The sequence below is a fragment of the Musca domestica genome, unplaced genomic scaffold (genome assembly GCF_030504385.1).
Source record: "Musca domestica strain aabys unplaced genomic scaffold, Musca_domestica.polishedcontigs.V.1.1 11, whole genome shotgun sequence".
Taxonomy (NCBI): Eukaryota; Metazoa; Arthropoda; class Insecta; order Diptera; family Muscidae; genus Musca; species Musca domestica.
The window spans coordinates 2,707,486-2,779,574 of NW_026712133.1; the positions used below are offsets into that span (position 1 = coordinate 2,707,486).

At 35.5% G+C, this 72,089-nt stretch overlaps 2 protein-coding genes and 1 long non-coding RNA gene across 3 annotated transcripts; 1 reads left to right on the forward strand and 2 right to left on the reverse strand.

Moving 5' to 3' along the window:
- Positions 1-1,303: 1,303 nt before the first annotated feature.
- On the reverse strand, positions 1,304-28,799 carry LOC101892301 (TBC1 domain family member 16). Its single transcript, XM_011297950.3, has 2 exons — positions 27,654-28,799; positions 1,304-2,692 (listed from the first exon to the last, which is right to left on the reverse strand). Exons 1-2 carry the CDS (start codon positions 28,593-28,595, stop codon positions 1,508-1,510), a joined length of 2,127 nt encoding a protein of 708 aa, XP_011296252.2. The 5' UTR covers positions 28,596-28,799; the 3' UTR covers positions 1,304-1,507.
- Positions 14,757-18,285, forward strand: LOC109614461 (uncharacterized). Its single transcript, XR_009343929.1, has 3 exons — positions 14,757-17,401; positions 17,456-17,618; positions 18,116-18,285. It is a non-coding gene; the product is annotated as an uncharacterized LOC109614461 (long non-coding RNA).
- Positions 28,800-38,922: 10,123 nt separating the features above from the next.
- Positions 38,923-39,934, reverse strand: LOC105262551 (putative nuclease HARBI1). The gene is made up of 3 exons (XM_011297945.3): positions 39,564-39,934; positions 39,391-39,485; positions 38,923-39,326 (listed from the first exon to the last, which is right to left on the reverse strand). Exons 1-3 carry the CDS (start codon positions 39,572-39,574, stop codon positions 38,959-38,961), a joined length of 474 nt encoding a protein of 157 aa, XP_011296247.2. The 5' UTR covers positions 39,575-39,934; the 3' UTR covers positions 38,923-38,958.
- Positions 39,935-72,089: the final 32,155 nt, after the last annotated feature.

The following is a 72,089-nucleotide window of genomic DNA, read 5'->3' on the forward strand; positions in this document are numbered from 1 at the left end:
GGTATCTCCTAGGTCCGCGCTTCCAACCGATATTGTATGGGGGTTGAGAAACTCTTTGTGGGGGTAATCGTATTGGGTAATAACAGCAAATACCTAAAAGGTTTTGAATTTTCATGATAATTTTTTAAATTTATGATATGGTCCCCATATACATGTCCCCCCCGAATTAAGCTGCTATCAGGCGATATGGGTTTTACATATTTGCTGTATCCCAAAACTGTCATTTTACGTATGACTCATAATTCTTACCATCACGCACTCACTTATGTTTTTATACCCTCGCTATACTATGGAGGGTATATTAACTTTGTAATCAAGTCAGACCCAACAAAGTATACATATTCTTGATCAGTGTAAAACTCTTAGTCGACTTAGCGATGTCCATCTATCTGCGAATTAAGATAGAAGGAAAAAATTTGCACACGTGTGTATTTTGCCAGTGGTTAGGCTAATTTTGAATATGGATGATGTTGACCAACGTCTTCTCATAGTCCCTTTATTCACCAATTATGACAGAAAAGGGTATTAAAAATTCAGCCCGCCTGAACTTTGCTTCTTATTTACTTGTATGTTTTTAATTCCATTTTACGGCATGTTTACGTTACAGCTCTTTTCTAAGCTAACTTCCAATATAATGATTTATTTTATGTACATGTAATGGAATTGGCAATTTAAATCCACTGGGTTTAAACACTGGGAAACTGTAAACGTACTATTGCACTTCAAGAATAAAATAATAAAAAATGCCATAATTGCGAAATAAAATTTTTTATTGTATGTTCGTATATTTCGTGTTTTCAACATAAAAAAAGGAATTTACAAGAATGTTAAACTTTTCATGAGAAAATATTTGTATTATACATAAATGAAAGTTCTACAGAGAAAGGCAATTGTAGAATAAAAATGGCTATACTGGGGAACATTGATATGTCAAACATTCTTTTTAGTAAAAATTACTCAACAAATTTTGCAAAGAGTTGTCGAACAACATTCAGTAATTTTTAAATTTTTCATAGTAAAAAAAAAAATAATTAAAACATGTAAATTATTGCCTGACATTGGATACATTGCAGCTGTTTTTTTCTCAATCAGCTGATGTTACTGGATAAATTGTACTGACTAAAATTTTGCCAGTAAGATTTTGTAAACTCTCAGCAATTTAACTTTTGAAACTTCACTTCACTCTCTCATTAACTGAACTTTTGGGTTATCAAACAAAAACTGTGTATGTGTTTTGACATTCCTGGGCTGCCATACGAAAAACTTTTATCTGGTGATTTCGGTCAATACAAACAAATAAAAATATGAATTTGTAGCTCTGCTATATGTTTTTATTGTAGATTATGTAAATAAAAGAATAACAGAGTTTTTAAATATATTTAATAATGCAATATGGCTTTAAGCAGTAACATTTTTGGTGTGTAATAATAGTGGAACATTTAGCATATTTTATTCTTTTTTACCAGATTATTATTTTCCGTAAAACATATTACATGTATGCAGTAAACTAATCTATAGCCAGTGAACATTTTTCGTCATCCGTGTGTCCAATGCACTCTATTGCTGGTCTATGTTCTGAATCCCACATTCCTGGGCCACAACGTTTACACAGTCCTGCGAGCGTGCAAGGAATTTTTGGTAATTGTCGATATTGGTGTAACATTCCTCGTGCTTTCCTCAATATTAATTGACCATCCATATACATTGCAAGAGAACTAAAGTGCAGTAGCATTTCGTCAGCTCTTAAGTTTTGAGCAATGACGTCATCCGCATAAACAGCTATAATTGCCAAACAAAGGAAAAGATGGAAGTAATCCGTTAAGTAATTTGACCAGCATGCTTCCCACATGCGTATGACCACAGCTTCAGTAAATTCTCTTTTAAAGCATAACAAAAGCCAGCGGTGACAGAATAATAATTCCATTGCATCACTATGTAATTGAAGGTGGGCAAAAAAACGTGGTAGCATAATACGAATAAGTTCACGTAGAAATTTTAAATTACGATCAATGTCATTATCAGTAGGGGTGCACACGAAATGAGCTCTTTGCATTAAACCCACAAAACACCAAAATGACTCCGATTCATTTTGTATTTCACACAACAATGGAGCCAGTAGATCACTCATTCCTTGAAAATAGGACATACCAGTGTTATAGAATGCATAATTTAATAAAATGTTTTTCATAATTTCAGTATTGGGATTGTTTTCACCACAAAAGAACGGATTTAAACGGTCGGTGCGTATTATATCTTTCTCAACCACACATTGAACTGATTTCCAAAAATGAATTTGCTCTTCGGGTGACATAGAATATGTTCGCCTCCTTGTAAGGTCCTCATATTCCTGTTTTCTTATATCCATAAAGACAGCACGATCCTCAAAAGTTGATGAGAGAGAATAGCACCTCAAAAGAAATGGCCACACTGTTTTTCGCAGGCTTTTCTCAAGACCTCCGAAAAAAACACATTTTCGTAACATCAAATCGTCGTCTATTTGTCCTTTTTCATTAAGCAATGTACCATAAAAATAATTTGTTGTAATTTTTTGAACAGTGCCTTCGTCTGGATGCATTTCAGATTTTTTTACTTCTGGTCGACATACCATAAATTGGCGGTATTGAGTTTGTTGTTTATCATAGCTTGCAGCGTTTGAAATATTGTGAAGAAAGCAATGCCATTGATGCAGAACCTGAAAAGAGAAAATAAAGAGTTTTAAAAAAATAGATATGGGAGAAATATTATTTGAAAAAGGTTGATATGTGTTATTGTTGCTGTAGCAGTAGTACATGCAAGTGTTTGCGTTCTGCTAATCTGCTTCCAGCTCCAGGTTTAGCAATTCGGCTACTTTAATGGGCTGTAGCCAGAGATCTTCTGGAGTGAGTTGGGTAGGTTTGGCTGTGCAATTAAAGAGGTGCAGCGTATTGTGCGGGCCTGTATCGCACGCCGGGCAGACGTAACGCACATCTTCATCAATTCGTGCCCAAAACGAATTGAGACGACTACACCATCCTGAACGTAATTGCGCCAAAACTACCCTGTTTTGTCTAGGTAGCTGACGTTCTTCAGCTGCAATGCATGGGGGTGGAATCCGAGGACGGCATTCATTTTATAATTGCTAATAGCATCTGCGACTGCTTCGGTATGAATGCCACTCAGACCTGTCTGATAGGCTTCTTGATCTAGAGGTTCTCTCTTGTAGCGCTGGACCTCCCTCTCTAGATCATGTATGTCCTTCTTTACACGCCTGGGTGGGGGAGATTTATCCACCATATGATGGTTGGGATGACTCTCACGGTAACACCCAAGCAGGTACTGCAACGAAAGCATATTATGCTGACGTAAGGGAAAGACTTTCGCATCCTCATGTAGATGGTCAACTGTCTGCACCCTGTCGCAGTTCTCAGGGCAGCGTTCTGGTAGGTCTGGATATGCTTCCACTGCGTAGCACTACTATTCGCAGACCACACTGGAGCCGCATAGCTGACCACAGACCGACCTACCGTGTTATAAGAGGTCAACAAGGTTTCTTTCTCCGCACCCCAAGTGCTGCAGGCTAGCGCCTTGAGGACCTTGTTCCTACTTTTCATCTTGTCGCAGATAGCTGTGGCTTGCGCGGACGACTTGAACATGCTGTCGAACGTGACCCCAAGAATCTTGGGGTAGTTCGTGGTCGGTATTAGATTCCCCTCGACCTGCACATTCAGCTGTATTCTCATCTCCGCAGACCATGTCGTAAATAGTGTGGCCGTTGATTTCATGGCGGATGTTTTCATATTCCTCCCGTGGAAGTTTGTGGCAAGTTCCGCGAGAAAGGGGTTCAGCCTTTCGCATATGTCATCGACCTCTGGGCCCGACGCCGTGATCGTAAAATCATCCGCATACGTTACGATCTCAATGCGGTCTGTAGGGCGAGGAATTCTGGAAATGTAGAGGTTACACAGTTCAGGAGATATCACCCCACCTTGGGGAACTCCCTGTTTCACTCTACAGGCTTTGGACTTCTTGTTCCCGAATTCCACGTATGACTGGCGCCACACATATAGTTGATTATCCAACGTTTCAAACTTGGCCGGAGGGTAGTTCTCTGTACGTCCTCAAACAGTGTGGCATGATTGACCGTATCAAATGCCTTTGATAGGTCAAGGGCTACCAACACTGTTCTGTCACACGGCCTTTTCTGGTTCAGTCCTCTACTAATATGTGTGGAAATGGCGTGTAGTGCTGTTGTGGACGGAATCCGTGCTGGTGGTTGGCAACTCTATAGCTTCCTCTAATGCTGGGGAGGAGTAAAGCCTCCAGAGTCTTGGCTACTGGCGACAAAAGCGAAATCGGCCTGTAGTATTCGTGTTTTCTGGCATCCTTACCTGGCTTCAGTAGCGGGACCACCCGGCGCATTTTCCAGGTTTCGTGCACTCTGTGGGTGGCTAGCGACAAATTGAGAACTTTCGTTAAGTACTCGACTCCCGGCGTATCCAGCTGTTTCAACATTACCATTGAGATTCCGTCCGGGCCCATCGCTTTGGATGACTTAGCGTTACGGATGACATTTGCAACATCACCCATCGTAAACTGTGGTGGTTCCTCCTCGGCGGGAAGAGATCTGATACCACGTAGTACTCTTTGCTACGCCCTATCGCTCTCGGGGTGCTCGACAAATTTTCGGTTAAAATGCTCTGCGCACCTCTTCGGACCAGTCACCGTTACGTCGTTAAAAGTGACTGATGTCCTATCCAGGGTTCCAGAGCGACTCAACCGTTACCCACAGCTTACTCATATCGGTTCCAATGTTGCAACACTTCAGATGGTCTAGCCACTTTGTCCTCTTATGCTCCTGTACCAACCGGTTAACTTCCACTCTCAAATCACTGATTCTAGGATCGGTAGGGTTTGTACGACGGAGATAATCACGCTCGTTTGCTAATCCCGCTTCCTCTGCTGGAAAGCTTGGTCTTATCTCGGGTATTCGACCAGCAGGTATATAGCGAGTGGCTGCTGTTTGAAGATGGATGGTGGATCCCCTCCTGTCATTACCTAGGACGGAATGCCACAACTCATGGTGGGTATTAAAATCCCCTAGTACCAGGCTGTTATTGCCTACCAATAATGGGCTAATATCAGGCAAATAACGCGGTTCACAGCTATTAATCGGCGGGATATACACATTAAGTTCCACAGTTCCACACTTGACTGCTACCCCCATACATTCCATGTACGGGTCACTAGAGACTAGCTTAAGCGAGATAGATCTGTACTGAACAGAATGTTGTAACAGGAATGCTAATCCCCACCTCCACTTCTGGTGCGATCCTTCCTTAGTACGTTGTAACCATAACAACGTTGTAGGCTGCAATTTTCATTCAGCTTGGTTTCCTGCACCGCTGCGATCGTAATATTCCTCCGACTCATAAATTCCACTATCTCATCTATTTTCCCTCGGAGTCCGTTGCAATTGAATTTCAAGAATGATGCACAGTCCGGAGTTGGAACAGCAACGTGTGGCGTTAGGTGCTGCGGTGTTGGTTGCTGTTCTGGAGGCTGCGGTGGAGTTCCATACTCCGACGACGTCTCTGTTGAGGACGACGAAGAAGTGAACTCGCTGGGGACTACGTTACTGCAGCAAGTCGCAACATAATCCCTTTCGCTGTAGGCTCGCAAATTCTCTACATTCTCTACATCCATTAAAGCCACCGAAAGAGATCTGTGGTGGATGACGTTCTGACAAACCGAGCAGAACAAAGGTCCAGGGTTTTCCTCAATCCCGTCACGGACCAATAAAATCCGGAGCAAGCATTCCGGGATATGCTGCTCCAAATGCAGAAAAATAAACAAACACACACATGTACATACTGGGTTGGCAGCCGCTGGCCAAAACTAGGATCTTCTTGTTTCTGGTCAATCCGCTATCGTAGAACCCGCTGCCATGGGATTGTTGATATGGGTCAAAGTTGGTAGCTTTTATAAAAATAACATTTATTTATTAGTAGAGCGATAACGTACCAGGCGGTAAAGCAGGGAAAGAGCCACCAATTTTCATCAGTCCCTTGGTTTTTGTCTGGGGATATTTCCCCCAGGAGATATTTTAAAATAACTCCTATCTCAAAAATTGTTTTACCCAAGTAACGAGATCGTAAGCTCAGGTTGGGAATAGTATAAAGCCCAGTAGTTATACTGAGTTGCTCTAAGCTAAATAAGCAGTCGCGGACAGTCAACGGGTCTGGGGGAGAGTCTCGGCTTAAATACTAGAGTGCCAATGAACCTTAGACTGACGAGGCGATATTTCGGCGCCCCTAAAATAGCCAAACCTCAGTGATGATCCCCACATATCTTTCCGTGCTGCAGGTTTGTAGTAAAGGAACCGACTGTATTCTAACTGTTGGTAAAATAGCCAAACCTCAGTGATGATTCCCACATATCCTTCCATGTTGCAGGTTTGTAGTAAAGGAGCCGACTGGGCCCCTCAGCCAATGTCAGGTTTAGTTGTCGAGTCCTTGCCATGGAAACGAATTTTTTCCATAGCTAATACATTTCTAATTTATCCAACATTATGGAGTTTATTATTCTGTTCATTGCTCATCGGATGGTATAGTGTATATTATATCAGTCGGTTTTAATGAGTCTGATATGCTTTTGTAAAGTTAAAGCTATTCGTTATTTAACTGATTGTTCTTGCTTATAGCATTGGACAATTCTTTTATTTTTTTTTTTTTGTTACATTCTTAAATCTATCATTTAATATATGGTTAGTAACGGCCTGTATTTTTATTATGATTTGTTTCATTTATATTAAATTTGAGCATTTCTAAGTCTGTCTCTTATAGCTACCTTTTCATTACGAACATTCATATTTTCATAGTTATTATTCATATTGCTATACGATTATTTTGAAAACCTTGAGGAAAACTATTTTAATCAAGGAATGGAATTACTAGAAAAGCGTTGGACTAAGTGTATTGAAGTTTTGGAAGAGTATATTGAAAAATAGGCTAAGATTATATTTTATCGATAGGCTAAGAAGTTTCCGAACCGCCCTCGTATGAACAGGCTAGTTACTAGGTACTATTTCATTTTTATCTTGGGATAGGTTCATTTCCACGACAACTAATTATTTCTTGAGTAAGTTTCATTTTTCTTGTTATGATAACTGTGATTGGAAACTTGCTTCTTTTGTATCTTATGCATCTATAGCTAATATCAATTGGTTTTCTATTTCTTGTCGAACGAACTGGCACATTATATTCCTTAACTGCCCTCACTAACAACTCCTTAAGCGTACGTGAGCTTTCTCGGCTTTGATACATCTCTTGAAGTATCAAGTGGAAACGTTCCACTTGTCCATTAGAACCTTTTATGTGAGGTGGCGTACGATACACTCGAATGCCGAATTCGTACCCTATAATATGAATAACGGAAACTGAATTAAAAATTGTTTCATTATCAAAAATTATCGGGAATAGGCAAAAAGAGAGTGCCTATCAAAGGTTGTTTAATATCTTTCGGCATCTCTTGATTTTACTACCCTCGCTACGGCAAATTAAGAAAAGAACAGATTGTTTACCCTTGATAAAGATATCAAGGTGAACAATTTGCAATTCTCCGACTTAGCAGGAAGGCGATCATATTTATTATTATTTATTTATTTTTTTTTTTTTTGCAGACCTCACAATTCCTTGCTACTATAGCTATTTTTTTCTTCCCAGGAAATTAGTATTTCCCGATTATCCGAATTTGCGATGAGCTTTCATCGCTATGTTCGCTTGACGTCAAATGTTAAAAAAGAGCTTTAATTAGATTGAATATAGGCCGGATGACAGAGAGATTACAGGCTTTTCTACCTCTGACGTTCACTATGAGTTTAATAGTATGATTTCCCAATGCATAATGAATAAGGTTTTAAAGGAGCATCTTAACAAAATATTCGTCATAGTGAACGACTTATTGTATTTAACACATCACAGCAGGAACATTTGAACATTTTAAGGGAAATACTAAAACTCTAAAAAATCAAAATTTAAAGTGTCAATAAAAAAAGTGATTTGTCCTCATTCAATCGAGAGAGTCATTCGGTTTTTTTTTTTTTTTTTGAAAGCATTGGGAATGTTTTTTGAAAGAAATGCTTCAGATTATTATGAAATTCATGATATTCATTGTAAATCAAACGCCATATTTAAATTATATTATGTTTTCTTTGAATAGTATAATTTAAATCGTCTTTGTCGTTTTTTGAGTATTATTTGCTGGACTTATAACTCCTATTAGACGGCCAAACCATGAACGATACGCAATTCTCAAACGCAAGAGAATGAAAAAATAGGGACGTACCATATTGAAAAGGTTCGTGCTGGAGAATCGCCGACTTAAATCTGACATAATATTTCTAGAAGAAGAAATGTGGAATCGAGCTGCTTTCAAATACGATTTTTGATTGCTTATTCCCATTTAGTAGCTCTGGTGACATTTTTATTTTACTTTTAGAGACATTATTTTTAAGTATGCTCTCTCAGAAAATTTCACATCATATCCTTAGATTTATAGACATTAGGACAAGAAAATATCTTTTACAATTTATTTATGTAATGTTCATAAATTGTCAAATTTAAATGTTGTATTTCTTTCTTAAATATGGACGAACGTTAAAAAAACAAAAGGTTAAAAAGATATACACGTGGTAAAAATTTCAGGTCAGTCTTGAACCCGGACTTTCGGGTCCAAAATCTGGGGTCCCGTCCCCCAGTAAAAATAAGTTTCCAGGGATCAGAGTAAAAGGACCTACCACTGGAAAAAATGTAAAAAAATTGAAGAGTTTTTACTAAACTAGAGTTAAGCCCAGTTTTGTTTCAAATTATCATTTTGCTTCAGCTAAGGCAAGTACGAAGACTAACAACACTATTTTTATATGTTTAAGCTAAGAACAAGATAAATAAAATTCGCCTTTCTAAGACATGGAACATATAACTGTATTATATTATATTATATTATATTATATTATATTATATTATATTATATTGTATTATATTATATTATATTATATTATATGATATTATATAAAATTATATAAAACTCTAAAAAATCAAAATTTAAAGTGTCAATAAAAAAGGTTATGATATCGAAGAAAATTGCAAAACTGGTAGAGTCTTGCAGGTTCTGGAAAAGGCCTATAATTTACAATGTTGCTTATAATTTGCTTATGTACCAACACCTTTAGATTTTTTTCAATATCAATTCAGAAGTGTTTCGACATGAAGCATTAAGTATGTTTTTAATGCATTTTAAATGTGACAGAAAAGTATTTTAGGAAAATGAGGTTCGTTTAGGATACGAGGAGACATCTTAAAATTTTTATTCAATCGAGAGAGTCTTTCGGTTTTTTTTTCTTTTTTTGAATGCATTGGGAAGTTTTTTTGAAAGAAATGTTTCAGATTATTATGAAATTCATGATATTCATTTTAAATCAAACGTCATATTTAAATTATATTATGTTTTCTTTGAATAGTATAATTTAAATCGTCTTTGTCGTTTTTTGAGTATTATTTGCTGGACTTATAACTCCTATTAGACGGCCAAACCATGGACGATACGCAATTCTCAAACGCAAGAGAATGAAAAAATAGGGACGTACCATATTGAAAAGGTTCGTGCTGGAGAATCGCCGACTTAAATCTGACATAATATTTCTAGAAGAAGAAATGTGGACTTGAATCGAGCTGCTTTCAAATACGATTTTTGATTGCTTATTCCTATTTAGTAGCTCTGGTGTTTATACAATATCGTGACATTTTTATTTTACTTTTAGAGACATTATTTTTAAGTATGCTCTCTCAAAAAATTTCACATAATTTCCTTAGATTTATAGACATTGGGACAAGAAAATATCATGAAATCAGACCTTTACAATTTATTTATGTAATGTTCATAAATTGTCAAATTTAAATGTTGTATTTCTTTCTTAAATATGGACGAACGTTAAAAAAACAAAAGGTTAAAAAGATATACACGTGGTAAAAATTTCAGGTCAATCCGAGCACAGACCTATTTTTTCTTATGGGACGGAATCGGGACCCCAGATTTTTGACCTAAAAGTCAGGGTTCAAGACCAGAAAAGGTATTGGCACAAATTGTAGCATTTTGGAAAGGTAAGGGTGTCAGCCCCCACAATGGGCCCTTTTTGGCGGTTTTATAAAGAAATCCGGGTCCACATAATAAATAATTTGGTCAAGTCGGGGTCTTGAACCCGGACTTTCGGGTCCAAAATCTGGGGTCCCGTCCCCCAGTAAAAATAAGTTTCCAGGGATCAGAGTAAAAGGACCTACCACTGGAAAATATGTAAATAAATTGAAGAGTTTTTACTAAACTAGAGTTAAGCCCAGTTTTGTTTCAAATTATCATTTTGCTGCAGCTAAGGCAAGTACGAAGACTAACAACACTATTTTTATATGTTTAAGCTAAGAACAAGATAAATAAAATTCGCCTTTCTAAGACATGGAACATATAACTGTATTATATTATATTATATTATATTATATTATATTATATTATATTATATCATATTATATTATATTATATTATATTATATTATATTATATTATATTATATTATATTATATTATATTATATTATATTATATTATATTATATTATATTATATTATATTATATTATATTGTATTATATTATATTATATTATATTATATTATATTATATTATATTATATTATATTATATTATATTATATTATATTATATTATATTATATTATATTATATTATATGATATTATATAAAATTATATAAAACTCTAAAAAATCAAAATTTAAAGTGTCAATAAAAAAGGTTATGATATCGAAGAAAATTGCAAAACTGGTAGAGTCTTGCAGGTTCTGGAAAAGGCCTATAATTTACAATGTTGCTTATAATTTGCTTATGTACCAACACCTTTAGATTTTTTTCAATATCAATTCAGAAGTGTTTCGACATGAAGCATTAAGTATGTTTTTAATGCATTTTAAATGTGACAGAAAAGTATTTTAGGAAAATGAGGTTCGTTTAGGATACGAGGAGACATCTTAAAATTTTTATTCAATCGAGAGAGTCTTTCGGTTTTTTTTTTCTTTTTTTGAATGCATTGGGAAGTTTTTTTGAAAGAAATGTTTCAGATTATTATGAAATTCATGATATTCATTTTAAATCAAACGTCATATTTAAATTATATTATGTTTTCTTTGAATAGTATAATTTAAATCGTCTTTGTCGTTTTTTGAGTATTATTTGCTGGACTTATAACTCCTATTAGACGGCCAAACCATGGACGATACGCAATTCTCAAACGCAAGAGAATGAAAAAATAGGGACGTACCATATTGAAAAGGTTCGTGCTGGAGAATCGCCGACTTAAATCTGACATAATATTTCTAGAAGAAGAAATGTGGACTTGAATCGAGCTGCTTTCAAATACGATTTTTGATTGCTTATTCCTATTTAGTAGCTCTGGTGTTTATACAATATCGTGACATTTTTATTTTACTTTTAGAGACATTATTTTTAAGTATGCTCTCTCAAAAAATTTCACATAATTTCCTTAGATTTATAGACATTGGGACAAGAAAATATCATGAAATCAGACCTTTACAATTTATTTATGTAATGTTCATAAATTGTCAAATTTAAATGTTGTATTTCTTTCTTAAATATGGACGAACGTTAAAAAAACAAAAGGTTAAAAAGATATACACGTGGTAAAAATTTCAGGTCAATCCGAGCACAGACCTATTTTTTCTTATGGGACGGAATCGGGACCCCAGATTTTTGACCTAAAAGTCAGGGTTCAAGACCAGAAAAGGTATTGGCACAAATTGTAGCATTTTGGAAAGGTAAGGGTGTCAGCCCCCACAATGGGCCCTTTTTGGCGGTTTTATAAAAAAATCCGGGTCCACATAATAAATAATTTGGTCAAGTCGGGGTCTTGAACCCGGACTTTCGGGTCCAAAATCTGGGGTCCCGTCCCCCAGTAAAAATAAGTTTCCAGGGATCAGAGTAAAAGGACCTACCACTGGAAAATATGTAAATAAATTGAAGAGTTTTTACTAAACTAGAGTTAAGCCCAGTTTGTTTCAAATTATCATTTTGCTGCAGCTAAGGCAAGTACGAAGACTAACAACACTATTTTTATATGTTTAAGCTAAGAACAAGATAAATAAAATTCGCCTTTCTAAGACATGGAACATATAACTGTATTATATTATATTATATTATATTATATTATATTGTATTATATTATATTATATTATATTATATTATATTATATTGTATTATATTATATTGTATTATATTATATTATATTATATTATATATTATATTATATTATATTATATTATATTATATTATATTATATTATATTATATTATATTATATTATATTATATATATTATATTATATTATATTATATTATATTATATTATATTATATATATTATATTATATTATATTATATTATATTATATTATATTATATTATATTATATTATATTATATTATATTATATTATATTATATTATATTATATTATATTATATTATATTATATTATATTATATTATATTATATTATATTATATTACATTATATTGTATTGCATTGCATTGCATTGCATTGCATTGCATTGTATTGTATTGTATTGTATTGTATTATATTATATTATATTATATTATATTATATTATATTATATTATATTATATTATATTATATTATATTATATTATATTATATTATATTATATTATATTATATTATATTATATTATATTATATTATATTATATTATATTATATTATATTATATTATATTATATTATATTACCTGTATTCTCCTATCGTGGTTAGGAGATATAAATTGTTTACGTATACATACACAAATAAAAGAGAATGCAAAAAAACAGCAAACAGTTATGAAAAAACCTAATATATAGACAAGTGATGTTGCAAAATAAGTGTTTATATTATATATTATATTACCTGTATTCTTCTATGGTGGTACACCTTTAGGAGGATATAAATTGTTTACGTATACATACACAAACAAAAGAGAATGCAAAAAAACTGAAAAAAGTTATGAAGAAACCTAATTATAGACAATTGATGTTGGAAAATAAGTGCTTATTCAAATTGGTAACATTCTGCAACAAAAATATTTAATCTTCCAATGATTACGATCAACAAATAAATGTTTAGTATGTTTGTTATTGTTCCAATACAAAACATATCTATACGCGCTATTGCTTAGCAAGTTGTACTGAGAAAATGTTTTCCCTCGCGTGCAAATTTTTCAAAATGTTATCAAACAACACTCTGTAAGATCTACATTTTTAAATGGTTAAAAAAATTAAACCAAAGTTAATTATTTTTGGAGCGAAAAATGTGTTATTTATTGGCATAAAACAATATTTAATTTCTATTATCTATTATAATTAAAATATGTACTGTATTGCATGAAATTTTACGTTTTTGTATCGGCCATTATGTATCATCATAATCAGCTGATGTTACTGGATAACTATTATAATAAATACTACCTGTAAAACTTCGCAAGCTCTAAGTAATTCAACCGTCAAAATTGGTCTCTTTACTCGTTCCCATTTGTTGGACTATTGCATTATCGAAAAGGATTTTATAATGTTTTGTACAAAATATTAGGAATTGTTAAAAATGTTGGAAATAGTTTTTATTTTTTTATTACATGTTATTATATATATATTATATTATATTATATTATATTATATTATATTATATTATATTATATTATATTATATTATATTATATTATATTATATTATATTATATTATATTATATTATATTATATTATATTATATTATATTATATTATATTATATTATTATATTATATTATTATATTATATTATATTATATTATATTATATTATATTATATTATATTATATATATTATATTATATTATATTATATTATATTATATTATATTATATTATATTATATTATATTACCTGTATTCTTCTATGGTGGTACACCTTTAGGAGGATATAAATTGTTTACGTATACATACACAAACAAAAGAGAATGCAAAAAAACTGAAAAAAGTTATGAAGAAACCTAATTATAGACAATTGATGTTGGAAAATAAGTGCATATTCAAATTGGTAACATTCTGCAACAAAAATATTTAATCTTCCAATGATTACGATCAAAAAATAAATGTTTAGTATGTTTGTTATTGTTCCAATAAAAAAACATATCTATACGCGCTATTGCTTAGCAAGTTGTACTGAGAAAATGTTTTCCCTCGCGTGCAAATTTTTCAAAATGTTATCAAACAACACTCTGTAAGATCTACATTTTTAAATGGTTAAAAAATTAAACCAAAGTTAATTATTTTTGGAGCGAAAAATGTGTTATTTATTGGCATAAAACAATATTTAATGTCTATTATCTATTATAATTAAAATATGTACTGTATTGCATGAAATTTTACGTTTTTGTATCGACCATTATGTATCATCATAATCAGCTGATGTTACTGGATAACTATTATAATAAATACTACCTGTAAAACTTCGCAAGCTCTAAGTAATTCAACCGTCAAAATTGGTCTCTTTACTCGTTCCCATTTGTTGGACTATTGCATTATCGAAAAGGATTTTATAATGTTTTGTACAAAATATTAGGAATTGTTAAAAATGTTTGAAATAGTCTTTAATTTTCTTATTACATGTTATTATTTACGTTTTTCACATTTTGTTAAGTTGTTCTCCAAACACAATCAGTCCTGCTAGTTCCAAAAAAAAAAAAAAAAATGAATGAGAAGGAGAAGAGTGGCAAGTAATTGAAGGAAGAAACAAGCCCAGCAAGAATTTGCAACCTCTCACTGAAAGAGCTGTCAAAATTTCTCTCTCCAAGCGCTCTCTTTTGAAGAACTTTCTGGTTAACAGACTTCCAGAAAGACAGCCAGTAACAATTTGTAACACTTGTTACAAATTTTAGGGTAGGTAAGTTAGGTTGAAAGGAGGGGCGAAGCAATTCGCCGCATGCCCTCTTGGGCATATACTTAAGTCAGTATAGGCCTATTGTGCGCTCTAGACTAAGGGTTTTGAAGAAGGCGGGCAGTTTACAGTCTGTTATATTTGAAATTCAGTTGGAGTCGTTCCCTAAGAATTGGGATCTGATATTTGCAAACGCTGGGCATTGGCAGAGAAAATGTTCCAATGTTTCGCCATCTTACTCACATGCCCTGCATATGCTGTTTTCTGCACATCCTATCTTTTACAGATGAGCTTGTAGGCCCAGGTGCCCCGTAAGGATCCCTGTTACATCACTGATCTATTTTACCTAGTAACGAAATGTTTTTCGTTTTTATCTCATCGGGATCGCCCCATAAGATTTTTGTGGTTCTCACTACACCCTCATTGTTCAATAGGGATTTGTGTGCTTATTTGCCCATGTCTGTAACACTAGACGTGACGCATTTAGCGGTACTGGATTGTCTACGTTTATTGTTGCTAATTCCCTGCCTGTTTAGACGAGAGAGTTTGCTATCTCGTTACCCCTAACTCCCGTATGACCTGGTACCCATATAATGCGTTTTACGCCGTGTTGAGAGTAGTTGTTAATTGAATTTATACATTCCAATGCAGTTTTTGAAGTTACTGTTTTGGATGTTATAGCCCTTATAGCTGCCTCGTGTTAGTATTAAGCCAGTTCAGATACTCAGCAATTCGCGAACCTCCGCTTGCAGGATCGTATTGTGATCGGGCAAGCGGAACGAGTTTTAGGTGTTTGTATCCTCGATAAAAAGTCCCAGTCCCGACCTCTCCCCTAGCACTGAGCCCTCTGTATAACAACAGTTTCCAGTCGGCATTTATGTTATGAATCCGCCAAACCACGAGTCTCTGGTAGGGATTAACGTTTCACATGAGGCAGCTACAAAAGTTTCAGATATCCTGTTTGATACAAATAGAATTGTCTCGAATGCCCTAGTTGGTGTTGTCCTCATTGCACCGCAGATCCTTAAACAACACATTCGTTGGACTTTCTGTAGTATTTTGACGTATGTTACGCTTTTGAATAGCCAGTGTGTCATCTTTGGAGTGAAACCCAATTGAGAGCCTATGGCCTTTCTACACGTTGCCCAACATCTATGAGCTTAGTTTGCTCTTTGGGGGGTATGGTCCCTCCAATTAAGTTTCCTATCTAGAATCACACTCGATATTTAAACTTATTGGAAATATTAACTGTCTTGTTCAGAAAGACCGGTTCAACGAAATGGTCAAGTTTTCTTTTCCTAGTGAATAGACATATCTCAGTTTTTTCCGTGTTAACGTTAAGACCTTTCGGTCTGGTTCAGTTGTATGCAAGTTTCAGAGCCGACTCGGGCGGAGAGGCACACGGATATAATTTAATCGACTTAGAATTGTACTTTTATCCAGATTTCATACATTATGGGATAGATGCTATAGATATTTTTGATAGATGCTATAGCTATTAAGATACTAAGTATCAATTTAATGCTATGCGAACATTTCAAACGCTGACAACAGACCATAATTTGAAGGCATTATACGATATATCAAAAACATCCTGAGGCCCAGAAGGCATTTACGGCTCAAGCCTCCCATCCCGATTGTGATCAAGCCGACTCCGGTAGCCCCTACAAGCTCTAAGCCTGGAAAGGGCCACAGGGAAGCGGTCAAGCCACAATCGACAAGCCAAACAGGACGGACGAGGAAGCATTTCCAGACCATCTACCAGGACAATCTTCAAGTAGCGGTCATCGATAAGACTGTGCCAGAAGGTAAAATCAGCGAGGGGCTGCTAATTGAAGATCGTCTCAGAGAACTGGTCTTTTTGGGAGAAGGGGACGCAAAAAGTTTGGCAGCGCTACCGTTTACAATGGCGTGAAAATTATTTGCTGTGAAAACGAGGAATCTAAAGAATTCCTGATCACCACATTAGCTGGCTTTCACGAGCTTTGGCAAGGGTGCGGCTTAGCGGCTGTATCATTAAAGGAGATCCCCTACTGTAAGGTATTGACAGCGTGGGTGCCACCACCATCGGTGGATCCGGCACGCTCAGGAAACAAAATCCCTACCTCAGAACAGACAACAGGCGTTCAAGCACTGAGGGGGGTGGTCTGGTCATCAATGTATCTATTGATACGGATGACCAGGATTATCTTCAAGTTCGTAGTACGCCTCTGCATTAGGAGGAAGGAAACAGCAGCTACTTAGAATCATGCGGATTAATCTGCATCACTGTAAAGCAGCCGTAGCCGAACTATCCCTCACAAAAGAGGAAGTAGATATAGCCATGGTTCAGGAACCCTATATATACCACAATAAGGTGACTGGACTAGAGAGAGGGCAGTACGTCTCTTACGCAGAATTTAATGGTGACAAGGTAAGGAAGTGCATCGAAAAAGAGTTTAAACTTAATATTCCTTTATAATTTCAGTGAAGGATATACTACAGTGGCGAGACTGGAGATTAAATCCGGGAGGGTCCTCATCTTAATCTACCTACCGTACGATGTCATCAGCACTGCTCAACATACCTACATGAAACGTAAATCCGTTGAAACAGCTCAACACGATGTTGTAGGGTACATTGAAAAAAAGGTAATTCATAGACACTACTCTGAGGGAATGCAACAAAAATGGCTGGGCGAAAGGGGATGCAGCATCTGCAAAAGAATCTGGCCCATACTCTCGGATAAGAGAACAAAGTCACTAATGTCCTTGTCGAAAGCTGATTTAAAATATGTGATAGGTATCATCACAGGTCACTGCAAGGTGAGGGCCTCGGGACAGCGATGATACTGACTACGGCAGAATCTGTCAAGACGAAGAAGAAATTGAGGCGATCTAACATTTGCTCTGCCACTGTCCAGCACTCATTAACGTGAGGCACAGGTTGGTGGGGGAACAAGTGTCACATAATTTATCTTCATTCTCCAACACTGACCCTACAGTAATTCTTCAATTAGCCAGAAGTCTTAAGTGGCAAAAGACAACACGGCATGATTTCTATCTGTGGACCACACTTATAACTATATCTCCTATCAGTAATGTCATAAAATTTTACGGTTTTTTCTTTCTTTCACTTTCTTTATTAGGATGAACACAATGGACCAGAAGGTCTCCGAGTGGAGCAGTTACCAAACTGGTGGCAACTTGATATGTCAGCCAAATTGTTTTAATCATGGTAGAATTAAGAAATAAAGTCATGCAATCATATGTTTAAAAGTTTTTTCTTTTAAATTACTCATTTGACAACATCTCATTGTCAAAATTTATATTCATAAAACTATTCTAAAAACACAAAATCAGAGACAGGAACCTGTTTTTATGTACTGAAATGTGACAAGGTATATTACAGAAAATGCAGAGATGGGAATGATTATTTGAAATTACTTTACCTTCTTAATTCTATTATGGCTGTAATTTGAATTCGCCACACAAATGCACATAAAGAAATTTTTGATTTGAAAATTTAGATGAAGACAACCGAGAGTTAATCGAGAAAATCGGAATAAGTCTACCTTTCCACGCTCTATGAGATCAGAGTACGGATAATGTTAAATAATTTGCACTATTCTTCTGAAAATGCGAGTGAAACGTTAGTAATTGAAATTACACATCTTTATTTAATAGCTACACCAAAATGAACATTAACAGTACTTACAGTACTCCCAGATGTCCTCATAAAACTATTAACATAATGCGGTGTGAATCTTTTATATAAATAATCGGAATGCAATCGGAATATCATTTTATTGGGGATTCTAGTTTTGTGAAAAACTCTGTACAGTTCGACACAAACACTGTTGGAAATTAACCTAAGACATATCTAAACCCATTGTAAAATTAAGAAGGTAGTCATTTCAAATAAGCAAATAAGCATCTCTTTATTTCTGTAATTTATCTTGTTAAATTTCGCTGCATAGAAAACAGGTTCCCATCTCTGGTATGTACAATGGATTTAAAAATATATATTTTTACAATTGCTACAATTTGTGCTAATACCTTTTTCGGGTCCAGAGATATGGGTCTTTCCATCCTCATAACCCGATTTTAACCAGTTCATTATTATAATAATAATTACGTTTTCAATAAAAAAAAAAAGGTTATTTCGCGTTGCCGTCATTGGATACAAAATAAAGGGCTGCAAATGTGACACTTTTTTCTATTTATGCCATGGAGAGAAAACGCTCGTCATGTTGTACCCTGTTTGATCAAACGCATAACAGTACGTGACATCCACCCAAATGCTCGATGTCTCGTCATGTCGGTCACACTCAAACCCATCGTCATAACATGTAATGACCAATAAAAGGGAATGTTGAATAGTGTGTCATACAAAAATGTTCTATCAAAAAAACAACAACAATTATCAAACAATTGCCAACGAAAAAGACACACACGTGATGAAGGCAAAGCGCAATCGCTACCTGCTTTTCCGATATGTGAAAAAATAAATTTTTTGTAATAAAGAATTTCTTGGCGAATACTAAAATATTAAAGGCACTTCTAATTGGTCCACACAAAATTTTCACATTTCGTGGTTACAAAACAATAATCCCCTGAAAATTTTTCTTATTTTGATTATAATTTCATAAATGTTTGCCTCCGGTATTGAGGTGTAAATGAGAATGAGTGCTACTGTAATTCACGTAACAACACTATATACTTGCATTGTTCAATTCTGTGCATATTCTGTTATTGAATGAGAGTCAAATCTCTGCCACAAACTTTAATTTTAAAAGAACACTATATGTAGATAGAAAATAGGCAAACAATATTTACCTCTATTTTATGACCAACATTTTATGATAATCACCAATAAATTGGGATTATTAAGTATATATTTCATTTTTTCTATTCATTTGTTGATGTCTATGCATTTTTTTGCACTTTGGTTCCCGTTAGCCGGTGTTGGACATACTCAGAGGAGAAAATATCAAGCGCCGACCGAAGGCCGACTATTTACAAAAATTATCAAATTTAGAAAACTTTAGTTCGCGTTAGCCGGTGTAGGACAACTCAGAGGAGAAAGTCTAAAGCCCCGGCCGAAGGCCGTCTATTTACAAAAAGTGTCAAATTTAGACAACTTTTGTAATTCCAACGACGGCTACGCGAAATAAAACTTTTTTTATTGAAAACATAATTTTAATGAACTTGTTAGAATCGGGTTATGCGGATGGAAAGACCCATATCTACGGACCCGAAAAAGGTATTAGTACAAATTGTAGCATTTTGGAAAGGTAAGAGCGTCAGCTATAATTCGGCATCAATTTTGTTGACCCCTATATCGGGTAAATGGATCCGGGTCGAGGCCGGGTCTTGAACCCGGATTTTCGGATCAAAATTTGTGGTCCCGGGCCCGTCCCCCAAGAAAAACATAGTTTCCCGGAATCAGGGTAAAAATACCTACCTCTGCAAAAAATAGAGTTGTTCCAATTTTCGCCTATGTTGCTACATGGTATTTCTACCATGGATTGGTGCAAAACAATTTGCCTCGAATTCTATGTCAATTGAATTCGCCTTGCTTACAATTTTGACATATCAAGTCCCCAGAAAAGTTTTTTTTTGTAATATTAGCCTATTGATTAGTTGAATAAATTATTTTTATTTACCTGTGCTAAATGATCAAGTCCTCCGTAGTGAAAATGTAAAATTTTATATTGGGATTCCCTTGAAGCTATTACTAGCTGTTCTGATGTATTTATTTGCTGTGAAAACGAGGAATCTTAAGAATTCATGATCACCACATTAGCTGGCTTTCACGAGAAGAAGATTCCCTACCGTAATGTATTGACAGCGTGTGTGCCACCACCATCGGTGGATCCGGCACGCTCAGGAAAAAAATCCCAACCTCAGAACAGACAACTGGCGTTCAAGCACTGAGGGGGGTGGTCTGGTCATCAATGTATCTATTGATACGGATGGCCAGGATTATCTTCAAGTTCGTGGTACGCCTCTGCATTAGGAGGAAGGAAACAGCAGCTATATAGAACCATGCGGATTAATCTGCATCACTGTAAAGCAGCTGTGGCCGAACTCCTACTATCCCTCACAAAAGAGGAAGTAGATATAGCCATGGTTCAGGAACCCTATATATACCACAATAAGGTGACTGGACTGGAAGGTCTCCGAGTGGAGCAGTTACCAAACGGCAACCGCGCGTCCTTTAAACTAACCTAACCTAGTATATATGTACAATTTTCTTTATTGATCATGAATTTTATGCACCTTAAAGAAGTGGAAAGAATGCAGCAATAACCTGCAAAACAAGGAAAACATTAATAATCTTTGACCATGAAAAACTGACGAATTGTAAGATTGACTACAGTTGCATGCCAACATTTTTAGAAAAGTCTAAAAGAGAAGTTCTATATGGTTACTACTTATGTAAGAAAGTTTTGTAGGATATTAAATTCTTAAAAATAAGCATTAAACATTAAAACTATATGTCAGCATTGCATTCCGGCTCAGCTAGTATAGCATACTATATTATTTATGCTTTGAAATTTCCAACTTCCACATATATACTATATCGGAAGAATAATGTTGACCGTACAGTAGAGAAAATTATAATTTCACTTTTATCGATGAGCTGTAGTGCGATTCTCCATGGTAAAATTAAGAAGGTAAAGTCATTTTAAATAAGCATACCCATCTCTGCATTTTCTGTAATTTACCTTGTCAAATTTCTCTGCAAAGAAAACAGGGTTTCGTCTCTGATTTGTGTGTACGCAATGGATTTGTAAACATAAATTTTGAATCAAATGAATAATTTTGAAAAAATGTAAACATATGATTGCATGACTTTACCTTCTTAATTCTACCATGCTTAAATCGTTAAAATGTAAATGCGTATAATTTCAGTAATTAACGAAGTTGGCGACCAAAATATAGTAGTCGCTCAGTACTACCGATATCAAAAGGGTTGTCGACTTTTTGCGATTTAATTTTACCTATATTTTTTGTACTCATTCTTGTTACTAGCGAAAAGAGGGCAAGAAAACCTAATCATTTTTTATACCCTCCACCATACTATGGAGGGTATATTAACTTTGTCATTCCGTTTGTAACTCCTCGAAATACTCATGTTAGACCCAACAAAGTATAATATTCTTGATCAGCGGTCTTAACGTAAAATTCGAAGTCGATTTAGCCATGTCCGTCTGTCTGTCTGTCTGTCCGTCTGTCTGTTGTAATCCCTATATTCGGTATTTTGATGATTTTAGCGACATTATTAACCGGAATTGTTTCAAATTTGGTATTTGAAGTTCGAAATGGATACTACAGCCTAAGACAGAAAACTGTCTGTGCAGGTCCACGTCTTCGTATAGCCCCCATATAACGGTACCTCCCTATATTCGGTATTTTGATTATTTTAGCGTCATTATTCACCGGAATTGTTTCAAATTACGTATTTGGAGTTCATAATGGGAACTACAGTCTGTGACAGAAAATTGTGTATGCAGGTCCAGGTCTTCGTGTAAGCCCCACATACCAGTACCTCCCTATATTCGGTATTTTATTGAGACGTGTATTTGAAGTTCGTAATAAATGCTACAGCCTATGGCAGAATGGTTATGATGATTTTTGTTACATTATTTACCGTTTATTTCAAGTTTCGAATTTGAATATGGTAATGACTTATAACAAATGCCTATGTAGGCCCACATCGTATAGACACCAGTATAACGGCTATATTCGGTATTTTTAAAATGTTAACAATTTTTTTTTAAGGATTTTATATTCAAATTCATTCCAAATGGTGGAGGGTATTCAAAGTTCGGCCCGGTCGAACTTACTGCTTTTTAACTTGTTATTGCTTCAGCCTATATGTTAATATTGACTACTACTCTGCGTGTATCGATAGGAAATGAGTTATACTAATGGGGGGCAACATATCCATAATCATACATTTTTATTTGAAGTGGTCATAGGAATAACAAATTTAAAATGAGGAAGTCAAACGACCCTATATCAATATTTTGTACGGAATTTTTTCCATGGTACACTTATTATCAGATAGTAGCAAAACCAATCTTATAGACAATGCATCGTTTATGAATGGTCACATGATGCGTTATGAATGGTCACATAATGTGGTTGTTTATAAGCGGTTTGGAAGTCATAGTCAAATTATCGATTTTTTGGACCAGGATTTATTATAAAAACACCAATAAGTCGAAATAGAGCCCATTATGGGGGTCAACAAAATAGATGCCAAATTATAGCTGACACTCTTACCTTTTCAAAATTTTACAGTTTGTGCTAATACCTTTTTCGGATTCGGCTACGTGAACTGAAGTTTTGAAACCTGAATACATCTGGGCCAGACCAAGTGGTCTTAACGTTAACCCGAAAAAAAAAAAACTAAGATATATCTTTTCACTAGGAAAAGAAAACTGGGGTACTTCGATGAACCAATCTTCCTGAACAAGACAATCAACATTTCCAATAAGGTTAAATATCTGGGTGTGATTATAGATAGGAAACATAAGTGAATAGACCACATCCATGACAGAGCAAACAAAGCTCAAAGATGTTGGACAACATGCTAGAGGGCTATAGGCACAAAATGGGGTTTCAATCTATATATATGACACACTGTCTATTCAAAAACATAATTAGACCTGTTCTAACATACGCATAGGTAGTCTGTGGGATATCTATAAATTGTAACACCAAAATATTACGGAAAGTCTAACGAATGTGCTGCTTAAGTATTTGTGGCGCAAGGAGGAGAACACCAACTAGGGCATTCGAGACACATCTATTTGTGCACCCAATAGTTATTCAGATACGGTATAAAGCGGTCGTCGCGGCCATAAGGCTTAGTGCGACGGACGAGTGGATAGGTAAAGGCCACGTTACATACCATCAACAATTTTTACAGGTAACAACAACTACTCTCAACACGGCTCAGTACGCGTTACATGGGCTCAGTACGCGTTATATGAGATAGCGAACACTCCCGCCAAAACAGGCAGGGAATTAGCAACAATAAACTTAGACAATCCAGTGCCGTCTAAGGCGTCACGTCTAGTGTTAAAGGCATGGGCAAAAAAACGCCCACATATCCCTATGTAAGAATGAGGGCGTAGGGAAAACCACAAAAATCCTATGGGTCGGCTCCAATGAGATAAGAACGAAAAACTTTCTATTACTAGGTAAGGAGAGATTTGTGGGGTATAAGCTCATCTGTACAAGATGGAAGTGCTTATAACAGCATATGCAGGGCATGCGGAGAAAATGACGAAACATTGGAACATTTCCTCTGTCAATGCCCAGCGTTTGCTAATATCAGATCCCAATTCTTAGCGAACGACTCCGTACCAGACCTTAATCAGATCATGGTAAATGATATAAAACAGTTAGGAAATTTTATTCAGGCAACTGAATTTCGAATATAACAGACTGTAAACTGCCCGTCTTCTTTCAAAGAAAACGTTTAGTCTAGAGCGCACAACTGGCTTAAGTGTATTCCATCAGGGCATGCGGCCAATTGTTTCGCCCCTCTTTTCAACATAACCTAGCCTAAGTAGACGACCTTCGGCCGGGGCTTGAGATTTTCTACTCTGGATATGTTCACACCGGCGAACGCGAACCAAAGTTTTCTAAATTTGACACTTTTGTAATTCGAACGCCGCGAAATAAACCTTTTTTATTGAAAACATAATTTTATTGAACTGTTTAGAATCGGCTTATGCGGGTGGAAAGACACATATATCTGGAACCAGAAAAAGTATTAGCACATATTGTAGCTAAGAGTGTCAGTCAATAATTTGCTCTTTTCGACTTTTTGGGGGTTTTATAAAAATTACCCCATCATGCGACCACTTGTTGGATAGGTTATTTCATAAGTAGGACCGGGTCTTGAACCCGTGTCAAAAATCCTGGGGTCCAGGGTCCGTCCCCTAAGAAAAAAATAGTTTTCCGGGATCATGTTAATAATACCTACCACTGGAAAAAATTGAAGAATTTTAGAGAGTTAAGCCAAAAGAAGTAACAAATCGTTAAAACCGGCAGGCCCGAATTTTAAATTCCTCCACCAGAGGTAAAGACAAACATTAAAATAAAAGTATCGGGATAGAATATTGGGTCCACTTTCATTTTTGTTATTGAAATGGGTTGGTAAAAAGTCTTTAAAATACTGTAAAGGTTTCTTTCTACATTTTATGTTACTTATAGCGAGTTTTAAATACCAGATTTTGTGTTAAAGTGTGCCTAAATCACCAAAGTTTGCTCGTGATATAAGAAATAATGGGCATATTCCAGCAGTCTTCTGCCACAGAAGACGAAACATATAACAGACTATATATACCGAATTTTAAACGAATCCCCTGAACAATGTGGCTAAAATCACAAAAATAAAAAATATCATGAGGTACCGTTCCAAGCCTCCCTTGGAAAACAATAATCTGTCAAAAGAGGTAGAACACATTTCGAATCCTCAGTACCGAATATTAAACAATTCCGTTTAAAAATATGCCTGAAATCGTCCAAATACCGAATATCGGTAGATATTGTTATATAGAGACTATAAGAAAACGTGGACTTATATAGACAATAAACTGCTAAATGAAATAGAACCCATTAGGAACACTTCGAACAATTCAGTTTGAAATTGTGGCTAAAGTCGATAATTTACCACATATTGAAGGAGACTTCTTTATTTCTTTTCTGACTTCGAATTCTTGGACTTTTTATGAAATCTGTTCCAATTGATTTTAGTTCTTCTTTCCCACTTCGTTAAAATCTGAAACCGTATCAATCATTACAACTCAAAAAGAAACAAAATGTTCTTGCAAAATTTAAAATTTTGTAATTTCAATAAACAAAAACAAAATTATTCAATGTTCCAAAAAAATGTTCTGATTGGCGCATGGTAGAATTACAAGGTAACCCTATCAGAACAGCTGGTGGCAACTTGATATGTCAGCCAAATTGTTTTAATCATGGTAGAATTAAGAAGCTAAAGTCATGCAATCATATGTTTAAAAGTTTTTTTTTAAAATTACTCATTTGACAACATCTCATTGTAAAAATTTATATTCATAAATCTATTCTATAAACACAAAATCAGAGATAGGAACCTGTTTTTATGTACTGAAATGTGACAAGGTATATTACAGAAAATGCAGAGATGGGAATGCTTATTTGAAATGACTTTACCTTCTTAATTCTACCATGGCTGTAATTTGAATTCGCCACACAAATGCACATAAAAAATTTTTGATTTGAAAATGTAGATGAAGACAACTGAGAGTTAATCGAGAAAATCGGAATAAGTCTGCCTTTCCACGCTCTATGAGATCAGAGTACGGATAATGTTAAATAATTTGCACTATTCTTCTGAAAATGCGACTGAAACGTTAGTAATTGAAATTACACATCTTTATTTAATAGCTACACCAAAATGAGCATTAACAGTACTTACAGTACTCCCAGATGTCCTCACAAAACTATTAACATAATGCGGTGTGAATCTTTTATATAAATAATAGGAATGCAATCGGAATATAATTTTATTGGGGATTCTAGTTTTGTGAAAAAATCTGTACAGTTCGACACAAACACTGTTGGAAATTAACATAAGACATATCTAAACCCATTGTAAAATACAGAAGGTAGTCATTTCAAATAAGCATATCCATCTCTTTATTTCTGTTAAATTTCGCTGCATAGAAAACAGGTTCCCATCTCTGGTATGTACAATGTATTTAAAAATATATATTTTTACAATTGCTACCATTTGTGCTAATACCTTTTTCGGGTCCAGAGATATGGGTCTTTCCATCCGCATAACCCGATTTTAACCAGTTCATTATTATAATAATAATTACCTTTTCAATAAAAAAAGGTTATTTCGCGTTGCCGTCATTGGATACAAAAGCACAAACTTTAGAAAACTTTGGTTCCCGTTAGCCGGTGTTGGACATACTCAGAGGAGAAAATATCAAGCGCCGACCGAAGGCCGGCTATTTACAAATATTATCAAATTTAGAAAACTATGGTTCGCGTTAGCCGGTGTAGGACAACTCAGAGGAGAAAATCTAAAGCCCCGGCCGAAGGCCGTCTATTTACAAAAGTGTCAAATTTAGAAAACTTTTGTAATTCCAACGACGGCTACGCGAAATAAAACTTTTTTTTATTGAAAACATAATTTTAATGAACTTGTTATAATCGGGTTATGCGGATGGAAAGACCCATATCTACGGACCCGAAAAAGGTATTAGTACAAATTGTAGCATTTTGGAAAGGTAAGAGCGTCAGCTATAATTCGGCATCAATTTTGTTGACCCCTATGTCGGGTAAATGGATCCGGGTCCAGGCCGGGACTTGAACCTGGATTTTCGGATCAAAATTTGTGGTCCCGGGTCCGTCCCCCAAGAAAAACAAAGTTTCCCGGAATCAGGGTAAAAATACCTACCTCTGGAAAAAATAGAGTTGTTCCAATTTTCGCCTATATTGCTAAATGGTATTTCTACCATGGATTGGTGCAAAACAATTTGCCTCGAATTCTATATGTCAATTTAATTCGCCTTGCTTACAATTTTGACATATCAAGTCCCCAGAAAAGTTTTTTTTGTAATTTTAGCCTATTGATTAGTTGAATAAATTATTTTTATTTACCTGTGCTAAATGATCAAGTCCTCCGTAGTGAAAATGTAAAATTTTATATTGGGATTCCCTTGAAGCTATTACTAGCTGTCCTGATGTACAATAGTTATCGTTAAAAAATAACCGTAGAGAACGCATCTGACTCAAATCCACGGAAAATCTTCTACATTTCATGGTTGATTTCCGACGTATTGTTGGAGTACTATTTGTGCTATCTGGAAATGCAAGATTATGCTTAAAGGCCAGCAACTCGGGTGTCATCCAATTTGGATTATTGTCATCTGAAACAGATCCATCAGATTCCACATGGTGACTATTCCTTTCATTAACTACAATACAATTGTATGTTTGTGGTATATTTGCATTTTCAATTTGTGGATTGGAAATAGTTATATTCACAGAAGTTATAGGATTTTTTTTAATTAATGCTTCCAAATCGTGCAATGATGCCTTCTTTCCTCCTAAAAGGGGCTGCAATTCGTTTCGAAGTTCTCGCATATCGGAACTTGTTGCGACATCATCATCTTTAATGGTTAAATTTGATTCAACGTTGGGGTCATCACTAGAGGGGTTGCCCACATTGTCATGTTTGGCTACGACTTCGATGTTTGGATGGATTTCCGTTACTATATTCTGACTTGAATGGCATTGAGAAGAAGCCATTTCCTCCGAATATGGATATTTGCACAATGACGAATTTGGAATCCATGATAAAAACAACGTTGGCCGTTTAGCGCTGTTGTGTTGATCAGTAAAGGTTTTCGTTGTAACTGTTAAATACCCTGGATAATGCAATATGTCGCACTGTTGTCTAGCCACAATAGGTGGGTGAATACAAACGTTATTTTTGCAAAAAAGTATTTCGTTATCTTCATATGAAATATCGATTTTTTCACTTTTCTCATCACCTAGTATAAAACTTGATGCTTTCTTGAAAATATTTCCGATAGGCATGTTGGTTACAAGTCAGAAAAACTAGCAAACTATGTAAATAACGGCTGATATTTTATACACAATATTTTATACATTCAGAACAATTACGCACTGCTTTTATTTTTATGTATTTTGTACAACCCCTAATTACATGTATATATTATTCCTCTATCTGTGGCCTATTTAACACTTCGTAAACAGTACATAAGATGTGTATTATAATGAAAGGACAATATTCAAAAAATAAAAAATATGCGTCTGCGCGAGATAAAACAAAAATATCCATATAGATGACACAGTTATAAGGTTCCACGTGAAACCAGCTGATTAACAAATTAAATGTCATAAATGGAGGTGGCACACGATTTAATGTGTTCTTTATATTTGTTTACTTGCAATATTCGTTGAATAGAAACATTTTTATTTTATTATACCCTCCACCATTCTATGGAGGGTATATTAACTTTGTCATTCCGTTTGTAACTCCTCGAAATACTCATGTCAGACCCAACAAAGTATATATATTCTTCATCAGCTTAAAATACTCATGTCAGACCCAACAAAGTATATATATTCTTCATCAGCTTAAAATTCGAAGTCGATTTAGCCATGTCCGTCTGTCTGTCTGTTGTAATCACTCTATCTTTCGAGAGAATTGAGATAGAAGGCTAAAATTTTGCACACGTGTTTATTTTTCCAGTAGGCAGGTTAAGTTCGTAAATGGGCGATGTAGGTCCACGTTTTCATATAGCCTTCATATAACGGTACCTCCCGATATTCGGTATTTTGATGATTTTAGCGACATTATTATTAACCGGATTTGTTTCAAATTTGGTATTTGAAGTTCGAAATGGATACTACAGCCTTAGACAGAAGACTGTCTGTGCAAGTCCACGTCTTCGTATAGCCCCCATATAACGGTACCTCCCTATATTCGGTATTATGATGATTTTAGCGACATTATTAACCGGAATTGTTTCAAATTTGGTATTTGAAGTTCGAAATGGATACTACAACCTTAGACAGAAAACTGTCTGTGCAGGTCCACGTCTTCGTATAGCCCCCATAGAACGGTACCTCCCTATATTCGGTATTTTGATGATTTTAGCGACATTATTAACCGGAATTGTTTCAAATTTGGTATTTGAAGTTTGAAATGGATACTACAGCCTAAGACAGAAAACTGTCTGTGCAGGTCCACGTCTTCGTATAGCCCCCATCCAACGGTACCTCAATTGCATATGCATATTGTAGAGAATTGACGTGCCCCACGGTTTTATTTTAGTCAAGTCTATGCATATGTTTATAATTCCCACGACTGTATGTATTTTTTATTATTTTTTGGTTTTTAGTACATTTATCTTAAACATTGCAATGTATGTTTAACATAAAACCTTTTAACTTTAAAAGTTTTTTACCTATTTTTTATTTTCTAGTTTTTAGTCTTTATTTCGCATTTTGTTTAATTCATATTTTATATTTTTGTACCATTTTGTTCCCACGAATATGGACATTTAAACGGTTGACAATTTTAGCCGCCCTAACGAAACAATCCTGAACACGATACAAAATCTTGACTTGATGGGTGGAATCAGGCTGGATTAATCAGATACCAGAATTACAGATGCAATTTCTAAATTTAAATCTTATTATTATACGCCATTTAGTGGCTGAGCCATCTTAAATATTGAACCTAGTATAATGTATTCTTCTTTCCATGACCTTTTATTTGATACCCATATTGGTGGAATTGATAAAAAATTGGTATCAGCCATTTTTAGCGGCCGTCATCTTGGATTTCAATTTTTATAGTATATTGTATTCTGCTTGTTGAGCCCTTTCATTTGATACCCATATTGATGGGATTGATTTGGTAGCAGCCGCCATCTTGAATTTATGATAATTAATAAACATATTTGTATTGTCACCAAAATCCAAAGTGTATACAAAATTTCAGATTAATCGGTTGTCAGGAAGATGGCGGAATTTGAATTACTACATTTGACCCAAGAATAAATAATAAAACAAACGGGGGGAGCTAAATAAAACCTTTTGAGAAAAAAACAAAAAAAAGAAATAAAAATCGTTACTATTGTAATACTTAAATGCGTAAAGAAACAAATGGCTGTGTATACCAACCAGCAGGAACATGACAAATTTAGTCCGCATACACGAAGGTTTGTCTTTCGAATTTATTAATTTCATAGCAAATGCCAAGCGTGCAGGAAACTGCAATCTTTTTCTTTTGAGGTTGAGTGGCATATATATATATATATATATATATATATATATATATATATATATATATATATATATATATATATATATATATATATGCCACTCAACCTCAAAAGAAAAAGATTGCAGTTTCCTGCACGCTTGGCATTTGCTATGAAATTAATAAATTCGAAATATATATATATATATCGGTTCAGATTTGGATATAGCTCCCAAATATATTTTTTGATTTATTTCGTCTATTTGATGTATGTATTTGGTTCCAATTAAATTCAGCAAGAGTGATATATATATATATATATATATATATATATATATATATATATATATATATATATATATATATATATATATGTACGTATATATATATATATATATATATATATATATATATATATATATATATATATATATATATATATATATATGTACGTATATATATATATATATATATATATATATATATATATATATATATATATATATATATATATATATATATGTGGGAGCTATATCCAAATCTGAACCGAAGTGAAGTTTCAAAAATTTATATAGCCTGTTTTTTTACGTTTATCTTTTTTGCCTGTTTAAATTATAAGGGTAGTTTTAATTCATTAGTTTGTAGATTTTAGCACATAAGTTATACAATTTCACAATTTATTTGTACTATTTGTTCACTTTTTAATATTAACAATGTTCTTGCTTTTTTGTTGTGTTTATGATTAAATGTTCACTGTTTCTTTTTTTAATTTCAAGATTATTAGGTTTTGTTTTGTTCACTAGTACTTGTCACACGGTGGGAAAATTGTCTTCGCGACGGTAATTACATGAGAACTAATTATTGTCCAATTTGCATCGTCACATCAAACCAGCCGCCGGTAATTACTCAACCAACAGTGTTGGGCAAAATTGCGTTAATTTATGAACTTTTTCTGGGCCCCGGATGACAAGTGTAAGTATTCATTTGTAATATACCATAAAAATTCTCGTTTTTTTAATTCCTCTTCATATTTTTGATGGGCCCAGCAAACACGTAGCCCAGTTGTGTATTGTAGGCCAGGACATCTCCAATTCCAGCTGCTGTCCACCCATCTTTTCTTATGGCAGAGTACGTGTCCGCTCCCAGTTCCACATCGACCGGACTATTTCATCTGGGATCAGGGTCAGCTAGGGCGTAGCTCGTGAAGCATCTAGTGGGGTCTTCTAGTATTGGGTCCGAGTGAATGCGTCTTGGCAGAACTTCGATAATTACTGCATTTACCTTCAGACTCCAAGTACTGTTTGTGCGGCGGGGCGAAACGGTGAAGGTGGTGAATCGCTCCCCTTTGTAGCTCCGCGACTGCAGACCCAGGCGACGGAACGCGGCATACGAAATCTTAGACATCGTCGCAGATTGGCTAATAATGGCTCGCAGCATGCTAAACCCCTCCATGCCCTCGGCCGATATGCGTACCATCGCCGTCGGTACAAAAAACAAATCCCATGCGAAGATTGGGGTGGTGACGGCTTCTATGTTGAAGGATACCTCGTCCAATTGAGACGCCCCATGCAGTAGATTATGGTGCCGGTCATTGCATCTCCGGCAACCAGTTAAGGACGGGCAGTCGGGGGCCAAATGACTTCTAGCCAGGCAATTTCGCAATACCCCCGACGCTCCACTGTCTCATACCGCTGGAAGGGCGTCTGCCGGCGAAACCTCTCACAGGCACTGAGGGAATGGTCATCTTGGCAGAGCCCACATGAATATTGCCAGTAACTTGGTCTTTCTTGGCGGGGTCTTACGTCGGATCGACTTCTCTGTCGCCTTTCAGCGGATGTGGAACTGGGACTTTGGATTGGCCGTATGGGTCTATTGGCGCTTCTTGCTGTTGGACGGGCAGGTGAGTCTGGGCTACGATTGCGATCGTCCAGACGGCAGTCCTGGTTAGGCAAGTAAGCGGCCATATCTGAAAAGAAATTGAGGCGAGAACTAAGTTATTTTTTGAGTGAGAATCCGACTAGTCAGTCTGAAAACAATTTGACAATTTTTGTTATGGGTCTGCTAATGTTGCCACTTGATCCCTGGTATTTTGGTCACTACCTGGATACGTTTTTTCGATACGACCTAACTTCCATTCATGCGGAGCCAATCTATCATCTTTTACGACAACTAAATCTCCTTCTTTAATATTCTCTTTTTCATATTTCCACTTAGTTCTTCTGTGAAGTTCGTGAAGATATTCTAATTTCCATCTGTTACAAAAGTATTGTGAAATAACTTTGAGTCTTTTCCAACTATTGACTAAGCTTAGATCTGTATCTGAAATGTCTGGTTCAGCTGTGATAAGAATAGGTGATCCTATTAAGAAATGACCAGGTGTCAAAGGGGAAAGGTCATTTGGGTCGTCGCTAACAGGACTTAAGATTCGCGAATTAAGACAGCCTTCAATTCTTGCTAAAATAGTTGTAAATTCTTCAAAAGTGAAATTCATTTTTAGGGTAATTTTTCACAAATGAATTTTAAATGATTTAACACCAGCTTCCCACAAGCGGCCCATGTGCGGAGCACAAGGAGGAATTGTGCTATTTTGAATATTCTTCATGAAAGTTAATCTATCTCGCTTTAATAGATCTGCCGCTCCCACAAAGTTAGTTCCATTGTCCGAAAATATACAAGAAGGACAACCTCGCCGACTAATAAACCTAGAAAAAGCAGCAAGAAAGGCATATGTCGAAATATCGCTTGTGGGTTCTAAATGTATAGCCTTAGTGGCGATACAAACAAACAGGCACACATAGCCTTTTGTAATAAAGCAGGCTCTTCCTGAATAACTTTTAAAGTTAAAGGGTCCTGCAAAGTCTACCCCTGAGTTTGTAAAGTGTCGAGAAAGAAAAGTACGTTCGGGTGGTAGCGAAGTCATTATTTGAGTTTGGGTTTGTTTTTTATGAATTGAGCAGATTCGACATTTTCGTATGGTTTGTTTGATTAGCGACTTGAGTCTGAATATCCAGAATTTGGACCTTATTACTCGGGTCATTAATTGATTACCACCATGTAAGGTAATCTTTTGAGTAAATTCGACTAACTATTTGCTAAGTTTTGCGCCATGTGGTAGTATTATTGGATGACGTTCGCTATATGTAAGGGCTGGCGATTGTACCAATCTGCCATTTGCTCTAATTAACCCTTTGAGTCTAGAAACGGGTTGAGTGTCAATAGAGGACTTGATGAGGTCGACTCCTAACCTCATCACAAAGCGGTGTAACTAACGAAAGAAAAAGAAAACGCCGCGAGATGATGATTCTGTTTTCTTTATTTAACCAATTCTTCGGAAAAGACAAATAAAAATGGGATAAGAATTTAAAGAAGAACATTCACCACACAAACTATTTTTACAACATGTACAGTTTCTACAAAACTAAACATACTCCCGGCCTTAAAAGATCCTAATTTTTTAACAAACTTAGATCGATCGATTCTAATTTTTTTATATTATATAAAATAATAATCATTTTCTTAATACTAAGAATTGAATAAAATTGTGCTAAAGTTATATCTTGTTTTATAATTTATTTTTAATGTAATAATAATCTCCGAAGTATGCTACTGAAAATTGGGTAATTGCCCCCATGACATCCACCAACCACTTGAAGTCTGGATCTCTCCGCCAGCGATGACCAGATACCTAGGATATTTTTAAATCCTTGCCATAGTTCAATGACACATCTTCTGCATGGATACGTCGTTTATTTATACCCATGTTGTTATGTTCACCACGACTTCTGAACCATCCCGGGCGTTCCAGAGGGAAGTTATCAATCTTCTCTTTATGTCCATCGCTACTACAATCCTTGGCCGGGGTTTCACTTTTTTCTTCGTCAGGGGAGCAAATACAGGATTCTTGTGTTCCTGCATATTCCTTGTTGGCAGCCCTTCTTCAATTTTAATTTTAAGCGTTATTTTTTCTTCGACTCGCGGAGCATCAACGCGAACGTTTTCATTTTTTTCTTTTGATAGCTTCTAAGTCCACAACTACCTTTTGATGAGTCCCTAAACTACCTGAAACATTATCAACATACGTCATGTTCACCTTATTAGGTGCTATTCTTGTATTGTTCCCACTTCTCACTATGCGGTAACAAATTCTATGAAAATGGTAATGACTTGTGTAGTCATCCTGTTTTCCAACTACATTTAAATACCACACGTATTGTGACGATAATGTTTGAAAGTTCTTATCGATGTTTTCTATTCTTGAGAAAATACCTCTTCTAACCTCCTCCCAAAAATCAAATGCTGCATCGATAAAGTTTACCGTTATCCCAATATCTGGCGGCTGTTAATGGAACAGTAAGGCATTTTCCCCACACTGTTCCGATGAACTTAAGCTGTTCACCTCAGCTAAATAATCGATATCTAAACGTGGAATTTCTATGGACACAAAAACACCTATGCCATTTAGAACTCTCTCGATATCTTTAGTCGCATACCGCACTCCCAAGGCATCTATGCAATCCGAGTATATAAATTTTTTCATACGACGGAGTTCCCTCTCATTATCTAAATATTTCTTTCTTGCTTCTGTAAAGGAACTAACTAATTTGGTACATTTTTCCCTAGCTTTCTTAGTTACACCACACAGAGCAATTTTTTCCATTTCTAAATAAAGTGACACAATATACTCGCTCAAAATCCTTTGATGTTGAATAAATTTTACAAAATTCATATTGACGAAATATATGTGCACTCAAAAAATAAACGACTAAACTAGTCACTTTTAACTACACGTCTATTGTTTTAGTATATGGAGAGATAGACCGACAGAATCTTTCACTGCTACCTATCGTGTCTCCTTTTACACAACTAAAACTAACACTATCTTTGCTTCAACAGTGCATCTTTTATGTCGCTACAACAAATAAGCCTAACACACTTCACTACTAAGAAAATTCGCGCCTATCACGTTATTTATTTCGCATAAACTAACATTTTCTCGGACACTGAAAAGATAGCCTATCGAATAACATCATTAACTACACACGATATTATCACGTCGGGGCCACCAATTGATGAGGTCGACTCCTAACCTCATCACAAAGCGATGTATCTAACGAAAGAAAAAGAAAACGTGTATTCGTGTATTCAATCCATGTATTCAATCCATCGAGGAACTCTGAGATATTTTGTCAATTTTGTCCAGCCAGATTTGTTGCATAATTAACTTAGCTACGACGACCACCGGTGCCAGCCATCCACATGGGTCAAACAATTTAGCTATAGTTGATAAATCTTCTCTTTTTGAAGATATATTATTATTTTCCATTAAAGGTGGTGTGAAGGAAAAATAATCGCCTGAGATATTCCATCGAATTCGAAGTTGCCAAGGGTCTTAGTGGAGGTAGAAGCATCTTCGGAAATGTCTAGCCAATAAAGTGGTAGTAAATTTTCATGTGGAATATCTTGTATTATTTTGTGACCATTTGACGCCCATTTCACGAGGGTGAAACCAGCAGAGTCTAAAGCGGCAGGCAATTCCTTTCGAGCTTTTATTGCTTCGTCTTCAGTGTGGCCGCCAGCTAATACATCATCAACATATAAATTATTCAAAATTATATTTGCGGCTCTAGGATTTGATTCTTTTACAGCTTCTGCTAGTATAAGAAGATTTCTCAATGCTAAATATGGTGTGCAGTTCACTCCAAATGTAACTGTAAGCAGCTCATAATACTCTACTGGGTTTTCAGGAGACTGTCTAAAGAGAATTCTTTGGTATTTTGTTTGATTTGAATCCAAAAGTATTTGGCGATACATCTTTGTTATATCTGCATTGAAGGCATATCTGAAGAATCTCCATTTTAAAATTTGCAATACTAAATCCTGTTGAAGAATGGTTCCAGGATATAGTATGTCATTTAGACTTGTTTTGATTGATGTAGGACAAGAAGCGTTAAATACGGCTCTTGACTTCGTTGTGAGTCGATCGGGTTTTAGAAGTGATATTATATTATATAAGTATTTAGAAGTGATATTTTTTTTCGTTGAAGGATGCTTCCTGGTATGGGTCCTCCAACTATCAATCCAAATTTGGTTTTTTGAGTTAAAATTGATCCAAATGTTTTCATTGGGGTTCCAATTGTGAATATTAATGGTCCTATGTCCACTCCAATAAGTAAATCGATTGGTTGACTGACGTAAAATTTCGGGTCCCCTTGTGTAACAAAGTATTGTGTTTCATAGTACAAATACGGCAGCTAAAGCGACTATTGCAATCCTTTACTCCGTGATTTGATGACAAGCAATTGTACCATAAGTGTGAAGTTTTCACAATTTGAATTCTGTCATTCACACTCTTTTTCAAAAATTCGTTGCAATCTCTTATGAAGTGATTTGATTTGCAGACTTGACAAGTTTGAGTATTTTCCGCTTATTTTGTTGAGGTAATATGACCTACTAATGTCTCCTCCAAAATTGTTTGTATTTTTTTGAGACATTTGTTTGAAATGTTTTCAAAAATCTAGGCGTGTGATTGTTATTTGGTTTTTGTTGAGCAAATTTCGATGTAGAGGGCTTTATGTTACCAACTGGATCCAAGGTTTTGAATTTGTTTGTTAAGAAAGCGTCAAACTGTTCCCATTTTGGTATTTGTTTACAATCGTTTAATGAGTTCTCGAATTCTTCTAAAAAGTCTTTAGGTAATTTGTTGAACAAATGTATATTAAAATCGGATCCCATCCTTTAACATCGACATCAAGCATCCCCAGTGTCTGAATGCTGCCATTAACAGTGCGTTGTAATTTTTGAATAGTGTGACTTGATTCTTAAAAACTCCAGGTAGATTGAAAAGTGTCTTAATTTCTTCATTAATTTGCATTCGTTTATTCTCGTAACGATCTGTGAGCTTTTTCCATGCTAAAATGGAATAATTTTTGGACATTGCTTAACTTTGAGTTGTTTATGTAAATTGCTGAAAATAGATCTCTGAAGGTAGGCCATTCTCTATATTCACCTTTAAATGTGTCTGTATCACATGGAGGTAGCCGCGATATATTAGTAAAATCCACTTCCCTTCCTTGTTGTGTCATCTCTGACCCCCTTTTCATTTTTTCCTGAGTCTTTTTATCCATGATGGATACCATGGGATAGTGCTTCCTCAGTTTATTTTTATCGATCGGCTTTCCTTCCTCTTCTGGAACATAATCCTGGCAGTCTATATATGCTCTCTTAACCTGGTCCCATGCAGAGTCCAACTCCATTCGTGTTGTTTCCAATGTATGAACCGTGTCATCAGGTTTGGTTATTTAAAAAATTGAAATATATGGCCCGATTATCGATAACAACTATCGTTGAGTGCCGTTGCCAGTTGTGAAAATTGCATTATGTATGGCAACTTTCAACTGAAGTTGCGAATTTCAGTTACTACAGCGGTCATATTTGAGCAACCATCTCTTTGCAGTTGCAGTGAACGTTTTCAAAGAAGAAACGGTAAAATTGAGAGGTAAATACACCTTTTCTTAACAATTATTGATTTCTTAGCTTCACTAAATCATTTTGCATATCATTTTAGATTAAAAATGGTGAAAGTAACAACAAAACATCAGTTCGAAATTCTTATAGAAACACTGGTTGCTAATCCAAACTTAGCTCGAGGAATCCGTGTCTTTGGTGAAACCAAAGCCACTGCAGATGAAGCGAGGAAGAAAATTTCCTACAACCTAAAAAGTCATGGTCCACCAACTAGGACACCAGAAGAATGACAGAGAGCATGGATCCATTTTAAAGCTAAGCTTAAGAAGAAAATGTCACAAAATAAAAGAAATCTTAACGCCACAGGTGGTGGTCCATCACAAGAAGTGCGTATATCGGCGTTGGAGCAAACCGCAGCAGATCTACTACAATTAAATTTAGTAACAGATCCTGCAGATGCCATTTACGGAATAATGGAGATATGGGATGAAGATGGGATAGAAATAGTGTCAAATGTTGAGGTGGAGCAAGAAGAAGCTGCTACCCAAATGGAGAGTGTTCATCCCACTCCGCGACGAACTGTAAGAAGGGAGGACAGCAAAATAAGTATTCGTAGGGAGCAAACATCCACACAAAAAAAAAAAATAATATGTAAATGTGTTTTTAATGAAATAAATAATATAAAATAATGTAATATTTAACTTATTCGTTTAATGTCTGCATTACTGCTTGTCTTATATTTGAAGCAATTACATTTTCTCCATTATTTTCATTGAATATTGACTGTTCTTGTAATTCTGAAGGGACTTCTTCCCAATTGGCATTATAATGTCTGCCAATATTATATAAGGCACAACAAACATTTATAATATATACACATTTCTGGGGCGCATAGTGTAGTCCTCGTTCTGCAGAAAGACATCTAAATACAGATTTTAAAACCCCGTTAGTACGCTCTATTATATTTCGAGCCTTAGAATGAATCGTATTGTATTTTCCCTCGAGCGAATGTGGTTCAGCTGATCGGAAAGGTGTCAATAAATAAGGTTCCAATGGAAAAACGGCGTCGCCTACAAATATTGTAAATTATATAAATTGCAGGAAACTTCAATTGTATAGTACTACTTTACCTACCTAACAACCACGTATTTGAGATCATTTGCTTTAGGGAGCTATTATTCCAAATAAAGGCATCATGGGTTGAGCCAGGATGTCTGCTGTCAACAAACCTGATCCCCATTTTATAATCACAAGTTAAAACAAGTTATTTTTGCGAAAAGAATTGTTATACTTTGTTTATTACTCACCAGCAAAACATTTAAGCTGAAATAACCTTTTCTATTAAGGTACAAATGACGAACATCCTCCTTTGGGCCCTGGATGTGTACGTGTGTTCCATCTATACAGCCCACAACGCCGGGAAATTTCGTTTTTGAGTAAAAGTAGTTTTTATTTAGTATTTTCTCTTGCTCCGATAACTTCGAAACAATCCAAAGTTTACACAATTTGTACTCTATCAAGTGCACTACTTCGCTCAGGACGATCGAGAATATGGGTTGAGCCATACAATTGTTGTAATCATTTCCATGGGACTTTTGGAAACTTCCCTCCGCAAAAAACCTCAGAGGAGAAATTGCTGTCATATTTAAGAGTCTCCACTATGTATACTACGGCATCTGGAAGCCGAAAATACGCCTTAAACCTGAAATAGTTATATGATTATTATTATTATGAGTTATAGGATTATTCAGACCATTCCAACATGACATACTTTCAGCACCGATGGCAATTCCAACGGATTTGAATTATCTCTCAAGCTTCGTCGAATAGATGCAACGTCCTGAACATTTTCTTCTTCATCAAAAATAATGCCACTGAACTTATCATTTTAAAATTCTTTTATTGTTTAAATTGTGTTTTGTCATTTCGAATTTATTGACATTTTTGAAGTTTAGAGTTCACAAGATGGATAATACACTAATCGATAACACGTTTATCGACAACTCAATTGGGTTGCCTTCTATAATACAACATTTTATTTCAGTCGCGCTGACAACTGATAACGCAACCCAAGTTTGGTGGCAATGCATAATCGAGCCATAAACTTTTATCCAAATTTTTATTTTTAAAATGAGGATAAGTTTCTTTCTCCAAATTTTGTCGACGAAAACGATCTTATCTTATTAGTTTGAGTCAAATTTTATTTCGATTCCTTTCAAGAATTTCAAAATTTTTGAAAAATTTCAAAAATTTTCTTTGTATTTGACGCCAGACTGATTTTATTAAAAATGTTTGTTGGGTTGCCAGAAGGAGTCAACTTTTAGCCAAAAAGGAGCAAAAAGGAAAATACAACTCTTAAAGTTCACAAAGGTTTTTACTTTTGCAAATCGACAAATAATCCAAAAGTTTTTAAAACAAAAGTGTATAAACGAGAATTGCAAAAGCAGAAATTACCAGAGATGTATTGCTGCAATAAACTATTTTTTCCAACGAAAAAAAAAACGGGAGTCTAGTTTGATAATCAAAAAAAATTTGAAAATTTCAAAAAGTTTCAAAATATCCAAAAAATTTCAACGAAAGAAAAAATGTGTGTTGGGTTGTCGAACAAAAGTTTGAGAATTTTTACTTAAAATCGCTTAATACCCTAATAACCTTTAAAAGCCAATAACTTTGATTATTGCTATGAAAATTTGTCTGATTCAACAAATTTTCCAAATTTGCCAAATTTTCGATAAAATTCGCAACGAGATTTAGAGAAAATTATGTATGTAAAAATCCAAAATTTCAGCAGAAATATCTCAAACAAATAATTTAGATAAATATCCAAAAATTTGAGCAAAAATTTTCAAAAAATTTGATTTGGGTCAAGGTACAAAATGTCAAGGAAGAAATTTTTCCCAAAAATTTGTCGTGTTATGTGTCAAAACAAGTATACCAGCAAAATATTTCTGCGAAAAATGCAAGAAATTAATTTTGGGAAAATTTTTTAAGCTCCTTAGAGCAATAGATATTGTGCTAAATGGGAAAAAGGTTAAAATTAGAATAAAAAAATAAAAAATTGTAAATATATGATATCGATTGTATGTTTGTTCACCAGACTCCGATATTGAATTTGTTCTCCAAATGTTCAAATGTGTGGTTTAAGTTACAAAAGTATGTCTGTCCACCAGACGCTAGCTTATTTGTATTTTTTTTTTCAAAAAAATTAAGAAATTGTATGTTTTGTGTCACATGTATGTCTGTCCACCAGACGCCGGCTTGTTTTCCATATTTTTTATCAAAAAAATTTAGGTTATTTTTCGTCTGTCCACCAGACTATTTTTTAAACGGTTGTTATTTATTCGTTTATGTATTCGGGTGACGCCAAATTTTTAAAAATATATGGCGATAATATACTGACGCTTTGTTTCCAAAAATTGTATATAAAATGTTTGCAATATGGCCTTTATATGCTTTTTTGGTGACGCCAATTTTCCAAAGTTAAAAGCTTATGTATTTGTGTCAATATGGCGCTTATGTATTCACCTGAACTCCACGTTCAGAAAATTCCAAGATTTTTAGTATATGGCTGAAAATTCCATCTATTTCCATTCCGGGTCAATAGCCAAATGTCTGTCCACAAAAATGGCTCCAAATGGAAAATTTCGTTCACTATCTGAGTGGGCAACTAGCAGCTTCGAATATGTGTCAAATTTATCTTGCAAAATATGGGAATATGCGGGTCAATGCGAATATTGAAGATTTGCCTGCTCCCGAAATGCCCTTTTGTGTCAAAAAAAGAAATTTCAACGAGTACTCACTTTGATGTAGGGTTTTGGGTCTTGTTTGTTGTTGTTGTGCTGCGTGTGTCCGTCCTGCTGCTGGTTCCAAAATTCTCCGTGTTGCGGTTGTTTTTTGTGTCACTGTATGTTGTCTCATGTACATCACTTTTTAACGTCTCTTCTGTAACACTGTATATCGTCTTTTTGTTGTATGTTGTAGAAAGTCTTTGCTAATGTTAACAATTTCACAATGTTCTTTTTTGTAATGTTTTATTTTTCAATATTTTTTTTGTTTTTCAAAATCTTTTTAAATTTTCTTTTATTTTTTATACCCACTGCATTTTTGTTCTTTTATTCACTGTTCTTGTGTCTGTCCACTCACATTTTTTTGTTTTTAATAATTTAAAAAACTTCACTTTATTAATATCCTGCCTGTTTAAATTATAAAAGATATATTTTTTATTTCAGTTTTAGTTCAGCCTTTTATATAGATTTGGGGTAGTTTTAATTCATTAGTTTGTAGGTTTTACCACATAAGTTATATAATTTCACAATTTATTTGTACAATTTGTTCACCTTTTAATATTAACAATGTTCTGTTTTTTTTTTTTTTTTTTTTTTTTTGTAAAATTTCAAGATTATTAGGTTTTGTTTTGTTCGCTAACACTTGTCACACAGGGGGAAACTTGTCTTCGCGACGGTAATTACATGAGAACTAATTATTGCCCAATTTGCATCGTCACATCAAAACAGTTTTGGCTGTTGACGATGCTTATTGATTGGAATTTACCGGTGGCTTCATAAATGTATGTGTGTATTTTCATGTGTTTACATTATTTACATCATTCCGTTTTGATGTTTTTTTATGCAGCCGCCGGTAAATACCCAACCAACAGTGTTGGGCAAAATTGCTTTAATTTATGAATATAGCCTATGTTACTTTCAGGCGATGTTGCAGTATACTTGGATATTTTTAGAAAATCTGTTTAGCGGTTTTCGAGTCCATAAATTACAAACAAACAGACATACAAACATTGATTGAAGACCATACCAAAAAGGGAAATCATTTTTTACTACAAGGAGTGTTATCGATTGCTAGTCTTAACTACCAAATTTAAAACGCCGTGGAAGGATTTTAAAAATACCAAATATAGGTGGGTACAATTATATGGAAAACCTGTACCAATATGGATAATTTGGACGCGTTGAACTACGAACACCGAGTTTTAAACAAATACATTACTAAATATGGCCTAAATAGAAAAAACGCCGAATATCTGCAGATACCGATATAGGAGCCGGAGCTAGAAGCCGTTATAAATTATTAACACCAAATTTGGAACAATTCCGTTGCATAATGGGACTGAAATTCTTGAAATACTGAATAACGGTGGGAGGAGGAGGACCATCCACCAGAGGTGGATATAAGATTGAAAATTAGATATATCGGTCTACGTTTTGGTAACGGTATCTCCCGATAGTCGGTATTTTGATGGTTTTTGTCACATTTTTTTACAGATTTGTCTAAAAATTGGTATTTGTTGGTCCTAGCTCTGTTGGCGAAACATTGTATGTATATGCCCACGTTTCGGTATAGCCCCATGTAGCGGTACCTCCCAATATTCAATATTTTGATGATTTTTGCCATATTTTGCCACGAATATGCCTAAAAATTGGTATTGGTCATAATGGGTTCTAATGTTTCCTTTACCCTAAGGTGGAGGTTATTAAAAGTTCGGCGCGGCCCAACTGAATGTTTTCTTACTTGTTAATATATTATTTATCTCATTTAATTTCTAATTCACAGCGTTACTTAAAATTCGACGCACTCGATCTACGTTTTTCACCACACTAGTTAAACACATTGATTTGAATGTTACCGGAATACATCGAGCGTACAAACTTTAAAAGTTTAACATTGCCAACATTAACGATTGAACAATTTCTTCTTGCGCGTGTTGAAAATGCAATGGGATTAAACCCAACTGTTTGGGATCAACAAAATAGAACGGTATCCCGAACAAACATACCAATACTTTACTTGGTTATTGTTGTAACAGACAAAACAAACTTATATGGTTATGCTTTTTCGTTCAGGCAAACGAATGCATTACAAGCAGAGAGAGATGAAAAAGTTTATAAGTGCGGTTTTAAGATTTAGAAGAAATGGTAAAAAAAATAATTTAATTTACCTCTTGGTTCCTCTTCTGTTGAGCTTACGACTTTTGGTTTGTCTATTATCTTTTTATATATAAAAGAAGGTTGTGTTAGTTACTACGCTTATAACTCAATACCCACTGGTCTGATTTTAAGACAATGTTAAGATTCAAATAAATTCAGAGTTGTCTCTTGGCAGAAAAGGATGAAATAAAAAAATCGCTTAAAAATATGAAATTTGAACATTTTTATTTTGACTTTTGAAATGTACAATCGTAATTTTTTAAACGGTTTTATTAAGCTCACTTCGATTGTTTGCTTTATTCTTGGGTCAAATTTATTAATTCACCCTCTTTCTGTCAACTGATTAATCTGAAATTTTGTATACATCTTGGATTTTGGTGACAATACAAGATGGCGGCCGCTACAAAATGGCGGATAACGTAGGTTTTATCAATCCCATCAACATGGATGTCAAATGAAAGGTCTTAACAAGTAGAATACAATTTACTATGGAAAATTGTAGTCTAAGAAGGACGCCGCTACCAAATGGCTGATTTGTACTCGAGTGAACAAAATCGTAAAAAATAAAAAAAATACAAACGCAAATAAAACAGAAACTGTAACACTACGTAAATGAAGGCTTAAAAAGGCAAAAGAAAAGTATGACAGGTATGTCTCCACTGTACGGAAACCATTTGCGAATAATGAGGCAACAATGGCATACGATTTTTTGATTGCCGACGAAATTTCCATGGCGTCTTATCAAATGTTATGCATGATGGACGCCCGATTAAGGCAAATTAAGAAAATGAAAATGAGTTTTTTGTAGGAGTAAACTTATTACTTTTCGGTAATCTTTTACAACTGCCTCCTAGGATATCGTTCTGGAAATTAACAATTGTGAAAAGTTCCTTTATGTAATGTTGATGCCTTTTGTTGTATGTTAAGTGTTCACTGTTTGTGTTTTTTTGGCTAATATTAATGTAATTAGTTTTTCTTCTTATTTGTACAATGACACTTGTCACATGAGGGGAAAACTTGTCTTCGCGACGGTAATTGAAAAAGATCTGATTGGTGTCCAATTTGCATCGTCACAGCAAACCAGTTTTTGCTGTGACAATGCTTATTTATTGGAATTCAGCATTGGAATTTACCGGTGGCTGCATAAATGCATGTGTGTATGTGTAGGTGTTTATATTATTTATATAATTTTGTTTCGATGTAATTTGTGCGGCCCTCGGCCGTTATTCGTACCATCGCCGTTGGTACAAAAACCAAATCCCACGCGAAGGCTGGGGTGGTGACGGCTTCTATTTTGAGGGATACATCCTCCAATTGAGACGCCCCTTGCAGTAAGGTATGGTGCCGGTCGTTGCATCTCCGGCAACCGGTTAAGGACGGACAGTCGGGGCTTAATGACTTTTCCCCTGGCAATTTCGGCAATACCCCCGACGCTCCAATGTCTCATACCGCTGTATGCCTGCGGAACCTCTTACAGGCACTGAGGGCATGGTCATCTTGGCATAACCCACACGAGGCTGGGCTACGGCTGCGATCGTCCAAACGGCAGTACTGGTTGGACAAGTAAGCGGCCATATCTGAAAGAAAATATAGGCAAGTTCTAAGTTCTTATTGCGAAATAACTTTGAGACTTTTCCAACGATTGACTAAGCATAAATATGTTTCTGGTTCAGCTGCGGTTAGGATAGATAATCCTATTAAGAAATAACCAGGAGTCAAAGGGGAAAGGTCATTTGGGTCATCACTAGCCGGACTTAAGGGTCGCGAATAAGGACAGCCTTTAATTCTTGCTAAAATAGTGGTAAATTCTTCAAAAGTGAAATTCATTTTTGGATACTTTTTCGCAAATGATTTAACACCAGCTTCCCACAAGCGGCCCATGTGCGGAGCACCAGGAGGAATAAATTTTCAAGTAAGATTTTGAGTGAAGTTGTTTTGAATCGCGCTATTTTGAATACTCTTCATGAAAGCTGGTCTATCTCGCTTTAATAGATCAACCGCTCACTCAAAGTTAGTTCCGTTGTCTGAAAATATACAAGAAGAACCACCTCGCCGACTTATGGACCTAGAAAGTCATATGTCGACAAATCGCTTGTGGGTTCTAAATGTATAGCCTTAGTGGCGAAACAAACAAAAAGGCACACGTTGCCTTTTGTAATAAAGCGGGCTCTTCCTCAATAACTTTTAGTGTTAAAGGGTCCTGCAAAATCTACCCCTGTGTCTGTAAAGGGTCGAGAAAGAAAGTACCGATTCTGATGCTATATCTCCAGATCCAAGTGGAGTTTCAAAAATTTGTATAGCCTAAGTTACTTTCAGGCGATGTTGCAGTATACTTGGAAATTTTCAGAAAATCTGTTTAGCAGTTTTCGAGTCCATAAATTACAAACAAGCATACATTGAAGATTGTTATGCCATTATAATTGTATCCATATTTATTCGATTTGGATCCGTTCTTTTACTGTGTTCTAATACAATCGGTAATAGTAAGCGTTTTTTTTTTTCAAACGTCAAAACGTTTTGTCTCTCCATCTGACATTGGTTTATCAGTAGCGGTTGAACAAAAATAACAGTTGTTGGAGAACGCTTAGTCGAACACATTATCTATCTAACACGATACCTGTCCATCTGTTCTTTATATTGTTAATCTATTGCCAACATAAAGACATGAAAATAGAAACGAAAAAAAAAAAACAAGTTAAAAAGCCGTAAGTTTGGCAGGGCCGAACTTTTAATACCCTCCACCATTTGCAACGAATTTGGAAATTTTCAAAAAATAAAATCCTTAAAAAATTCTGTTAAAATTTTAAAAATACCGAATATAGCCGTTATGTTGGGGTCTATACGACATGGACATATATATGCATTGTTTGTCATAAGCCATTACCATATTCAAATTCGAAACTGGACCCGCACCGACAATTTTCTGTCACAGACTGTAGTTCCCATAACGAACTTCAAATACCAAATTTTAAACAATTCCGGTTAATAATGTCGCTAAAATCATCAAAATACCGAACATAGCGAGGTGCCGTTATATGGGGGCTATACTAAGACGTGGACCTGCACAGACAATTTTCAGTCTTAGGGTGTAGTATCCATTTGGAACTTTAAATACCAAATTTGAAACAATTCCGGTGAATAACGTCGCTAAAATCATCAAAATACCGAATTTAGGGAGGTACCGTTATATTGGGGCTATACGAAGACGTGGACCTGCAAAGACAATTTTCTGTCTTAGGGTGTAGTATCCATTTGGAACTTCAAATACCAGATTTGAAACAATTTCCGTGAATAATGTCGCTAAAATCATCAAAATAAAAACTTGCATACGCGCTTTTAAATTCGAGACTGAACTGATCTAACTCCAATTTGCATCGTCACAGCAAACCTGTTTTGGCTGGTGACGATGCTTATTTATTTGAATTCAGCATTGGAATTTACCGGTGGCTGCATATATGTGCATGTTTGTGTGTATATGTACATCATTTTTTTATGATGTTATTTATGCAGCCACCGGTAATGTAACAAACAACACTGTTGCGCAAAAAACTAGCATCTTTTATGAACATATCTGGCCCCCGAATGACAAGTGTTTGCATTCATCTTTGAAATACAATATTGTTCTTTATATTTTTGGCATATTTTTTATTGGACCTGCAAACACGTAACCCAGTTGGGTATCATAGGCCAGGACATCTCCAATTCCAGCCTCCTTGCACTCGTCTTTTCTTATGGCTGAGTAAACGTCAGCACCAAGTTCCACATCGACGGGATTGTTGCCTCGGGGATCAGGGTCGGCTAGGGCGCAATTTCTGAAACTTCTTGTGGGGTCCTCGAGGATCGGGTCCGAGTAAATGCGCCTGGGCAAATCTTCGATTATCAAGGCATTGACTCTAAGACTCCAGTGGCTGTTTGTGTGGCGGGGCGAAACCGTAAAGGTGGTAAATCGCTGCCCTTTGTAAATCCGCGATTGTAAGCCCAATCTACGGAAAGCCGCATACGATATTTTGGACATCGTCGCTGATTGGCTGATTAATGCCCTTATCATGGTGTACCCCTCTATTTTGTCAGCTTTGATGCGCACCATAGCCGTTGGCACAAATACCAAATCCCACGTAAAGTTTGGTGTTGTTACAACTTCCACGTTTAGAGATACTTCCTCCAGCTGAGACGCACCGTGTAGCAGCGTATGATGCCGATTGTTGCACCTCCTGCAACCAGTCAACGACGGACAGTCAGGGGCCAAATGACTTCTGGCAAGGCAATTTCTGCAGTACCCCCTACGCTCCACAGTCTCATAGCGCTGGAAGGGGGTCTGGTGGCGAAACCTCTCGCAAGCACTGAAGGCATGGTCCTCCTGACACAACCCACAGGAATACTGCCAATAGCTGGGTCGTTCTTGGCGTTGGCGGGATCTTGCAGCGGAGCAGCTTCGTTGACGTCTTTCTGGCGATGTGTCTGGTTCTGCTAGAACTTCTCGCTGTTGGACGTGCGGATTGGTTGGGACTGCGGCTGCGATCATCTAAACGGCAGTCTTAATTGGGCAAGTAGGCAGCCATATCTGAAAAAAACCAAAGGCGAGTACTATGGTCTTTTTTAAGTAGGATTCCGGCTAGTCAGTCGGAAAACAATTTGACAATTTTTGTGATAGGTCTGCTAATGTTGCCACTTGATGTCCGTATGTCTACAACCCTCGTATTCTGATCGCTACCGAGATATGTTTTGCAACTTCCATTCATTTGGAGCCAACCTATCGTCCTTTATGACTACTAAATCTCCTTCTTTGACATTCTCCTTTTCACGCTTCCATTTAGTTCTTCTGTGAAGTTCGAGGAGATATTCTAATTTCCACCTATTGCAAAAGTATTGTGAAATAACTTTGAGTCGTTTCCAACGATTTACTATTTACTAAGATCTGTGTCGGAAATGTCGGGTTCAGCAGGAGTACGAATTGATGTTCCAATTAAGAAATGACCAGGAGTTAACGGGGAAAGGTCATTTGGATCATCGCTACCAGGACTTAAGGGTCGCGAATTAAGGCAGGCTTCAATTCTTGCTAAGATAGTTGTAAATTCTTCAAATGTGAAATTCATTTTTGGAATACTTTTTCGCAAATGCATTTTAAACGATTTAACGCCGGCCTCCCACAAACCGCCCATGTGCGGAGCGCCAGGCGGGATAAATTTCCAAGTAAGATTTTGATTGAAATTGTTTTGGATTGTGCTACTTTGAATGTTCTTCATGAAAGCTAATCGATCTCGCTTTAATAGATCGACCGCTCCCACAAAATTGGTTCCGTTGTCGGAAAATATACAAGACGGACAACCTCGCCGACTTATGAATCTGGAGAAAGCGGCGAGAAAGGCATATGTAGATAAATCGCTAGTTGGTTCTAAATGTATAGCCTTGGTGGCGAAGCAGACGAACAGGCAAACATAGCCTTTTGTAATAAAGCAAGCCCTTCCTGAATAACTTTTAATATTAAAGGGTCCTGCAAAATCTACCCCAGTGTTTGTAAAGGGTCGAGACAGAAAAGTACGTTTTGGTGGCAGCGAGGCCATTATTTGAGTTTGGGTTTGTTTCTTGTGAATTAAGCAGATTCGACATTTTCGTATAGTTTGTTTAACCAGAGATTTGAGTCCAAATATCCAGAATTCGGATCTTAGCACTCGGGTCATCAATTGATTACCACCATGTAAAGTGATCTTATGAGTGAATTCGACCAACAATTTGCTAAGGGTAGTTCCGTGTGGTAGTATTATGGGATGACGTTCGCTATATGTAAGGGCTGGAGATTGAACTAATCTGCCATTAGCTCGAATAATACCCTTTGAGTCGAGAAACGGGATTAACGTCAATAGAGGGCTAGATGGAGAAATTGGAGACCTTTTCATTAGTGAATTATATTCATCTGCATAAACGAATTTTTGTGTACGAATTATGCAAGATCGTTTTCCATCTTGGATTTCGGCTGCGGTAAGATCTATTGATGAGGAGCGAAGATTTTGACGATTTGCGCCTGTATTTTTCCAGAATCGCAGAGCATAGGCGTATGATCGGTAGACTTTTGCCAATGATGAGAAATTTTTTAATGGATCATCTCTTTCTTGAAATATAGTCAGAACTTTTACAGCTTTAGCCTCTAAATTTGTGTCGTTTGGGATATCTTGCGATGGCCAACGATCTTTTGGCATTTTGAACCATTGAGGTCCATGCCACCAGAGCTCATGAGTCGGTAGTTCAATTGGAGAACATGCACGACTAGCAATGTCAGCTGGGTTGCTTTCAGAGTCAACATGTTTCCAGTTTTCTTTCCCAACATTATCAGATATTTCCGAGACTCTATTTCCCACAAAGGTGCTCCAATGACAAGGAGGCTTTTTTAACAAGGCCAAGACGATAGTAGAGTCTGTCCAAAAATGTGTTGAATATTTTGATATTTGTAGACTGTTTGTAATAGATTTTGCTAATTTGGAAAGTAATACTGCCCCACATAATTCGAGCCTTGGTATTGATAGTTTTTTGATTGGTGCTACACGAGTCTTTGCTGCTAATAAAAAGGTGTGTGTGGTATGGTCAGTTTTTTCAATCCGAACATATAGCGTGGCTCCATAAGCGCTCTCCGATGCGTCACAAAATCCATGAATCTCAACAGAAGCATCTAGTGTAAACTGTATCCATCTTGGAACTCTGAGAGATTTAATATAATTGCTATTTTTGACAAAGTTTTGCCAATTTATATGGGTGATTGATTTCAGTGTATCATCCCAATCGATTTTATCCAGCCAAATTTGTTGCATTATCAGTTTTGCTACGACCACTATTGGCGCTAGCCATCCGCATGGATCAAACAATTTGGCTATAGTTGATAAAACTTCTCGTTTTGTGTAAATGTTTTTGTTTTCCACGGTTGGAGGTGTAAAAGTGAAAAAATCACCTGATATATTCCATCGAATTCCCAACGTTTTCGTGGACGCATCTTCAGAGATATCCAACCAGTTAAGAGGCAATAAATTTTCTTGTGGAATATCTTTTATTATTGTATGATAATTTGGGGCCCATTTCATAAGTTGAAATCCAGCGGATTCGAGCGCTGCTACTAAGTCCTTCCGAGCTCTTATAGTCTCCTCGATTGTGTGTCCACCCGCAAGTACATCATCCACATAAAGATTTTGTCTTATAATTCTTGCAGCTCTTGGATACGAATCTTGAACATCATCTGCCAATTTCATAAGAGTTCTCAGTGCCAGAAACGGTGCGCAATTTACTCCAAATGTTACAGTTAGTAATTCATAGTCTTCAACTGGGTCTGTTGGAGATTTTCTAAACAGAATTCTTTGATATTTTGTTTGAGTTGAATCCAACAGTATTTGCCTATACATTTTAGTAATATCGGCGTTAAAAGCATACTTAAAAAATCTCCATTTTAGAATTTGTAGTACCAAATTGTAAAATGGGTCCCGGAAACAATATGTCATTGAGACTTGTTTTGTTTGATGATGGGCAAGAAGCATTGAAGACGACTCTTAACTTTGTCGTGATTCGATCTGGCTTAATTACTGCATGATGTGGTAGATAATAATTGGGCATTTCGTCTCTTTCATCCGGATTGATCCTCCGCATATGACCAAGTTCTAAATATTCAAGTATTGAGGCATCATATTGTTCTTTTATCTCGGGCGTTTTCATAAGTTTTTTCTCCATTCTGTAGAATTGAGCTAAGGCGATGTTTCGGGAATTTCCTAATTCTTCGCATTTTTTGAATGGGAGAGTCACCACATATCTTCCATCCTTGTTTCGTATTGTTGTTTCTGTAAAATTTTGTTCACAAAATTGGTCTTCTTCTGACCGTAAAACTTTTTTAGGGGTCTCTTCCACCTCCCAAAATCGTGTAAGTACTTTCTCTATTGATGTTGTATTTAGAAGTGATATTTGTTTTCGTTGAAGAGTGCTTCCCGGTATGGGTCCTCCAACTATTCTTTAAAACTGGAGCCCAGACTTCCAGTTTAAAGCTAGGGTCGTATTTGGATCTCATAGTAAACAAGCAAGATTTCGTAGATGTTTCGGCAACAAATTGACTAAGGCCGGTGATATGAACTAGATTGTTCCTTGTGGGTAATTTCAATAGGTTTTTCATCTTCTCAGAAATAAAAGTGGATTGTGATCCTGAGTCTATTAGAGCTCGGGCATCGTATAGTTGTCCTTTGGTTTCAATTTGTACTATTGCTGTGAAAAGTAGAGTTCCTCCAGATTGTTGCTCACTAATTCGCTCATCTTGGAGGGTCAAAGTGGTAATAGTAGTTGGTTCTAGTTTGGTAGTGGACTGTATGTGAGTTGAAAGAGCAGCAGTACTGGTACTAGGTTGTGCTTCCACTCGAGCTAGGTATGTTTTGTGGTTTGGGTTTCCGACCCCTTGTGTAACAAAGTATTATGTCTCATAGTACAGATACGACAACCAAAGCGACTTTTGCAATCTTTTACTCCGTGGTTTGAAGACAAGCAGTTGTAGCATAAGTGTGACGTTTTCAGAGTGTGAATTCTGTCATTTACACTCTTTTTTAAAAATTCGCTGCAATCCCTGATTAAATGATTTGATTTGCAGACTTGACATGTATGAGTATTTTGTGATTTATTTTGTTGAGTTTTTGCTAAGTTGTTTCTTCCTCCAAAATTGGTTGTATTTTTGCGACATTTGTTTGAAAAGTTTTCAAAAATCTAGGTTTATTGATGTTGTTTTGCTTCTGTTGAGCAAATTTTGATGTTGAGGGTTTCATATTCCCTACTGATTCCAAGGTTTTGAATTTGTTTGTTAAGAAATCGTCAAAATGTTCCCATTTTGGTATTTGTTTACAATCGCTTAATGAGTTCTCGAATTCTTCTAGGAAGCCTCTAGGTAATTTTGTTGAGCAAATGTACATTAAAATCGGATCCCATCCTTTTACATCGACGTCAAGCATCCCCAAGGTTTGAATACAGCTATTTACAGTGCGTTGTAGTTTTTGAATAATGTGACTTGAGTCTGTAGAAACACCAGGTAGATTAAAAAGTGTTTTAACTTCTTCATTAATTTGCATCCTTTTGTTCTCATAACGATCCGTAAGATTTTTCCATGCTAATGCAAATCCATCACTAGTTAGTGGAACATGCGTTATAATTTCTCGTGCTTCTCCTGCTGTCTTTTGAGTCAAATGGAATAACTTTTCGACATTACTTCATTTTGAATTGTTTATGTAAATTGCCGAAAATAAATCTCTGAAAGTCGGCCATTCTCGATAACCCCCTTTAAAAGTGTCTGTGTCGCATGGTTGCAGCCGTGATATTGGCGTAAAATCCACTTCCTTTTCTTGCTGTGACATCTCTGAATCTCTTTTCATTTTCTCCTGTGCTTTTTCATCCAAAATATTTTGAATTTGTCCATTTATTGAACTCAGCACCTGTTTATATGATCCCATGGTATCCATATAATGTTTCCTCAGTTTATTTTTGTCGATGGTTTTTCCTCCTTCCTCTGGAACATAATCACGGCAGTCTAAATATGCCCTTTTGACCTGGTCCCATGCAGAATCCAACTCCATACGTGTTGTCTCCAAAGTATGAACCGTGTCATCCGGTTTGGTTATTGAAAAAATTGAAATGTAATCCTGAAGATCGTTGACGCAGTTTGCGAATTTTTCGCTTAGGGTCTTATCCATTTTGATGACTGAGTATTAACCTTTACCGAAATTTTGTTGTGTTGCAAAAAGGAAAGGCAACCCAATTGAAAAGGATTGACTTGGAATAAGATTCAAACTTTTATCCAAATTTTTATTTTTTAAAAAATAAGGATAAGCTATCTTCTTCAATTTGATCAACGAAATCTATGTTCAATTTTTGTTTGGGTCGAATTATATTTCGTTTTGTTCCAAAGACTTGAAAGTTCTTGCAAAATCCCCAAAACTTTACTTTGTATGTGACGCCGAAATAATTTTGTTTAAAAATGTTTGCTGGGTTGTCCAGAGAAGTCAAACTCAATCAAGATATACCAAGGTGTCATAAAATATCTTGAAATCCACTCACAGGGATATTTTATTTTACGAAAATCCAGAAATAATCAATATTATTCCAAAGGAGTAAAGGTGAGGATTGTACAGGCAAAAGACGCTAAAAAACGAAAAAAAGATTTTTGATTTTCCACCAACGAGGGGTTTTTCCCAGCAGAAAATGAAAATTTTCAATAAATATTTCCAAAACTGAAAAATATTTTCTATTGAAATAAAAATGTGTGCTGGGTTGTCGAACAAAGAATCCTCAAAAATATTACCATAAAATTGCAGGAGTAATTTTAAATTTTGACGAGCCAAAAATATTGCTATAAAAATTTGTTTGAAGCAACAAATTTTCTAAAAGCGCTAGGTAATTAATTTAAAATCACAAGGTGCTAGTATTGGGTCAAGTTCCACAAGAATTTTTTTTTTCCAAAAAAATTCCAATAATTTGCAAAATTTTCCAAAAAATTTGTATATCCCAGCAAAATGTTTGTTGTGTCAAACTCCAATTAAAATTTCCACAAAAATCTAACTTTTTTCGTTCAGCAAATTCTTTCAAAATGTTTCTTTTATCAAAAAGCAAAAAAAAAAAAATACCAGCAAAATATTTCTGCAAAAAAAAACCAGAAATAAATTTTGGGTCCCAGAAATGTTTTTCTTGATTTAAAAATTTTAAGATATTTGTAAAATATAATAAAAATGTGTTATATTATATATGGGATCGATTTTTTTCTCTTTTGTCTGTCCACAGACGCCAATCTAATTTTTTTCAAAGATCCCGAAAAAAAAATTCTAGGTTAAGTATTGTTTCATGTCCGTCCACTAGACGCTATTATTTGCAAAATCCGTCTGTCCACCAAACGGTTGCTATGTATTTCGCTTATGTATTTTTGTGACGCCAAAAATGTTAAAAATATGGCGATTATATATTTTTATGTGACGCTAGATTTTTTCCAATATGGCGTTTATATGTGTGTCAAGCGACGCCAATTTTCCAATAAGAATGTTTTTTTCCAATATGGCGTTTATATGTGTGTCAAGTGACGCCAATTTTCCAATAAGAATGTTTTTTTCCAATATGGCATTTATATGTGTGTCAAGTGACGCCAATTTTCCAATAAGAATGTGTTTTTTTTTCAATATGGCGCTTATTTATTTTTTGAACTGCACGTTCAGCAAATTCCAATATTATATATTTATGTGTATGAAAATTCGCGCTATTTTATAAGTACTTATTGCGCCTATGTGAGTCTATATTTAGATGTCCGTCCACAAAATGGCTCCAAAAGGGGAAATTTTCTCAAAAAAGTGTCTTAGAGGCAACGCAGCAACTTTAAAAAGTGTCAACTTGGGATTTCCAAATATGGGAATCTTCGGGTCAATGCAAATATTGATGATTTGCCAGCTCCCGGTATGCCCTTTATGTCCAACAAAATAAATTTGATTGAGTACTCACTTTGATTTGGCCTTTGGGTCTCAAAAATTTCGTTGTTGTAGTGTTGCTCTTTTGTTGTTGTTACTATTGTTGTTGTGTTGCCGGAGTCCTTCGTGGTCTTCTGGCAGCTTCCACAATTTTGCGTACTTCTGGATTTTGTTTGGATATTATATCTCTGTATACTATCTCTTTTTTTGTGGTATTGTGTACTGTCACTTTTGTTACACCTTTTATTTTTGTGTTTTGTGTAGACCTTTTTTACGAAAAAATAAAAAATTTAATTAATTTTTGTTTCTTTTTGTAGCACTGTGTAATTTTTTTTCTGTAGCACCGTGTAATGTCACTTTGTATCACTGTTTAATGTCACTTTTGTAGCTCTGTTTGTTTTTGTTTCAGTTCACTGTGTCTGTCCACTTAATACTTTGTTTTTTTTTTGTTTTTAATATTTTAAAAACTTCACTTTATGATCCGGCTCTGGAGGACCAAATGCTTATTACTTCACCTTTTTTTATTTTTTCTTTAATTAAAAGATGTTGTTTTATTTTTTTGTATTGTTTTATTTCAATTTGTTTCGTTTACCCTTCTTTTGTTTAGTTTTAGGGTTTTTTTTTTGTTAAATTAATTTTTACTTTTTTTGTACAATGTTTTTGTTTATTTGTAGTTTTTTGTTCAATTGGTTTTGGTTTTTTGTACAATGTTTTATGTTTTTTGGTATGATGTTTTTATGTTGACACTTTGGTTTTTTTGTTTTTGGGCACTGTTCACTTCGGGGGGGAAACTTGCGTACACGCTTTTAAATTCGAGACTGAACTGATCTAACTCCAATTTGCATCGTCACAGCAAACCTGTTTTGGCTGGTGACGATGCTTATTTATTTGAATTCAGCATTGGAATTTACCGGTGGCTGCATATATGTGCATGTGTGTGTGTATATGTACATCATTTTTTATGATGTTTTTTATGCAGCCACCGGTAATGTAACAAACAACACTGTTGCGCAACAAACTAGCATCTTTTATGAACAGTATCCATTTGGAACTTCAAATACCAAACTTGAAACAATTCCGGTGAATAACGTCGCTAAAATCATCAAAATACCGAACATAGGGGGGTTACCGTTATATGGGAGCTATATGAAAACGTGGACCTACATGGCCCATTTACGAACTTAACCTGCCTACTGGAAAAATAAACATGTGTGCAAAATTTTAGCCATCTATCTCAATTCATTCGAAAGATAGCGTGATTACAACAGACAGACAGACGGACACCGCTAAATCGACTTAGAATTTTACGCTGATCAAGAATATATATACTTTGTTGGGTCTGACATGAGTATTTCGAGGAGTTACAAACGGAATGACAAAGTTAATATACCCTCCATAGTATGGTGGAGGGTATAAAAATGAAATGTCATGAAAAATTTGCTCAGTCTTGATCTGAAGTGAAAAGTTGTCAAGAATCTCCCACAATATATCAAAGAAATCGGTCTGAAATTGAGTTTTAAATTCTAAAAACAACAACAACTTCTCAACTGCCGTGAGTACGTAAAACTCAGCCATAACACGTAAAAAACTTAAGATCGGCGGCCGAACTTTCAATACTCTACACAATTAGGTAAATAACGATCGGTTGAATTTAAAGTTTTAAATTACATTAAAGTGAGTTGAACCGTTATATAGGGGCCATACCAAAAAGGAAAATTTTTCATTTTTCACTATAAGGAGTGTTGCCGATTGCGAGTCTTAAGTACCAAATTCAAAACGCCGTGGAAGGATCTTAAAAATACCGAATATCGGTGGGTACAATAATATGGAAAACCTGTACCAATATGGACAATTTGGACACTATGAACCATGGTACAATGAAGAAAAGGTAGGCTTACTTTGAAAAAATTGCAAGTATAGAGGTCTACCTGTTTGGCTTGTAATGTCGGAATCACTATCAAAACAATAAAAAAGCAAAAAACTTGTTGCATTGATTTTGAATAAATAATTTAAAACCGCGAAAACTGAATGAAAGGTCAAAATTTCTTTTCAAAATCATGTTCTATATATCTCTTATGATTTATTTCGCGACAAAAACTGTAGACTTTGTCGATGCATACGTTGCAATAAGCATTTTGAAAACACCCGAATTTGAATATTTTCTGAACATTTTTTTTATTACTGAAAAGAATACGCACACATAAACAAAAGAAGTTGATATATTAAGCCAGAAAAATAAAAAAAAATTGAAATCATATGGTAGTTCTGCCCTACCTTGAATTCATTGTACCATGCTATGAACTACGAACACCGAGTTTTAAACAAATTCATTACTAAATATGGCCTAAATCGAAAAAAACGTATGAGATACAGGAGCCGGAACTGCCGTTATAAACCATATACCAGAGGGAGGCACCATAGTAATACGTGAACCTTTAAAAACCATGTTGATCCACCAGAGGTGGATATGAGATTGAAAATGAGATATAGCGGTCTACGTTTTGGTAACGGTACCTTCAGATATTCGGTATTTTGATAATTTCTGCAACATTTTTCCACGAATATCATAATGGGTTCTAATGTTTCCTTTACCCTAAGGTGGAGGTTATTAAAAGTTCGGCCCGGCCGAACTTAATGTTTTTTTACTTGTTAATATATTATTTATCTCATTTTATTTCTAATTCACAGCGTTACTTAAAATTCGACGTACTCGACCTACGTTTTTCACCTCACTAGTTAAACACATTGATTTGAATGTTACCGAAATCGTCGAGCGTACAAACTTTAAAAGTTTAACATTGCCAACATTAACGATTAAACAATTTCTTTTTGTGCGTGTTAGAAATGCAATGGGATTAAACCCAACTGTTTGGGATCAACAAAATAGCACGGTATCCCGAACAAATATACCAATACTATTCTATTAATAAACGAGGCACTGTCGACGAAAGGGTTATTGTTGTAACAGACAAAACCAACTTATATGGTTATGCTATTTCGTTCAGGCAAACGAATGCATTACAAGTAGAGAGAGATGAAAATGTTTATAAGTGCAGTTTTAAGATTTAGAAGAAATGGTACAAGAAATTAATTTAACTCTTGGTTCCTCTGCTATTGAGCTTACGACTTTTGATTTGTCTATTATCCTTTTATATATAAAAGAAGGTTGTGTTAGTTACTACGCTTATAACTCAATAACCACTGGTCTGATTTTAAAACAATGTTAAGATTCAAACAAATTCAGAGTTGTCTCTTGGCAGAAAAGGATGAAATAAAAAAATCGCTTAAAAATATGAAACTTGAACATTTTTATTTTGACTTTTGAAATGTACAATCGTAATTTTTAAATGGTTTTATTAAGCTCACTTCGATTGTTTGCTCTATTCTTGGGTCAAATTTATTAATTCACCCTCTTTCTGTCAACTGATTAATCTGAAATTTTGTATTCACTTTGGATTTTGGTGACAATACAAGATGGCGGCCGCTACAAAATGGCGGATAACGTAGGTTTTATCAATCCCATCAACATGGGTGTCCAATGAAAGGTCTCAACAAGTAGAATACAATTTACTATGGAAAATTGTAGCCTAAGAAGGCCCCCGCTACCAAATGGCTGATAACAATTTTTTATCAATCCTACCAATATGGATACCAAATAAAAGGGCTTGACAAGAAGAATACAGTGCACTATATGACCTTAACATTTAAAATGAGCGCAGCCACTAAATGGCGTATAACAATAAGATTTAAATTAAGAAATTCCATCTGTTATTAAGGTCCAGCCTGAATCCACCACCCAAGTCAAGATTTTGTATCGTGTTGAGAACTGTGTGGCGTTAGAGTGGCTGAAAATGATACGTCGTTAGCGTAGTATTATTCTATGTCGATTTATCAAAGTCCGTCCGTCTATCCGTATGTGGAAATCACTCTAGCTTCCAAACGAAATGTAGTAGGTTGATAAAATTTCACTCAAATGTGTATTATGTGTGCAGGACTTTTGGTATTGAAAATGGGCCATGTAAGTCCACGTCTTCGTATACCCCCCCCCCCCCCCCATTTAACGATACCCCCGATATTCAGTATTTTGATGATTTTAGCGACATTATTTACCGAAATTGTTTCGAATTTTGTATTTGAAGTTCGTCATAGATACTACAGCAAAAACGGAAAATAGGCCATGTAGGTCCACGTCTTCGTACACCCCCCATTTAACGGTACCACCCGATATTCAGTATTTTGATGATTTTAGCGACATTATTTACCGGAATTGTTTCAAATTTGGTATTTGAAGTTCGTAATAGATACTACAGCATAAAACAGAAAATGGGTCATGTAGGTTCACTTCTTCGTATAGCTCCCATATAAGGGTACCCCCGATATTCAGTATTTTGATGATTTTTGCGACATTATTTACCGGAATTGTTTCAAATTTGGTATTTGAATTTCGTAAAAAAAAAACTTGTCTTCTCAAGAGTAACTGAAAAAGAACTGATTGATGTCCAATTTGCATCGAACCATTTGCAAACCAGTTTTTGCTGTGAAGATGCTTATTTATTGGAATTTACCTGTGGCTGCATAAATGTATGTGTGTATGTATAGGTGTTTATATTATTTACATAATTTTGTTTCGATGTAATTTGTGCGGCCGCAGGTAAATACCCACCAAAAAGTGTTGGGCAAAATTATAGTAAGTATTCCTCGTTCTTCAGTTCCTCGGAATGTTCTTGATGGGTCCAGCAAACACGTAGCCCAGTCGCGTATTGTAGGCCAGGACATTTCCAATTCCTGTAGCTGTGCACCCATCTTTTCTTATGGCGAAATAAGTGTCCGCTCCCAGTTCCACATCGATTGGACTATTTCCTCTGGGATCAGGGTCAGCTAGGGCGTAATTTGTGAAGCATCTTGTAGGGTCTTCTGGAATCGGATCTGAGAAAATGCTTCTGGGAGATCTTCAATTATTAAGGCATTCATCTTCAGACTCCAATTACTGTTTGTGCGGCGGGGCGAAACGGTGATTGTGGTAAATCGCTCGCTTTGGTAAATCCGCGACTCAAGACCCAAGCGACGGAAAGCGGCATATGAAATATTGGGCATCGTCACAGATTGGCTAATTATTGCTCGCAGCATACTGAACACCTCCATGCCCTCGGCTGTTATTCGTACCATCGGCGTTGGTACAAAAACCAAATCCCACACTAAGGCTGGGGTGGTGACGGCTTCTATATTGAGGGATACATCCTCCAATTGAGACGCCCCGTGCAGTAAGGTATGGTGCCGGTCGTTGCATCTCGGGCAACCGGTTAAGGACGGACAGTCGGGGGCTTAATGACTTTTCCCCTGGCAATTTCGGCAATACCCCGACGCTCCACTGTCTCATACCGCTGTATGCCTGCGGAACCTCTTGGCATAACCCACACGAGGCTGGGCTACGGCTGCGATCGTCCAAACGGCAGTACTGGTTGGACAATTAAGCGGCCATATCTGAAAGAAAATATAGGCAAGTACTAAGTTCTTATTGCGAAATAACTTTGAGACTTTTCCAACGATTGATTGAGCATAAATATGTATCTGAAATGTCTGGTTCAGTTGGGGTTAGGATAGATGATCCTATTAAGAAATAACCAGGAGTCAAAGGGGAAAGGTCATTTGGGTCATCACTAGCAGGACTTAAGGATCGCGAATTAAGTGAAATTAATTTTTGGGTACTTTTTCGCAAATGAATTTTAAGTGATTTAACACCACCTTCCCACAAGCGGCCCATGTGCGGAGCACAAGGAGGAATAAATTTCCAAGTAAGATTTTGAGTGAAGTTGTTTTGAATAGCGCTATTTTAAATACTCTTCATGAAAGCTGGTCTATCTCGCTTTAATAGATCAACCGCTCCCACAAAGTTAGTTCCGTTGTCTGAAAATATACAAGAAGGACAACCTCGCCGACTTATGAACCTAGAAAATGCGGCAAGAAAGGCATATGTCGACAAATCGCTTGTGGGTTCTACATGTATAGCCTTAGTGGCGAAACGAACAAAAAGGCAGACGTAGAATTTTGAAATAAAGCAGGCTCTTCCTGAATAACTTTTATTGTTAAAGGGTCCTGAAAAATCTATCCCTGTGTTTGTAAAGGGTCGAGAAAAAAGTACGTTCTTGCGGTAGCGAAGCAAATTCGACATTTACTTATGGTTTGTTTGATTAGCAACTTGAGTCCAAATATCCAGAATTCGGACATTAGTACTCGGGTCATTAATTGATTACCACCATGTGAGGTAATCTTATGAGTAAATTCGACTAACAATTTGCTAAGTTTTGCGCCATGTAGTATTATTGGATGTCGTTTGCTATATGTAAGGGCTGGCGATTGTTACGATCTGCCATTTGCTCTAATAATACACTTTGAGTCTAGAAACGGGTTGAGTGTCAATAGAGGACTTGAAGGAGAAACTTGAGTCTTTTTCATTAGTGAGTTGTATTCGTCGTCATAAACGAATTTTTGTGCGAGAATTATGCATGATCGTTTTCCATCATGGATTTCATCTGATGTTGATCTTTTGATGAGGTGCGAAGGTGTTATCTATTTGCTCCAGTATTTTTCCAGAGTCTTAGAGCATATGCGTATGATCAATAAACTTTAGCTAGAGAGGAGAAATGTCTTAAAGGGTCATCTCTTTCCGCGAAGAGTCATAATTTTGCCGTTTTGGCTTCCACATTTGTATCATTTGGGAGTCTGAGTATTGCTAGTTTTTTAATAGGAGCGACACGAGTCTTTGCTGCTAATAAGAATGTATGTATTTTATTGTAAGTATTTTCCACCCTAATATACAGAGCGGCTCCATACGCGCTTTCCGACACGTCACAAAATCCATGAATTTCTACAGAACCATCAAGTGTGTATTAAATCCATCGAGGAATACTGAGATATTCAACATCTTTGGTACTTTTACCAAAATTGTTCCAGTGCATGTGATTTATGGGTTTTAATTGATCATCCCAGTGAATTTAGTCTAGCCAGATTTGTTGCATTATTTGCTTAGCTACAACAACCACCCGTGCCAGCCATCTACATGGGTAAAACAATTTGGATATCGTTGTTAAAAATTCTGGTTATAAAGATACATTTTTATTTTCCATTGAATGTGGTGCGATGGAAAAATAATCGCTCTGAGATATTCCATCGTATTTCAAGGGTCTTAGTAGAAGTAGAATCATCTTCGAAAATGTCTAGCCAATTGAGTGGTAGTAAATGTTTATGTGGAATATATTGTATTACCTAGTAATTTACTGCAAGCATTATACCACGTTTTCTTGTTTTCCATCACATTTTCCACTTGCACATCATTTGCTAAAAGCTTTGACTGACAATCCTTGTATTTACATATATTTTTGTTTTTAAACTTTAAAGAAAGCTTTTGTGGCAATCGCTGTTCTTGCATATCAAACAAACACTTTGATACACACTTTAAATGGAGAGTGTATGTGTAAAAATAATCTTCCTCGTAACCAGTTTCTAAGACTAATACATAATTGGGAGTATGATCTGGCAATTTTAGCATCCGTTTTATAAAGAATCGGTATAACTTTTCAACTTCATCAAAATAACCGTTCCCCCATATTTGAGCTAAATAACTTTGTATCGATCTACAGACTGCAAGAAACATCTTCCATTTTACATGTAAGGATATATTTGTTTTCCCAATGAAGTCATTCCATGATATATTAACACATGTTTTTGATGCATTGGTTTTACGTTCTATATGTTTCGTGAAAGAGAGTCTAGTTTTTAGTGTCATTCCAAGGTATTGATGCTCATTTGCAGTCCTGAGCCATTCTCCATTGTAAGTCCATTTTTTACTTTCTGCCAATCGGCCGCCCTTTCTGAACACCTGATTTCCGACTTGGTTGGTTGACCATCATTCCCCATATATCCCTGCATTTTGCCAGATTGTTTATCATTTTTTACATTGTGCCAACATATTATTTGATATTTGAATAAAAATTAAAGAGGATTACAGCATGGTTCTCATGAACCGTCTGGCGGAGAATTGAGTTTTATAAGTTAATCAATAATTAAATTGTCTAACTAAAAAATCTCCATGATTTAATGCTTCTTTTAAAGAATTATATAAACAAAACCAGGAAATATCTTCACCACCATTTAATTGCGAAATTATTTCTATATTTGTTCCCAATATTTTAAGTATTGGACGCCGTCCAATAACACAATATCGTCTGCATACATCAATAAGCATATGTTCATTTCATATATGTATAAACCTCCTTCGAGAAATTCATGCAGATCTTTTACATATAGTGGAAATAGTAATGGCGACAGCAAACAGCCCTGTTTAAGCCCATATTTTTTATTTATTTATATTCAATTAACACAGTTACCTAGCCCCTAGGGCCATGAACGGTTCCAAAAACTTCTATACATAACTACTCTAAAATTATTTATAATATTCTTAATCTTAAAGATAATTAAAATTAAACATTGAAACAAATTAACAAAAATAAAAAATAACAACTGATTAAATAATAAGATGAATCAGCTATGCAAGATAAATACAAAAACAAACAAGAAAATCATGAAATTTTTTAAACAATATGTTGGTTGAAGTGAGCATATAATTTGCGCTTATAACATTTTAAGGAAGAATTAAATGTCTTAAGATTTGGCGGCAGATTGTTGAAAATACGAGCAAGTCTAACATAGAAGGATTTTTCCAACAGAGGAGTCAAGCGTGGTATAAGGGTTTGCGGGTTCCTTACAGATCTAGAAAACTTTAAGAGATCCAAAAGAGATCTGCAATTTAAAATGTTTGTAGAAGAACAACATTGACCTTAAACTCACAAAACAATCAAATGAACAACCAAGAAACTCTTTCACAGAAGGAGATATATGATCACGACGTTTAACACAAAAAACATATCGCATAATCCTATGAAACAAAAGTTTCAACTTACGAAAATCAAAACCACAACTACCCCCAAAAATCTCAATGCAATATAAAAAGTGAGGCATAATCAGGGCATGGACCAACTGAATTCTAATCTTCTTGGGCAAAAAAACTTTATCCAAACAGTACAACTTTTTTAAAACAAAATTTACCCTGGACACTAAAGAATTCACATGCACATAAAATACCAAACCAGAATCAAGAAACAAACCAAGACATTTCATCGAGCTTACAATATTTATAGGCGTTCTATAAATGGTAACATTTATTGAATCCTCTTGCATGTTCCCAAAAAGCATTACTTTAGATTTTTGAGTATTAATTGAGAGGCCGTTACAGGACAACCAAGTAACTAACATATTAACATTAAAGTCAATTGATGACTGCAACACATCCATAAACACATATTCTCCTTTAAACAAAATTTGAAAGTCATCAGCAAATACCAGCACTGACACAATTTCGAATATTATCAGTAAATCCCACCAGAAGAGATGTTGTGCTACGATTACTTCTGAATCCATGTTGACTCGGGTGTAATAGCGAATGCTCATTTATATATTCAAGCATTTGATCTTTCAATACATACTCAACCACTTTAGAAAGAATTGACATTATTGAAATGGGTCTGTACTCATCAGAATCACCATCTTTAAGGATAGGCACTATTTTATCAACTTTCCAGACCTTAGGAAATGCAGACACTGTCAACATAGTATTAACAACATGTAGCACAAAAGGATAAACAAAAGGGAACACAAGTTTAAGAAATTTAAGCCTGAAGCCATCATAGCCTACTGCCTTGACTTAATTTTATTAAAGGCACAAACAATTTCATTGTAATTAATGGCCCGAAACGTAAAGCCATCATTAGTCGTCCTTGGAACACAGGAAATATCGAAGACATCCACAGATTGATTAGAGACAAAACAACATCCACATTATCAACTTCACTTTCCTCATCACACAATCCATTCTTATTTAATATTGACCACACTTCTTTTTTGGTTTTATTTACAAACGGCTGCTTATAAGCAATACACTTCAATTTCCATATAATCTTCTTTGCACGATTTCTACAACTACAAGAAATCATCCAATTATCTAAACTCCTATTTTGAAGATATGCCTTATATGCAGAGTCTCTAAGGGAAACATGATATCGGATGTCAGAAGATTTAAACCAATCGCTATTATCACTCTTATAAAATCTTCTTCTAATTGGAACAACTGCATGCAAACTTCGAAGACCACAATTCAGAATATTGACCTGTGAATCAACATCCGTCACTGCAAACACCTCTTCAAAGTTGCATAAAGCCAAAGCATCCGAAATAACTGCTGGGTCAACAGAACTGTAGTCCGCATATTCATAATACAGACGGCTACGACAATTAGGTACATTCAGAGACAAAAATATAAACGAGTGATCAGAAATGCCAGGACAAGAGAATTGATTTGAACACGATAACGGACTCAAATGCGACACCAAAAATAATCCAACAAAGTAGTTGAATTGTGCGCAACGTCAATTTGTGTTGGCATTGAATTTTGCACCATAGACAAATTTAAACGATTACAAACATCTCGCACCAATACACTTATTAAAGTCCCCCATAATAATGACATTGGAATACCTTACAACAAGGTCAGAAATTTCATCTTCCAATGCCATTATATTACCATGAGGCAAATAAACAACACCAATTAAAAAAGAACTATTACTAACAACTACCCCACAAAAAACATATTCAGCAACACCATAAGAACTTCCCCTACACACAAATTTATGACACATGTTCTGCGCAACATACAAAACAATACCACCTCCTCTGTTACCAAGTCTATCACTCCTATATGAAACGTAATCAGGTATTTTTATGGCTTCGTTTAAAATTGTAGGCTTCAACCAAGATTCTGTCACGCCAAAAATATTAAGATTTCCCCCTCTAAAATATTACTTATTTCATGAATTTTAAATGATTTCTTATTTAAGTTACAACTTCTAACATTTATATGTCCAACATTTACATTTTCCCTAAAATTAAATAGCTGATTTGACAAAAAACGATTATCACTAAAAACTTCACCTAAGCTGGTTGAAAAACTCATAATGATAATAAAGAGCAAAATATAAACAATAGTAAAAAAATAACAAAATTGAAAAAAAAAATCCAAGAAAATATAAGTATCAAATAAATAATATACAGTACACTAAACTACTAAACAAGCTCCACTTGCAACAGCACATCAACATTCCGCTGTGAAACAGAAACAACAGCATCAACACCACCAACAGAAGTATTTTCCACAGCAAAATCAAAATCGCCATTTAACATACTGATACACCGGGGAATATCAAATTCATCCTCCCTTCCATCTGGGAGTAAAACCAATGCCTTAGGGTTGTCCTCACTTTTTAGCTTAAATCTTCGGATCTTATTGCTTCTCCAAAGCTTTCGGCAAAGGTACATTAATTTAGAGGCTGCACGGTTATGGTGATCATTTAGGAACACTCTGCTTCTCACACCTACACCAGTAATATCACTAAGCAATAGTGAATTTCGGCGCTTTTGGTAACTAACCATAAGTTGGTCTCTAACAAGCACAGAATTGAACTTCACAAGGACAGATTTACCTTTTGAAATATAGCAACAGTGATTGACATCACCAGGTTGCACATCAACACCGCACAATGTAGCTATTCTTATCACTGTTTCTCTTAACTGTTTTATTCCATCAGGCAAGCCACTAATGATTATATTTGATCTATTGAGGCGCCTTGTAAGGATATCACTTTCAACATCTGTTTACTGCTTAGCCTTTTCAATAAGTTTGACAGCATCTTGGCAGCGACGGAGTGATTCCTCAACATTCTGAATCTTAACATCAACCTCCGACCGTATCGTTTTCACAACGTCCTTTATCTTAAGCATGAAGCTCTCAAATTGTTTCTCAAGGCATAATTTGTAAGATTCAAACTCTTTCTGCATTGATTCAATAACGTCAGAACCAATTTCAACGCTGTTAGCATTCTCTGTACATACGTTGGCTGAAGCAGAGGCAGCAGCCCTATCAGTGCTCTTCTTGATACACGTAGGACACTTAAACAAAAACATCATTGTCTTCCTATGCATGTACAAAAAACTGTGCTGCTCTCTAGAAACATCGACACATTTAATGTGGAAAAACAATCCACAAATACCACATCCAATACTGTTCTGGTTGCCCTTTACAACAACTGCACAGGTAGGGCACGTATATGTTCTTGTCGCAGCTGGCATGGTCAAAGATACAGATACTTCTACAGTCAAAGACAACAAACACGGAGATCATAAATTGCACCGCAAACACAGAAACAAATCACACGCAGCAACGTCTCCAAATCAAAATGTAATTGTTTGTAAACAAAAGCCCACAAACTGCTGAATGGTTAGTACAAAAACAGCCATTGATCCAACAGCAATGCGCGGCAATTTAATGTTTAATTCTTCTTCTTCCTGCAAACAGCGCTCGCTTATTTATCTTAACAGATAAGGATCCAAAAGAAAATTTTCTAGGACCCAATAAATTTAGTGACACATCGCTGCAGGGCTCTATCAAAATGTTCCGACAATTCCTTGCCAGTCCAAACGGTAGATTTTGTGTACATGTATACATTCTCTATGAAGTTAACTGTATTTGTTGACAAGCCCAAGCTGTGAAGTTTATATATAAGATGTTGTTTTGGTATGGTATCAGATGCTACCTTAAAGTCTACGAAGAATACATATACTTTTTTACCTTCATCGAACTTGAGGTTTATGATTGACACCAGGTTAAATACATTATCAACTGTGGAATAACCAGTTCTAAATCCTGCCTGAATCTCGTTTAAAACATGAAGTCGATTATTCCATTCTATTATTCTTGTATCACCATACCCATCATTAATTTGGCTATGTAATTCATTAAGCTTATTCCTCTGCAATTGCTCTGGCTTTTTATGTCTCCTTTCTTATGAATTGGATATATGATATTTGCTCTAAACATATCATAATCCTCTTGTCCCTTGAACATTTGTGTGAAGCGCCTACAGAGTGCAACTAAAAAGTCGTCTGGAGCATTGATAAAAAAAACTCGTAGCTTATCCGATCTTCGCCAGGACCTTTATTTTCTTTTAATTTGCCAAGTTGTTTCCCGAGTTCCGACAATTCTCTATCCAGGCCTTCATCTATCATATACGGGTGTGCATACTGTATGACGGAAGCTTGTATATCCGGACTATGCAGTGACGCAAAATAAGTTTTTAAAGAATCTGCTGTAATGTGACAAGCAATTGTTCTTTCCTTATGCCTAATTTTATTTGCTATCTTCTACCACGCTTTACTGTCTGTTATCGTATCCAATCTTCTCTCTAAGTTACTGTAGTACTACATTTGCTTCACTTTACATATGTATAGGCATTCTTTCCGTTCCTTATCTTAAGCTTCCTTTTCTTTTTGTCCCACTGTGGTACGATATTTAATCAAACATTTCGTTGCCTTATCCCTTGCCTGAAGGCATTCTTTATCGAACCAATTATTTTTAAATTTTACTTTTTGTTGTTCTGACTTAACAATCAGATCAATAAATCCACACAAAGGTTCATTTTCCGACACATTCCTGATATTGCTTAGTAATGCAGATTGGTAACCATTTTATATTGTTTTTTCCACATAATTTTCGGCATTAGACTTTGTTTTTCTGCTAATCCTATTTCATTTCCACTATGGTCCAACGTTAACATCAAGGGCCAGTGATCCGACCATAATTGACCATCAACGGCCAGCGAATTTACACTCGTGATTACTTCGAAGGATACAGCGCATAGGTCAATTACCGAGTTTCCATTTTTATTTGCAAATGTGAAGCTTCCTTGTTCATCTCCCGGGGTTCGCCCATTGAGAATGACTAGAACATTGTTTTTGCAGAGCTCAATATACCTTTTTCCATTTGCGTTGATGGTTTTATCATTTGAATATCTGGTTCGGCATCTCCGATTCTGGCATTATGGTCACCTATAACAATTTTAAGTAAACTGCTGCTTTCTATGACTTCCCTCAATTGATCGAAATCGTTTGACCAATTAGCTGTTCTCAGATGTACAGAAATTATTTCAAACTTTGTCTTCTTGGTTTTGCATTGTATTACATTATATCTTGCCGTATTCTTATCTTATGTTTAAATCCTATCAATTCTATAACTTTCCTTACTCCACAGATTTGACCACATATAGCTCCGCCTCTATTGTTCATTCTTGTTGCCGATTTCCAATATATGTGAAAATTGTTAAACCTATTTTTATATTTTTGTTGTATTTTTTCTTCTACGTGTGTTTCAGAAAGTATAAATATATGAACATTTCTAGATAGTCAAAAAATCATGGTGAAGATATTTTCCCTTTAAGCCTTTCACATTATAGGATAATATATAAAAAGGACGGTTTTTATTGTCATTTGTTTCTAATCTTCTACTAACGTTTTAATTTTTATCCTCATACACTGCATTACAAAGTTTAATTAGTTTTTTGAATTACATTCTCTGAGAAGGTTGTTGTAACCTAATTGAATATCTAGAATTACCTGTCCGTAAATTTGTTTTAGTGCATCTTTTCTATCACGTTTATCACACACAAGATTTGCCTGACAAATCCAGTAGAAAGGCTTGCCATCAATTATAAGCTTGTCTCCACGAACTCCAACTCTTTTCTCCATGCTGATCTTTATAACACTCTTTTTCAATTGCAACACAACCTTTTTTCTCTCAAGTTGTAAGCACACATGTCTCTTTCTACAAATATTGAGTGGTAGATTTAATCTCCAACAAAACCGTCTTTTTATCATTTTCCTGTTTCATTTTTCTGGCAAACTCGACTTCAACATCTATATTCATCTTTAAATTATATTTGAAAAAATCCTTTGCGGCTCCATAAATTGACTTTTTTATCTTAGAGTGATGTGGTAGGCAATAATTTGGAATTATATCTATTTCAATCCGATTGATTTTCGTCATATGACCAAGTTCTCGGTATTTAAGTATTGAGGCATCATATTGTTGTTTTATCTCGGGAGTTTTCATACGTTTTGTTTCGGGAATTCCCCAATTCTTGGCACGTTTTGAATGGGAGAGTCACCACATATCTTCCATCCTTGTTCCGTATTCTAGTTTCAATGTAAAACTTCTTTAGGGGCCTCTTACGCCTCCCAAAACCGTGTAAGTACTTTCTCTATTGAAGTTGTATTTAGAAGGGTTATTTGTTTTTGCTGAAGGGTGCTTCCTGGTATGCGTCCTCCGACTATTCATCCAAATTTTGTTTTTGTGTTAAAATTCATCCAAATGTTTTCATCGGAGTTCCCATTGTGAATAATAATGGTCCTATGTTCATTGCAATAAGTAAATCGATTGGTTGACTGACGTAATATTTCGGTTCAGCCGGTTCTAATGCTGTTACCTCTCGAAGTTGTGATTCATCTATGTTTTGTGGTGGTAAATTTGAAGGCAAGTTCTTTAAAACTGGAGTCCAGACTTCCAGTTTAAAGCTAGGGTCGTATTTGGATATCATAGTAAACAAGCAAGATCGTTTAAGTCTCAGAAACAAATTGACTAAAGCCAGTGATATGAACTAAGTTTTTTTGTGTAGGTAACTTCAAAAAGTTTTTCATCTTTACTCTAATAAACTCCAGGTAGGTTAAAAAGTGTCTTAATTTCGTCATTAATTTGCACTGGGTATTGATAGTTGATAGCTGCTAACAAGAATGCATGTGTTTTAGGGTCAGTATTTTCCACCCTAATATAAAGAGTGGCTCCACACGCGTTTTCCGACACGTCACAAAATCCATGAATTTCTACAGGACCATCTAGCGTGTATTGAATCCATCGAGGAACTCTGAGATAATCAATACCTTTGCTATATTTAATAAAATTATTCCAGTTCATCTGAATTATGGGTTTCAATTGATCATCCCAGTCAATTTTGTCTAGCCAGATTTGTTGCATTATTAGCTTAGCTACAACAACCACCGGTGCCTGCCATCCTCATGGGTCAAACAATTTGGCTATAGTTGATAAAACTTCTCTTTTTGAAGATATATTATTATTTTCAATTGAAGTGCGGCCGGATCAAACATTTAATACCCTCCACCTTAGGGTAAAGGAAACATTAGAAACCATTGTGACCCACAAATACCAATTTTCAGACATATTCGTGGGAAAATGTCGCAAAATCATCAAAATGTAAACCTACAAAAATCTAAACCTATACCTACAATATTTCGGCAACGGAGCTATAACCCATTAGTACACAAAAATACCAATTTTTAGACGAATCCGCGAAGAAATGTGGCAAAAATTGTCAAAATACCGAATATCTGAAGGTACCGTTATATGGGAGCTATACCAAAACGTAGACCTATACATAAAATGTTTCGCCACCGCAGCCAGAACTCATTCTGACCAACAAATACCAATTTTTAG

Bases quoted from the DNA above. Each gene is read 5' to 3' on its own strand.
- LOC101892301 (XM_011297950.3), bottom strand. From the start codon at position 28,595: ATGCCTATCGGAAATATTTTCAAGAAAGCATCAAGTTTTATACTAGGT. The intron at 2,693-27,653 runs GTAAATAAAAAT...TTCTCTTTTCAG, and splicing joins GACTTGATCATTTAGCACAG to GTTCTGCATCAATGGCATTG.
- LOC105262551 (XM_011297945.3), bottom strand. The intron at 39,327-39,390 runs GTAGGTAAAGTA...CAATATTTGTAG, and splicing joins CTCAAATACGTGGTTGTTAG to GCGACGCCGTTTTTCCATTG.